A 70,650-nucleotide genomic window follows, 5' to 3' on the forward strand; every position below is an offset into this window, starting at 1 on the left:
CGTGAGAAATTGGACGCTTTTTTGAAAAAAGCCAAGAAACCCCCCAAAACAATCCAAATCTTTCCAGGTCTGGAAATGAACTGGTGAGGTGGGGGGCTCCTTTCAGCTCCTCACTTCCATGCAATCCTTCCTCATTTCCTCTTGCCCTGCCCAACTGCCGCTGCCCCCCAAGCTCAGCTTGGACCCTTTCTTTTATTCTGCGCAGGAAACATACTGCTGGCTGTGGTAGTGTAATTGTCTTGATTGGGAATGGTCCGTTCGTGGTGTCCCAATTCCAGGCCTTTGCTCTCTTTGCTGGTAGACTGAGGCTATATTTTTGGACTGTCTTTGAAGGGATTGAAAGAGCTGTGCTTCATGACAGCTGTTGGTGATCTGGTGGTATAGCTACAGGTGTCGTGGTCTTGCATCTTGCACGTGGGTGCTCCTAACCCTACTAACAGGACTGCGTAAGAAGTAAGGGATGTCTGTTTTGGAAAAGGGTAGGGGGTTCACAGTTGTAATGTTCTTGGTGGGGTAGACAGGTAAGTCGGGAAGGGTGTTGGTGAGGGATGGAGGATTCCTTGGTCATGGGAGGCTCCCTTACCTGTTCATTTCCAGACATTGTCACCTTTGTGACTCCTTTCCCCTTGTTTCAAGGAAGTAGGATTTTTGTGAAGGAAGGGTGACCGCCCTGTGATCGGGGTTCGGGTCGCTTTCCTTTCCCCCTCTTTGCATTGGCCCTCTTAATGCCAAAGTCCAAAGTGAGCTCCCTGTAACTAGGGTGTGCGTCTTTCCCAAGCTTACTCGCCCATTTGAAAGCTAGTTATAGAAACCAGCCTCTTTGGAGAGTTAGGGGTTTGTCCTTCTAGCTGTCCTGTCGCCATGCCCTACTCACACGCACAACCAAGTCCAAACCGAGCGAACTCTGCATCCAGCTGGCCCCGACGACTTCTGCTGCTGCTGCTGCAAGGTTTCCTGCTGTATGCCACAGGTTGGTGCCGAAGACTGGGAGTTGGGCTAATTTCAAGGAGTGGCCTTGTCCATTTAATCTGAACAGTTTGGTAGTCGAGTGTACGGAGCCCACGCCTCACCTCGCTTCTCCTCTTTTCTCTCTCTCTCTAGCAACTCAAAAGAGAAAATGGAGAAGAAGACAGAAGCCCCAAAGAACCGGCAGGAGAAGACAATGGAAGCAGAAGCCACAGAAAAGAGACACACACCTTGCACGCGTGGGCCTCCCTGTAATGAGGACACGGGGTTTCCACTTAAGCTTCATTCCCCCTTGAGGTGCCAGGTAAAAGGACCTCCCTGTAAACAGGGATCAAGGTCCACCCCTTCCCAGCAAAAAGGCTTGAGGTGTCCGTTAGGTAGCTAAGGCTGAGGAACCCCCCTTTAAGAAGGGTAGCGGTCTCTCTGTGGCTTTCAGCTCTTTAGGAGCTAGGCTTTAAAATGCCCCGTGCCATTGACCTCTCCCTGTAAGAAGGGTTCAGGTCTCCCCTTTTTAGCTTCTCCTGGGCCGCTGGCACTTGCTGGGCAAAGAGACGGCCCTCTCCTGAGGGAATGGAGGTCTCTCGTTTTCAGCGCTTTAGCCTCTGCTCCGTTGTAATGCCCCTGGCTTGAGGACCACCCTGTAAGGAGGGTTTGGGCCTCCTTTGCCATGCTACTTTCGCCACAGGTCACTTGGACATGCCAGGCAAAATGACCGCCCTGTAAGCAGGGTGTAAGGTCTTCTCCCTCTCCCTCTTAAGCCAGTGGGCCCTTTCCGTACCTGTGGCTGAGGGACCCCCCTTTAAGAAGGGTAGCGGTCTCTCTGTGGCTTTCAGCTCTTTAGGAGCTAAGCTTTAAAATGCCCCGTACCATTGACCTCTCCCTGTCAGAAGGGTTCAGGTGTCCCCTTTTTAGCTTCTCCTGGGCCGCTGGCACTTGCTGGGCAAAGAGACCACCCTCTCCTGAGGGAATGGAGGTCTCTCCCTTTCTGTACTTCGGGGTTTGGCCCAGGCCAAAGGACCACCCTGTAAGGAGGGTTTGGGTCTCCTTTGCCCTGCTGCTTTCGCTACAGGTCACTTGGACATGCCAGGCAAAATGACCGCCCTGTAAGCAGGGTGTAAGGTCTGCTCCCTCTCCCTCTTAAGCCAGTGGGGCCTTTCGGTGCCTGTGGCTGAGGGACCCCCCTTTAAGAAGGGTAGCGGTCTTTGTGTGGCATTCAGCTCGTTAGCAGCTAGGCTTTAAAATTCCCTGTGCCGTTGACCTCTCCCTGTCAGAAGGGTTCAGGTGTCCCCTTTTGAGCTTCTCTTGGGCCGCTGGCACTTGCAGGGCAAAGAGACCACCCTCTCCTGAGGGGATGGAGGTCTCTCCCTTTCTGCACTTCAGGGTTTCGCCCAGGCTAAAGGACCATCCTGTAAGGAGGGTTTGGGTCTCCTTTGCCATGCTGCATTCGCCACAGGTCACTTGGACATGCCAGGCAAAATGACCGCCCTATAAGCAGGGTGTAAGGTCTTCTCTCTCTCCCTCTTAAGTCAGTGGGGCCTTTCCGTGCCTGTGGCTGAGGGATCCCGCTTTAAGAAGGGTTGAGCGTCTCTTTTCTCTTTCTCCTCGTAAACTGCTCTAGAAATCATTTCGACTTGGCTTTTTTGACATTTGCAGTCAAATCGTATTTGTGACCTCTTGAATTCAAGCCGGGGTCCCATGGAACATGGTGTGGCGAAGGGGCGGCTGTAAGGGGATGGTGGAGGCCGTGAGAAATTGGACGCTTTTTTGAAAAAAGCCAAGAAACCCCCCAAAACAATCCAAATCTTTCCAGGTCTGGAAATGAACTGGTGAGGTGGGGGGCTCCTTTCAGCTCCTCACTTCCATGCAATCCTTCCTCATTTCCTCTTGCCCTGCCCAACTGCCGCTGCCCCCCAACCTCAGCTTGGACCCTTTCTTTTATTCTGCGCAGGAAACATACTGCTGGCTGTGGTAGTGTAATTGTCTTGATTGGGAATGGTCCGTTCGTGGTGTCCCAATTCCAGGCCTTTGCTCTCTTTGCTGGTAGACTGAGGCTATATTTTTGGACTGTCTTTGAAGGGATTGAAAGAGCTGTGCTTCATGACAGCTGTTGGTGATCTGGTGGTATAGCTACAGGTGTCGTGGTCTTGCATCTTGCACGTGGGTGCTCCTAACCCTACTAACAGGACTGCGTAAGAAGTAAGGGATGTCTGTTTTGGAAAAGGGTAGGGGGTTCACAGTTGTAATGTTCTTGGTGGGGTAGACAGGTAAGTCGGGAAGGGTGTTGGTGAGGGATGGAGGATTCCTTGGTCATGGGAGGCTCCCTTACCTGTTCATTTCCAGACATTGTCACCTTTGTGACTCCTTTCCCCTTGTTTCAAGGAAGTAGGATTTTTGTGAAGGAAGGGTGACCGCCCTGTGATCGGGGTTCGGGTCGCTTTCCTTTCCCCCTCTTTGCATTGGCCCTCTTAATGCCAAAGTCCAAAGTGAGCTCCCTGTAACTAGGGTGTGCGTCTTTCCCAAGCTTACTCGCCCATTTGAAAGCTAGTTATAGAAACCAGCCTCTTTGGAGAGTTAGGGGTTTGTCCTTCTAGCTGTCCTGTCGCCATGCCCTACTCACACGCACAACCAAGTCCAAACCGAGCGAACTCTGCATCCAGCTGGCCCCGACGACTTCTGCTGCTGCTGCTGCAAGGTTTCCTGCTGTATGCCACAGGTTGGTGCCGAAGACTGGGAGTTGGGCTAATTTCAAGGAGTGGCCTTGTCCATTTAATCTGAACAGTTTGGTAGTCGAGTGTACGGAGCCCACGCCTCACCTCGCTTCTCCCCTTTTCTCTCTCTCTCTAGCAACTCAAAAGAGAAAACGGAGAAGAAGACAGAAGCCCCAAAGAACCGGCAGGAGAAGACAATGGAAGCAGAAGCCACAGAAAAGAGACACACACCTTGCACGCGTGGGCCTCCCTGTAATGAGGACACGGGGTTTCCACTTAAGCTTCATTCCCCCTTGAGGTGCCAGGTAAAAGGACCTCCCTGTAAACAGGGATCAAGGTCCACCCCTTCCCAGCAAAAAGGCTTGAGGTGTCCGTTAGGTAGCTAAGGCTGAGGAACCCCCCTTTAAGAAGGGTAGCGGTCTCTCTGTGGCTTTCAGCTCTTTAGGAGCTAGGCTTTAAAATGCCCCGTGCCATTGACCTCTCCCTGTAAGAAGGGTTCAGGTCTCCCCTTTTTAGCTTCTCCTGGGCCGCTGGCACTTGCTGGGCAAAGAGACGGCCCACTCCTGAGGGAATGGAGGTCTCTCGTTTTCAGCGCTTTAGCCTCTGCTCCGTTGTAATGCCCCTGGCTTGAGGACCACCCTGTAAGGAGGGTTTGGGCCTCCTTTGCCATGCTACTTTCGCCACAGGTCACTTGGACATGCCAGGCAAAATGACCGCCCTGTAAGCAGGGTGTAAGGTCTTCTCCCTCTCCCTCTTAAGCCAGTGGGCCCTTTCCGTACCTGTGGCTGAGGGACCCCCCTTTAAGAAGGGTAGCGGTCTCTCTGTGGCTTTCAGCTCTTTAGGAGCTAAGCTTTAAAATGCCCCGTACCATTGACCTCTCCCTGTCAGAAGGGTTCAGGTGTCCCCTTTTTAGCTTCTCCTGGGCCGCTGGCACTTGCTGGGCAAAGAGACCACCCTCTCCTGAGGGAATGGAGGTCTCTCCCTTTCTGTACTTCGGGGTTTGGCCCAGGCCAAAGGACCACCCTGTAAGGAGGGTTTGGGCCTCCTTTGCCATGCTGCTTTCGCTACAGGTCACTTGGACGTGCCAGGCAAAATGACCGCCCTGTAAGCAGGGTGTAAGGTCTGCTCCCTCTCCCTCTTAAGCCAGTGGGCCCTTTCCGTACCTGTGGCTGAGGGACCCCCCTTTAAGAAGGGTAGCGGTCTCTCTGTGGCTTTCAGCTCTTTAGGAGCTAAGCTTTAAAATGCCCCGTACCATTGACCTCTCCCTGTCAGAAGGGTTCAGGTGTCCCCTTTTTAGCTTCTCCTGGGCCGCTGGCACTTGCTGGGCAAAGAGACCACCCTCTCCTGAGGGAATGGAGGTCTCTCCCTTTCTGTACTTCGGGGTTTGGCCCAGGCCAAAGGACCACCCTGTAAGGAGGGTTTGGGTCTCCTTTGCCCTGCTGCTTTCGCTACAGGTCACTTGGACATGCCAGGCAAAATGACCGCCCTGTAAGCAGGGTGTAAGGTCTGCTCCCTCTCCCTCTTAAGCCAGTGGGGCCTTTCGGTGCCTGTGGCTGAGGGACCCCCCCTTTAAGAAGGGTAGCGGTCTTTGTGTGGCATTCAGCTCGTTAGCAGCTAGGCTTTAAAATTCCCTGTGCCGTTGACCTCTCCCTGTCAGAAGGGTTCAGGTGTCCCCTTTTTAGCTTCTCTTGGGCCGCTGGCACTTGCTGGGCAAAGAGACCACCCTCTCCTGAGGGGATGGAGGTCTCTCCCTTTCTGCACTTCAGGGTTTGGCCCAGGCTAAAGGACCATCCTGTAAGGAGGGTTTGGGTCTCCTTTGCCATGCTGCATTCGCCACAGGTCACTTGGACATGCCAGGCAAAATGACCGCCCTATAAGCAGGGTGTAAGGTCTTCTCTCTCTCCCTCTTAAGTCAGTGGGGCCTTTCCGTGCCTGTGGCCGAGGGATCCCGCTTTAAGAAGGGTTGAGCGTCTCTTTTCTCTTTCTCCTCGTAAACTGCTCTAGAAATCATTTCGACTTGGCTTTTTTGACATTTGCAGTCAAATCGTATTTGTGACCTCTTGAATTCAAGCCGGGGTCCCATGGAACATGGTGTGGCGAAGGGGCGGCTGTAAGGGGATGGTGGAGGCCGTGAGAAATTGGACGCTTTTTTGAAAAAAGCCAAGAAACCCCCCAAAACAATCCAAATCTTTCCAGGTCTGGAAATGAACTGGTGAGGTGGGGGGCTCCTTTCAGCTCCTCACTTCCATGCAATCCTTCCTCATTTCCTCTTGCCCTGCCCAACTGCCGCTGCCCCCCAACCTCAGCTTGGACCCTTTCTTTTATTCTGCGCAGGAAACATACTGCTGGCTGTGGTAGTGTAATTGTCTTGATTGGGAATGGTCCGTTCGTGGTGTCCCAATTCCAGGCCTTTGCTCTCTTTGCTGGTAGACTGAGGCTATATTTTTGGACTGTCTTTGAAGGGATTGAAAGAGCTGTGCTTCATGACAGCTGTTGGTGATCTGGTGGTATAGCTACAGGTGTCGTGGTCTTGCATCTTGCACGTGGGTGCTCCTAACCCTACTAACAGGACTGCGTAAGAAGTAAGGGATGTCTGTTTTGGAAAAGGGTAGGGGGTTCACAGTTGTAATGTTCTTGGTGGGGTAGACAGGTAAGTCGGGAAGGGTGTTGGTGAGGGATGGAGGATTCCTTGGTCATGGGAGGCTCCCTTACCTGTTCATTTCCAGACATTGTCACCTTTGTGACTCCTTTCCCCTTGTTTCAAGGAAGTAGGATTTTTGTGAAGGAAGGGTGACCGCCCTGTGATCGGGGTTCGGGTCGCTTTCCTTTCCCCCTCTTTGCATTGGCCCTCTTAATGCCAAAGTCCAAAGTGAGCTCCCTGTAACTAGGGTGTGCGTCTTTCCCAAGCTTACTCGCCCATTTGAAAGCTAGTTATAGAAACCAGCCTCTTTGGAGAGTTAGGGGTTTGTCCTTCTAGCTGTCCTGTCGCCATGCCCTACTCACACGCACAACCAAGTCCAAACCGAGCGAACTCTGCATCCAGCTGGCCCCGACGACTTCTGCTGCTGCTGCTGCAAGGTTTCCTGCTGTATGCCACAGGTTGGTGCCGAAGACTGGGAGTTGGGCTAATTTCAAGGAGTGGCCTTGTCCATTTAATCTGAACAGTTTGGTAGTCGAGTGTACGGAGCCCACGCCTCACCTCGCTTCTCCCCTTTTCTCTCTCTCTCTCTCTCTAGCAACTCAAAAGAGAAAACGGAGAAGAAGACAGAAGCCCCAAAGAACCGGCAGGAGAAGACAATGGAAGCAGAAGCCACAGAAAAGAGACACACACCTTGCACGCGTGGGCCTCCCTGTAATGAGGACACGGGGTTTCCACTTAAGCTTCATTCCCCCTTGAGGTGCCAGGTAAAAGGACCTCCCTGTAAACAGGGATCAAGGTCCACCCCTTCCCAGCAAAAAGGCTTGAGGTGTCCGTTAGGTAGCTAAGGCTGAGGAACCCCCCTTTAAGAAGGGTAGCGGTCTCTCTGTGGCTTTCAGCTCTTTAGGAGCTAGGCTTTAAAATGCCCCGTGCCATTGACCTCTCCCTGTAAGAAGGGTTCAGGTCTCCCCTTTTTAGCTTCTCCTGGGCCGCTGGCACTTGCTGGGCAAAGAGACGGCCCTCTCCTGAGGGAATGGAGGTCTCTCGTTTTCAGCGCTTTAGCCTCTGCTCCGTTGTAATGCCCCTGGCTTGAGGACCACCCTGTAAGGAGGGTTTGGGCCTCCTTTGCCATGCTACTTTCGCCACAGGTCACTTGGACATGCCAGGCAAAATGACCGCCCTGTAAGCAGGGTGTAAGGTCTTCTCCCTCTCCCTCTTAAGCCAGTGGGCCCTTTCCGTACCTGTGGCTGAGGGACCCCCCTTTAAGAAGGGTAGCGGTCTCTCTGTGGCTTTCAGCTCTTTAGGAGCTAAGCTTTAAAATGCCCCGTACCATTGACCTCTCCCTGTCAGAAGGGTTCAGGTGTCCCCTTTTTAGCTTCTCCTGGGCCGCTGGCACTTGCTGGGCAAAGAGACCACCCTCTCCTGAGGGATTGGAGGTCTCTCCCTTTCTGTACTTCGGGGTTTGGCCCAGGCCAAAGGACCACCCTGTAAGGAGGGTTTGGCTCTCCTTTGCCCTGCTGCTTTCGCTACAGGTCACTTGGACATGCCAGGCAAAATGACCGCCCTGTAAGCAGGGTGTAAGGTCTGCTCCCTCTCCCTCTTAAGCCAGTGGGGCCTTTCGGTGCCTGTGGCTGAGGGACCCCCCTTTAAGAAGGGTAGCGGTCTTTGTGTGGCATTCAGCTCGTTAGCAGCTAGGCTTTAAAATTCCCTGTGCCGTTGACCTCTCCCTGTCAGAAGGGTTCAGGTGTCCCCTTTTTAGCTTCTCTTGGGCCGCTGGCACTTGCTGGGCAAAGAGACCACCCTCTCCTGAGGGGATGGAGGTCTCTCCCTTTCTGCACTTCAGGGTTTGGCCCAGGCTAAAGGACCATCCTGTAAGGAGGGTTTGGGTCTCCTTTGCCATGCTGCATTCGCCACAGGTCACTTGGACATGCCAGGCAAAATGACCGCCCTATAAGCAGGGTGTAAGGTCTTCTCTCTCTCCCTCTTAAGTCAGTGGGGCCTTTCCGTGCCTGTGGCCGAGGGATCCCGCTTTAAGAAGGGTTGAGCGTCTCTTTTCTCTTTCTCCTCGTAAACTGCTCTAGAAATCATTTCGACTTGGCTTTTTTGACATTTGCAGTCAAATCGTATTTGTGACCTCTTGAATTCAAGCCGGGGTCCCATGGAACATGGTGTGGCGAAGGGGCGGCTGTAAGGGGATGGTGGAGGCCGTGAGAAATTGGACGCTTTTTTGAAAAAAGCCAAGAAACCCCCCAAAACAATCCAAATCTTTCCAGGTCTGGAAATGAACTGGTGAGGTGGGGGGCTCCTTTCAGCTCCTCACTTCCATGCAATCCTTCCTCATTTCCTCTTGCCCTGCCCAACTGCCGCTGCCCCCCAAGCTCAGCTTGGACCCTTTCTTTTATTCTGCGCAGGAAACATACTGCTGGCTGTGGTAGTGTAATTGTCTTGATTGGGAATGGTCCGTTCGTGGTGTCCCAATTCCAGGCCTTTGCTCTCTTTGCTGGTAGACTGAGGCTATATTTTTGGACTGTCTTTGAAGGGATTGAAAGAGCTGTGCTTCATGACAGCTGTTGGTGATCTGGTGGTATAGCTACAGGTGTCGTGGTCTTGCATCTTGCACGTGGGTGCTCCTAACCCTACTAACAGGACTGCGTAAGAAGTAAGGGATGTCTGTTTTGGAAAAGGGTAGGGGGTTCACAGTTGTAATGTTCTTGGTGGGGTAGACAGGTAAGTCGGGAAGGGTGTTGGTGAGGGATGGAGGATTCCTTGGTCATGGGAGGCTCCCTTACCTGTTCATTTCCAGACATTGTCACCTTTGTGACTCCTTTCCCCTTGTTTCAAGGAAGTAGGATTTTTGTGAAGGAAGGGTGACCGCCCTGTGATCGGGGTTCGGGTCGCTTTCCTTTCCCCCTCTTTGCATTGGCCCTCTTAATGCCAAAGTCCAAAGTGAGCTCCCTGTAACTAGGGTGTGCGTCTTTCCCAAGCTTACTCGCCCATTTGAAAGCTAGTTATAGAAACCAGCCTCTTTGGAGAGTTAGGGGTTTGTCCTTCTAGCTGTCCTGTCGCCATGCCCTACTCACACGCACAACCAAGTCCAAACCGAGCGAACTCTGCATCCAGCTGGCCCCGACGACTTCTGCTGCTGCTGCTGCAAGGTTTCCTGCTGTATGCCACAGGTTGGTGCCGAAGACTGGGAGTTGGGCTAATTTCAAGGAGTGGCCTTGTCCATTTAATCTGAACAGTTTGGTAGTCGAGTGTACGGAGCCCACGCCTCACCTCGCTTCTCCCCTTTTTTCTCTCTCTCTCTCTCTCTCTCTCTCTCTCTCTAGCAACTCAAAAGAGAAAACGGAGAAGAAGACAGAAGCCCCAAAGAACCGGCAGGAGAAGACAATGGAAGCAGAAGCCACAGAAAAGAGACACACACCTTGCACGCATGGGCCTCCCTGTAATGAGGACACGGGGTTTCCACTTAAGCTTCATTCCCCCTTGAGGTGCCAGGTAAAAGGATCTCCCTGTAAACAGGGATCAAGGTCCACCCCTTCCCAGCAAAAAGGCTTGAGGTGTCCGTTAGGTAGCTAAGGCTGAGGAACCCCCCTTTAAGAAGGGTAGCGGTCTCTCTGTGGCTTTCAGCTCTTTAGGAGCTAGGCTTTAAAATGCCCCGTGCCATTGACCTCTCCCTGTAAGAAGGGTTCAGGTCTCCCCTTTTTAGCTTCTCCTGGGCCGCTGGCACTTGCTGGGCAAAGAGACGGCCCTCTCCTGAGGGAATGGAGGTCTCTCGTTTTCAGCGCTTTAGCCTCTGCTCCGTTGTAATGCCCCTGGCTTGAGGACCACCCTGTAAGGAGGGTTTGGGCCTCCTTTGCCATGCTACTTTCGCCACAGGTCACTTGGACATGCCAGGCAAAATGACCGCCCTGTAAGCAGGGTGTAAGGTCTTCTCCCTCTCCCTCTTAAGCCAGTGGGCCCTTTCCGTACCTGTGGCTGAGGGACCCCCCTTTAAGAAGGGTAGCGGTCTCTCTGTGGCTTTCAGCTCTTTAGGAGCTAAGCTTTAAAATGCCCCGTACCATTGACCTCTCCCTGTCAGAAGGGTTCAGGTGTCCCCTTTTTAGCTTCTCCTGGGCCGCTGGCACTTGCTGGGCAAAGAGACCACCCTCTCCTGAGGGAATGGAGGTCTCTCCCTTTCTGTACTTCGGGGTTTGGCCCAGGCCAAAGGACCACCCTGTAAGGAGGGTTTGGGTCTCCTTTGCCCTGCTGCTTTCGCTACAGGTCACTTGGACATGCCAGGCAAAATGACCGCCCTGTAAGCAGGGTGTAAGGTCTGCTCCCTCTCCCTCTTAAGCCAGTGGGGCCTTTCGGTGCCTGTGGCTGAGGGACCCCCCTTTAAGAAGGGTAGCGGTCTTTGTGTGGCATTCAGCTCGTTAGCAGCTAGGCTTTAAAATTCCCTGTGCCGTTGACCTCTCCCTGTCAGAAGGGTTCAGGTGTCCCCTTTTTAGCTTCTCTTGGGCCGCTGGCACTTGCAGGGCAAAGAGACCACCCTCTCCTGAGGGGATGGAGGTCTCTCCCTTTCTGCACTTCAGGGTTTCGCCCAGGCTAAAGGACCATCCTGTAAGGAGGGTTTGGGTCTCCTTTGCCATGCTGCATTCGCCACAGGTCACTTGGACATGCCAGGCAAAATGACCGCCCTATAAGCAGGGTGTAAGGTCTTCTCTCTCTCCCTCTTAAGTCAGTGGGGCCTTTCCGTGCCTGTGGCTGAGGGATCCCGCTTTAAGAAGGGTTGAGCGTCTCTTTTCTCTTTCTCCTCGTAAACTGCTCTAGAAATCATTTCGACTTGGCTTTTTTGACATTTGCAGTCAAATCGTATTTGTGACCTCTTGAATTCAAGCCGGGGTCCCATGGAACATGGTGTGGCGAAGGGGCGGCTGTAAGGGGATGGTGGAGGCCGTGAGAAATTGGACGCTTTTTTGAAAAAAGCCAAGAAACCCCCCAAAACAATCCAAATCTTTCCAGGTCTGGAAATGAACTGGTGAGGTGGGGGGCTCCTTTCAGCTCCTCACTTCCATGCAATCCTTCCTCATTTCCTCTTGCCCTGCCCAACTGCCGCTGCCCCCCAACCTCAGCTTGGACCCTTTCTTTTATTCTGCGCAGGAAACATACTGCTGGCTGTGGTAGTGTAATTGTCTTGATTGGGAATGGTCCGTTCGTGGTGTCCCAATTCCAGGCCTTTGCTCTCTTTGCTGGTAGACTGAGGCTATATTTTTGGACTGTCTTTGAAGGGATTGAAAGAGCTGTGCTTCATGACAGCTGTTGGTGATCTGGTGGTATAGCTACAGGTGTCGTGGTCTTGCATCTTGCACGTGGGTGCTCCTAACCCTACTAACAGGACTGCGTAAGAAGTAAGGGATGTCTGTTTTGGAAAAGGGTAGGGGGTTCACAGTTGTAATGTTCTTGGTGGGGTAGACAGGTAAGTCGGGAAGGGTGTTGGTGAGGGATGGAGGATTCCTTGGTCATGGGAGGCTCCCTTACCTGTTCATTTCCAGACATTGTCACCTTTGTGACTCCTTTCCCCTTGTTTCAAGGAAGTAGGATTTTTGTGAAGGAAGGGTGACCGCCCTGTGATCGGGGTTCGGGTCGCTTTCCTTTCCCCCTCTTTGCATTGGCCCTCTTAATGCCAAAGTCCAAAGTGAGCTCCCTGTAACTAGGGCGTGCGTCTTTCCCAAGCTTACTCGCCCATTTGAAAGCTAGTTATAGAAACCAGCCTCTTTGGAGAGTTAGGGGTTTGTCCTTCTAGCTGTCCTGTCGCCATGCCCTACTCACACGCACAACCAAGTCCAAACCGAGCGAACTCTGCATCCAGCTGGCCCCGACGACTTCTGCTGCTGCAAGGTTTCCTGCTCTATGCCTCAGGTTGGTGCCGAAGACTGGGAGTTGGGCTAATTTCAAGGTGGCGTCTTGTGTAAATGAAATTTCCTCACTCAATACTTTTAGTTACCAAATTCCTAATCATTTCTCTACTTTATGGCATACTTCCACTCACTTGAAATCACAAGTGTTTTCAGATATAGAAATGTATCCTCGTCAATCGAGAGCTACCTCTTGGAGTGGAGTTCTTCTTTTGCTGATATCTTGCCTGGCTGTGAATTCTCTGTAACCAGTCTTCATATTTGTTTATTTGGTAGTTAATGTATTTGAAGGCGATGCTTTGCGTTGCTTTTTAATTTTCCCTGGCGGCCATAGTGATACTTGTCCAAATAGCCTTTCTGAGGATCAAAGAAAATTCAGTTGCATCTAGTATTGTGGCTAATAAGAGAAGATCAATGCATAACTCAAGACTCCACAGTTGTCTGTGTAGTGTACAATGAAGAGTGAATTAATAAAGGAGAGCATTTCTCAGGAAGTCTTTGTAATGTGGTTTGAACATCAAATTGTGTATTCTTTTATGTTGTTTGAGTGCATAATTGCAATGTATCTCACTTTCTGTTCCTTCCTACTGTTTTAACTCACTTGTTGCCTGTCACACTCTATTTTAAACTGTTCAGGGCAGTTACCATATATTATTTTGTACATCTTGTTTCATTATCCTCTATGTTCCATGTGGACATTAGCAGAAAATATAAATGAAAACATAACATGTAAACTTATTTTATATAGAAGTTGGAATCTGTGAATGCCAATGTATTTCCTGAGCTCCAGCAGCAGACAGTTTTATGTTTCTAGAAGTAGGTTAGTCGGACACTTTGAAATAGTAATCATGAAATCCAACTCCTTCAGATAAATAAGTATTTTCTGTTTACTAACTAAAAGAAAATATGAAAAACAGCAGGAAAAATACTTTCCATTGATCTGAAATTCCATATTGATTCTTTTTATTATTGTTTTGTGTGTTGAGGAAATGTTCAGCCCAGGTTATAATTATGGAGGCTTGCTCAGCGGATTCATATTTTAAGAGGAGATGGTCCCAAATCAAACTCCTTTATCTGTGGAATTCCCTGATGTGGGGAGAGTTTGATTTCTTATCCAGATCTAAAAACATTAAGGATAGTCCTAGCTATAGAATGAGCCAAACCGTGCCCTAGATTTAAGCACACAGTTATCTGTTAAGCTTGGATTTGAACATTGCAGTTCAGGCTAATTTCTTATTTTAATAAAACTAGTTCAGTGCCTTGCTTCTTAAAATAAGACTTAGCACTTCTGTAGACCTTTTTACTCCTTCACTCCCAGTATACTTTGCAAAGGGTTAGTGATGTAAGGTCCAGCTTGAGGGGTTAAGCGTGTGTATATATTTGTAAGCTATAGTTTACTGGGTTATTTTATGGCCTTTTTATCACAGCTGTACAGCTGTCAGCTAACTTTTTTAAAAAATGTTAAAACAACATAAAAGGAGCCTATATATAAAACTTGTATCAAATATTTTAACAGATGTTTCCTTCCCAGAGACATTTTTCTGTCCTAAATTAAAAATAAAAGCCACTATTTTATCATACCAGTAAATGGATATAATTAAAACTAGGGCTGTCAAGCGATTAAAAAAAATTAATCGCGATTAATCATGCTGTTAAACAATAATATAATACCATTTAAATATTTTGTGATGTTTTCTACATTTTCTACCGTGTCAAACTTTAGAGCCTATAAGTCCAATCAGTCTTACTTCTTGTTCAGCCAATCGCTCAAACAGGTTTGTTTACATTTGCAGAAGATAATGCTGCCTGCTTCTTGTGTACAATGTCACCTGGAAGTGAGAACAAGCGTTTGCATGGCACTGTTGTAGCCGGTGATGCAAGATATTTACATGCCAAATGTGCTAAAGATTATGTCCCTTGATGCTTCAACCAGCATTCCAGAGGATATGCATCCATGCTGATGACGGGTTCTGCTTGATAACAATCCAGAGCAGTGCGGACCGACGCATGTTCATTTTCATAATGTGAATCAGATGCCACCTGTAGAAGGTTGATTTTCTTTTTTGGTGGTTAGGGTTCTGTAGTTTCTGCATCAGAGTGTTGTTCTTTTAAGACTTCTGAAAACATGCTCTACACTTCATCCCTCTCAGATTTTGGAAGGCACTTCAGATTCTTAAATCTTGGGTCGAGTGCCGTAGCTATCTTTAGAAATTGCACATTGGTGTCTTTTTTGCATTTTATCAAATTTGCAGTAAAAGTGTTCTTAAAACGAACAACGTGTGTTGGGTCATCATCCGAGATTGCTATAACATTAAATATATGGCAGAATGAGGGTAAAGCAGAGCAGGAGACATACAATTCTCTTCCAAGGAGTTCAGTCACAAATTCAATTAACGCATTATTTTTTAACAAGCGCCATCAGCATGGAAGCATGTCCTCTGGAACAATGGCCAAAGCTTGAAGAGGCATATGAATCTTTAGCGCATTTGGCAGATAAATAACTTGTGATTCTAGCTACAACAGTGTCATGCAAACATTCGTTCTCACTTTCAGGTGACATTGTAAATAAGAAGCGGGCAGCATTACCTCCCATAAATGTAAACAAACTTGTTTCTCTTAGAGATTGGCTGAACAAGAAGTAGGACTTGTAGGCTCTAAAGTTTTACATTGTTTTGTTTTTGAGTGCAGTTATGTAACAAAAAAAAGCTACGTTTGTAAGTTGCACTTTCATGATAAAGAGATTGCATGACAGTACTTGTATGAGGTGAATTAAAAAATACTGTGTCTTTTGTTTATAATTTTTACAGTGCAAATATTTGTAATAAAAAATATGAAGTGAGCACTGTACACTTTGTATTCTGTGATGTAACTGAAATCGATATATTTAAAAATGTAGAAAAACATCCAAAAATATTTAATAAATTTCAACTGGTATTCTATTGTTTAACAGCATGATTAATTTTTTTTAATTGCGATAAATTTTTTGACTTAATTGCGTGAGTTAACTGCGATTAATTGACAGCCCTAATTAAAACACAATCTACTGAGGGATTTTGTTTTGCATGATACTTCCATAACAGATGTGTTTTCTTAATGCTTATAACAGTCTGCAACACTACTATATTTTCATTTGGGGTGGGGTGGGCAGATATGGCAGTAAGATCTCTGGGAGCAGAACAAGAATGAAAGGCATCCAAATGGAAAATATTAGATTGGGGAGGGTGCCTTTATTACTCTCACTCTCTGCCCTCTTTATTTTGCTGTACATCCTGTTAGGTAGGCATCTTGCTAAGACTGACTGACTTCTTTGGTAAAATAAATGTTGGGTTTTTTTTAATATAGCATCAAAAACAAAAATTAAGATCAATTTGGTGTTTACTTTTTCAGCTGTTTGTCACACTGAACAGAACAAATATTTCTTTATCTTCCATACTGTTAATTTTGGGAGATTAAATAGATTTTTTGAGAAGTGACGTTTTTAAAGTTGTTGTTTGCACACCCACAAATAGAAAAGCCAGGCAACAGTATTTTTTTTCTTATATTAAGATTTATAATATTGAAGGAACAATTTGTACCTTTGATAAATCTCCAAATTGCGCTCTAGGGTCGTCTAGTGCTTCAGTCTGCTCCATTGATTCTGATGGATTTACTTTTGATTCTCACCAATGTGACGTCAGAACAATATATAGCACTTACGGAGTGGTTTTTTTACTTGAGGATCTCAAAGTTCCTTACAAACGGAGTGAATTGTTATTGTCACTTTACAGGTGAGGAAACTGAGTCAGAGTTTAATAACTTAGTGAAGATCACAACATTAATGACATAGCTAGGACCAGAACTTAGGTTTGTGGCTTCAGTCGAGTTCACCATCCACCGGATGACTATGAGAACAGCCTGTCAAGCTTATGGATTATATATTCTCGGAACAAAGTTCCCAAATTCGTCTGGTGTGTGTGTGTTGTTGATCCACTGAGAGTTTGTTGGTCAAAAGGTGGTGACTCATCTTTCCACCTACTAAAATTCATCAAGGTAGCTAAAAGTACAGTAAATACTTTCCTAATGCTAAATTTCTACCTAAGTAAAACTAGTTACCACAAACAGGTAGGCGAGTGGTGCTGTAGGGGGGTGCAGCACAATCATGACTGGGAAGGAAGGTGTCTGTGAGATTCTCTGTTAAGATGTAACCCTTATTTTGAAAAATGGGAGGTCTCTTATTCTAAGGTTATTTTTTGCTGTGAAGGAAAGGAAAAGAAAAGCTAAACAGAGAAGAATAGGAAACAGAGAAAACGGGCAGGAAAAAGCAACCTGCCCTCCATCTGAATTGAAAGGAGTAAGGAGGGGATTAACTTGACTGATGTAGGACATCCTTTTCCCTGAGTGTGTTAAATCATTCTTGCTAGAAATTACTTGTCTCTGAGTCTCATTAGGGTACCAGCAAAAACCAAATTATTTGGCCTTTAGAATTTACCAATTTGCACCTTTAGCTGCATTTGTTATCAACAGAAATGAGCTGCAGGAGGTTCCTTCTAGGCCTCCCTCCAAGGCTTTAGAACTCGTTTTTATATATCAGTTACTCAGTCCCAATACTGACCATAAGTTTCAAAGCCCTTTCATCTGTGGACCATGTTCACTGCTGGCCTAAGTGAATTCCTTATTGAAATAAATGGCATTATTCTTATTTCAGTCAGTGGTGGGTTTTGCCCCAGGTTCATTCTTAATGTAATTACTCAAAAAATCCCAGATTCTAAAAGCCTTCAAAGTTCCTGCAATATTACCATACAGAGGTGGGTGTAGGTGGATGTGTAATTTCACATTTTTATACTGCTTTTAAGTCATATTAATTCAGGGTAAAACTACACAAACCATATTATGCTCACTTTCACTGTAATGCAAATTGTACGTCTCTCTTCATTTTTAAAGTGAAAGGAACCAGCTTCCATGAAAGAGTTAAGCATGTGTCATGTTTAAAAAAAAAAAAAAAAGGATATAGGGGAGGGGAAAAAGTTAACAATGTGATAGTGAGATTGCTATGAACTATTTAAAGCTAGATCAAGCTTTGGACAAACTCCATCTCATAATTTGGAACCACAGGCATAACCCGTGCAAAGGAATTCCACCGCACATGTTACTGGTCTCAACGATTTGAACTAAAGGGGAGCCGCACACTGTCCCAACACAGCTGCCGCAGAACTTAAAAACCCAAGAGTACTAAAGTAATAAACAGTTTTGCTTGTAAGTAATCAGCAGGGATGTTGTTACAGGGGAGTTTAAAAGCAATGAAGAGGAAGCAGCTTTTCTGGATAATCTATGTTCTGAGCTTGATGGGTGAGTATTAAACATAAAAAGGCTACATTTATGGCTACTAAATGCATTAAGCACAAAATAGAGTAGCGGGAGGGTGGGGGTGGATAATGCACAGGGAAATACCTCTCTGTACTACTGCTCCTTGGATAGCAAGGTAGGGAAAAGAGTGAGTGTACTATAAGTGTAATATAATGTATGTTCAATAAAATTGGAGCAGACTTGCGTGGAGAGCATTATATCGAAGACATTATATGCAGAGGAAGGACACTTCCCCAATTCAGCTTGTCCAAAACAGCCAAAAATGAGTGTTCTGAACAGGAATTATTACAGCTTTAAGCAGAGTTGGGAACCAAGATATGAAAGCATCCCATTAGAAATGATGTTATAAGGAAGACATAAATGTACGGAGTACCTCTAATGAATGTGTATCATTTGTTGCTCTGCATTAGCCTAAAACAACAGAGGTTTCTAATTTGTGGTGATAATTTTATAGGAATTAAACACTTATTTAAAAAACAAGTGTAACCAAAACACCTGGTGGTATAAAAAATCTGCCCACTTCCAAAAAAAACCTTTGCTTCCTCAGATGAACTACCTGTGACTATGGGGAATCCTCCACCCACCTTAATTCCACAAGTAACACACAACACGAGCGGGGTGGGGTGGGAAAAAGAGAGACACATTCTAAGGATTTTTGGTGTGTAGGTTTTTGTTTGTTGGGTTTAAGTTTTTGTTTAAGCAATATTTAACTTTTTGATAGATTTTCATGTATTTAATCTAAAACCAAGAATCTTAATACTAATTAAGATTGGTGTAATAAATTTTAAGGGGACTTTTTTGTCTGAATATTCTATATGCTGTATTAGAATAACATCCAAGATCCTGTAGGTATCCAACCTACTTTATTTTCCCCTTTATCTGTGAAATGTGAGATAGTCGATCCTCTTAAATAAGCAGTTACATTGTGCTCTTCTGTCTCTTGTTTCATTGCTAATATTTCAAAAAGGATCAAGTTCATTCCTCTATCAAGTTGGCATGACATATTGTTCATTTGAGCTATTTCATCTCACCTTCTAGTATGCACTTACAGAAAGCACAGTACGAAGAAGCCTTTAAAGTGTGTTTCAGCATTGTGTGACTGAGGTGTGTGGTAAGCCAGGCTTTTGTGCAACAGCATTCATCTGGAATTAGAAATCTGAGTCACTTGTGAGATGAAAAAAGGTAAAGGCAAAATTATCAAATGATAGGATTTGAGCGGGTGGGGGTGATTTTTTTTTTATTTTGTACCTGTAATGGACTTTGAGAGAAAATGCACATACTGTAAAATATGTTTGATTAGCAGCCGTGTTAGTCTATATTCGCAAAAAGAAAAGGAGTTCTTGTGGCACCTTAGAGACTAGCAAATTTATTTGAGCATAAGCTTTCATGAGCCACAGCTCACTTCATCGGATGCATGAAGTTCCACAGTGACTCAGTTATACAGGTGAAAACAGAACCCAGGAGTTCTATATCCTACTTACTTACCTTAGTCCATAGACAATGCTGCCTTTTTGGTGGCTTCTAGTACATGAGCTTTTTCAGGTGTCCACAAACTAGAAGAATATATAAACTCAGTGTCATGATATTAAAAACCAGGTACTGCAAAGCAAGTCGTGCTGGCTATCAATTTTCAAGCATCTAAGCAGAGGCTCTATTGCACATCTCTTAATTCTACAAGTTGTCTTCCCTTCCTCCTTTTTTAGCCCTTCTATTCACTTGTTACCACAATAAGCTGCTCCTACAGGCCTTATTTTCATTCAGGAAGACTTATAGCAGGTGCTGTGCAAAATTTGGTCATTTGCAGGGATTCATACAAACAAACCTTTTTGGTCAGGAGCAGATAAAGATCTGGGAATCTCTGACAGGTTGTTACCCCCAGGATGCAGTCTGGGAGCTGCTGGAACCATTGTGCCCCCTAACAATGTAGCTGTGCTTGTCTCTCTCTCACACTGCTCTGCCGGTGATTCAGCCAGTCTCTCCAGGCCCTGTTATCACCCAGGATGACAGCAGGTGGCACCATACACCCAACTGAGTTACCTGAGTGCCTTCCTAAGCCTCTCATAGATTCACAAGGGAGCACAACAATTTCCCAGCTTCCCAGGCTTGCACCCCTGCTGGAGTATAAACCCAGAATGAGTTTGCATTGCATAGGGATCTGTGCAATGCAAGTTCATTAATATAGTTCACTTCCCCCTTGATATGGGAACGATATGCAAAACCAGCCTGTGTTAATTAAGCTGAGATTTTCCCAGACACTTCACTTAAAGACACTCTGGTTAAGATAAAACATAAAACAAGTTTATTAACTACAGAAAGATAGATTAAAAGTGATTTATAAATGATATCAAACAGATCAAAGCAGATTATCTATCAAATAAACAAAAAATGCAAACTAAGCCTAATATACTAGATAAGATTTGAATTAGCAGTCTCTCACCCTGACTGATGACACAAGCAGTCCACCAAATTTCCATACACAGGCTAGAAATCCCATTAGCCGGGGACCATCACTTTCCCCAGTTCAATCTTTGATCCTTAGATGTTTCCAGGAGTTCTCTTGTGTGGAGAGTGAGGCCAAGAAGTGATGTCACTCCCCACCTTCTATAGTTTTTCCATATGGTGGGAACCCTTTGTTCCAAGCTAAATTCCCAGCCCAGCTTGTGGAAAAATACAGGTACCAAAATGGAGTTCAGTGTCATGTGGTCTGGTCACATGCCTTTGCATGTGTTATTGAGTCATAGCATCCATTACTCATAGGCTGGCCGAAATGTTCCCAGTGAGGACAAACCTTTTCCAAGGTCAATTGTCTTTGCTCATGGGCCATTAGCACTGTCTAGCTTCTTCATTGTTGTATCTGAAAGGCTAGCTGTGGGTGTTTTCAACTTCACAACATCTTTCAGTAACACATACATAGCAAAACTCTAGAACTTCACGTACAGTGATAACACTTACAATCCAACAGGATATTAATGTTCAACAGCTCAAGACTTTTAGAATACCACCTTACAAGGCATACCTTGTACAAGATGCCACGTAATTATATCATAATCATATTACTATGGTGAATGTGGCGTGCAGAGTGTCACAGAACCCATCAAGTTTTAATTTCATTTTGGGGATTGAACAAATCCCAAAACACCTGACTTGGGGTCAAACTCATCCAATTTCACTTTTTCTTCCTGAGATTTAGGCCCGAGCCCATTCCAAACTTGCCCAACCTCTCAGTGAAATTTGCCCAAGTTTTAGCGTTGCAATAAAATCACAAACCATGTGAAAAGTTTATGGCCAGATGCACTGACAGACTTCTCCAAAACCACTCTATTGTGTACCATGGATCAGTCAGCAAAGGGTCTCTTGTCAGGCAGCCTCCAGCCAAGTCACCCATAGTCCACAGTTAAGCTAATCTCTCTTCCCTGGAAATGGATAGTAACTCTAGAGACCCTGTCTGTCTTGCCCAGCACCACAGACTAGTTATTACTAGTTTTTTATCTCTTCATGCATTGCAGCAGGATCTTTACCAAAGAGAGAGAATTGAGATTTTGTACCATAATATCTATGAAATCATCAACTGAGAGTGAAACAATTCACATATTCTTTAGAATAAGAACACTGTAACTTCAATTGTGCATTTACAGCTGAGCACGCTCTTGCACCTATGTGCCCATGATGCAGAACTCATTTTGTTCCAATGGGCCAGATAAGTACCTAGGTTGATTAACAGGAGAGAGAAAGACACACCTTCTGCGATAGTTGCTGTAGTGATGTGAAGGTGCTTATTCCACTAGAAGATGTTCCATCACCTTGCTTCCTAGTCTGCTATGGTGCTGGAATAGGATTGTCCCCAACTTGTTTAAACTCACGTTCATTAAGGAAGGAACAATTTGTCTGTCATGTCATAGTTAAGTGTAGGTCCCTGCACAGTGCTAAGGACCTGCAATTTGACACTGACTTCTGAGCCATAGGTGTTCAGCACCTCTTGGGGTCACGACCCAACTCAGCTGCACAACTTTAACAACGCAAACATCTCCTAAGCAATTTCCTTGCTGATCTCTCCCTTGGCTTTTAATCTTGTTTCTCAGCAACATTTCTCCACTTCCGTGCTAGACAATAGAAGGATGCCTTTCAAGAGCTATGTACAAGTGGTTTATATAGAAGCTAAGAATTCCCTCTTTCCCATTGACATATAGTAAGTGAAAACAGAGCAGCTGTATGCTGTTCCAAAGGAAAATTTGTTGACCCATCTTTTCAGACTCTGAAGTAAGATTAGAATAGGTTCAGGGTAAATGTTAAACTATAAATTGTTATAGGAATAAATCTAAATTATAGTCTTTCCAAGAACTACTTTTCATACATTTTAGATATATACTTAGGGAATCTGAAGCATCAAAGTGCAATAACTTGCTCAAGGTAACAGAACAGGTTAATGGCAGAGCCAGGAATAGAACCCTATTTGTAAAATGGGGATAATGATACCTTTTTGCAAAGTGTGTGACGTTTATTATGAAAAGCACTATATAAGAGCTAAGTAATACTATTGTGAGCTGATAGTCGGCAGCTGGGCTACATTTCATAGCTAAACTAGTTGGATGCATTCCCAGCACCATGTCAGCCCATGGAGTTTTAAAACCTTTGAACCACACCGTCTGAGCACTTTTGAAAATTAATCCCAAAGTGATTCGCCCATGGTCACAGAGCGGGCCCGTGGCAGAGGTAGGAATAGAACCCTTTTCTCCTGAGTCCCCACAAAACCATCTATCCTCTCATTTGAGCGTTTGCCTAAGGCTATGTCTACCCTACCGTGGTAAGTCGACCTACGTGAATAACGTAGCTGGAGTCGATGAACCTTCAGTCAAGTTACCACGGGGCCTACAGGAGAAATTCTCCCGTCGACTTATCTTACTCTTCTCATCGGGGCAGAGTACAGGGGCTGACTGGAGAGCAATCTGCTGTCGATTTGGCGGGTCTTCACTAGATGCACTAAATCGACCACCAGTGGATCGATCTCAGAGCGTCGATCCCGGCTGTAGTGTAGACATAGCCTTAGAGTCAGAAGTCAAAATGTCCCTTCCCCATAACAGTGTACAAGGGTGCTGTGCATCCCAGGAACTGCTACATTTCAGCCGGTGCTGTATGGAAATATAACTTGCATTATACCTTGGGATCTTTTTGAGTGAAAGCTGCTAAGTGGGAAATATTTGTCCACGATATCTACTTGGCCTTTCTGGTTTATTTTTAAGTGCTAAAAACAACTGAGATGTGTGCATTTTAAAAATGATGGGGGGGGGGTTACTTTGGTTTGTACATTCCAGTTACACCATCAAATGGGTAGATCAGGAGATCACAATACAGTGCTGAATCACTAGAGATGGGCAAACCTGTTAGTTTAAAATAAAGACTTTTGCCTGGGACTTGAATCAAACCCAAACCAAACCTTTCCTGACATTTTGGAATGTTTCTGTATGCCAAGATTTAGCTCTAGGTGATTTTTACATGGCTACATATTAACTGCAAGAATGACGACGTATATACGCTAGAAAGTATGCACTACTGGTGGACAGTGCAGTGAATTGTCCTATTAGTGCATGTATTAAAACTTGTAGATGGTGCACTAGTGCAAGACCCTGTATGTATTTGTACCTCATGCAAACAATATGTGTTTGTACCTATGAGTGTGGTGCTGCATCACTATGTTTCATATGTCAACCTGTTTCTGCATGTGATCATCTTCAAGTAAATATTCTTTTACCAAGATCCCACAAAATAAAGCAGTTTAAGTGCTGAAAATTGGTGAGGCCAAGAAGGAACTGTAATTCAGGTTCAACTTCTTCTAGAAGGCTGATTGTTATAAGTATACAAGCCACAAGCATCATAGAAGCTGCCTGAGAAATTGGGCTCCTGAGGTCAGTGGCTTATCTAAGAGCCAACTTAAGTCAGGCTACAAGACAAAGCAAAATCCCTCTTTACTGGTCCTGACTGAGCAGGGTTAAGTGTTGATTGGGTGACTCCACTCACAGCTGACTGCAGTGATGTAATGGTTTGAGTTGTTAACCCTCCTCCTTCCCTTTCCTTTGTGTCATTCGTGACTGCAGATCCACACCCATTTCCTGTCTGGGGCTGTGTGGAAAAGGGGAAAAAAGGGGGGGGCGGATTTTATTAGATATTTCCAGAGCAAAGGGAGCTCCACCCGCTTGAATTCCTGCCACATGGCTGGAGAGATCTAAAACTAGAGCTTCATGAGTAATGTAGCTCAGAGTCCCAAAAGGTGCTGCTTATTGCAGCTGTTGGCTTAATGAAAGGCAAACATTGAAACCTGGCTCACACTGTTGTAGTTCTGTTCTGCCCTCTTTCTCCATTGCTTCCCCATTCTGACCAACACACCAGGTCCTGAATCACAGCCTACTGACACCCAATGCACCTACTGTACCTGTATACTATGACTGCAGAAGTATAGTCTTAGAGTATGTCTACACTGCAATTAAAAGCCCGCGGCTAGGCCATGCCAGCTGACTCAGGCTCACGGGGTTCAAGCAAAGGGGCTGTTGAATTGAGGTGTAGACGTACCGTTAAAGGACCAGGAACTCCTAAGTGCTCATTTTGGTTCTGCCCTTGTGGCTTTAGCTGTGTGTCATTTAAGCTATGCCTCCGTTTGTCTATCTGTAAAATTGGGCTAATACCTACCCTGCAAGGTTTTTGTAAGGATTAATTAGTTAGTTGAAGTCAAAAGTATTAAAGCAGAGATGAATTTGACAAAATGATTGTCAAGTGATTTGAAGGCGAGGTGTATTATATAAAGGCTAATTAGTATTGCCTTCATAGAAGAGGCAGCTTCTTCCACAGGTTGTACATTAGTCATTATGAAGATGCAGATGAGAGGAATAAAACCCTGTATTTTACTGGCTTATACTACAAAATGGGATACAAACTGCTGAGACTGCCCCATGTTGATCTGAGTCTGTTCCTTTACTGTAAGGAGATGGATGTTGGGTAGCACTGGAGCAGAACTCAGGTATGGATGATGAGGGTAAGTCAATTAATTTTTGTTGTGTTTATGTTGTTGCTGGGTTATTTGATTTGATCTGGGATAAGTGCCAGGTCTGTTTGTTAATTAGTTTTATCAGATTGTCAAGGATGTTCGAAGTACTGGGTGGATACTCCTTTGTTGTAGGGCAGTAAAAAGGGTGAATAAAATAAATATTTGTGAAATTGTGTCCCCTACAACTAATTTGGAGGTGAATTCTCACACAGACTAAGTAATCACTCCCTTCCTTGCTGGCCTTACGAGACTTTGATTGCTTTATGCTTAAAGTTTCATTTGGCTTTAATTCTCAAGTCCTTAATAAAATTCGTACAAGTTTTTCAAAACTAATAAGAATGTGCTGTGGAATAAATGATTGAGGTTTTTTTGCCAAATGCCACTTAGGAGTGGTATCCCAGTTTCCATCTGCATTGTTAGAGATTTTTTTAGTCCTACAGCTGCAAAACACTTTGATACTTCTTGTATTAAAATGGTTGCATGTGCTGGAGAGGTGAAGGGAGAAAAGGAGTCTTTGTAATAAAACTGAGCAAATCCAAAGGCAAATTAAGGTGGAGGAAGATCCAGTCCTTGTTTTATGATGCATGGTGCTGCAAAGATTTTGGCCAAACAGCTCATGTATTTTTATAAACATCTGGAAAAGTTCAAAGGTGTATGTCTGGGTAGTTATGGCATGTTGGGAGGTCAAGTAAAAGGCATTATGTCATTCTAATGAGGTAAAGTTTCCTGCTGATGTCCATGTAAACACAAAGCCGTGTGAAAAGGAGAGATTTAGCAATATGTTAATTATTATTCTAGGCATGAAATCATGCCTTCTGGTTGTGATTTGTTATCGGGAAAACTCAGTGATTTAACTCTTTTGAATTGGACTCCTTCCTGGAAAGAATATCTCTTTCGTTTAAAAAGAAAAGTGGCCAAAACCAAAACCTTAGATCCAAACACCCCTGCACAGTACAACAATTCAGATTTGGATGTGAACTTTTCAATTCAGTCCCATCTCTACTTTTAAGGTGTCATGGAAGTGCATTTCATGGGGGAGTGGTTAGTTTAGAGGCTGGTAGTGGGATACAGAAAAATGAATGTCACAATTGGCTTCCATGGGACTAGACTTTCAAAAGTGCTCAGCACCCAATGCACATGCAGCATGATGACCTTTCCTGAAAATCTGGCTACTTGTTCTGGTGAGTAAACAGGAGATGAGCTCTTTGGAAAATCTGGCCCCAGGCTTGTAGACAGGTTAATCATAGGATGCGCCATGGAGACTGAACTTCCTTCTTGCCGTTAGATGGAGTCATTCCAGAGCAAGTCTGAGGCATGTTGTATATGAAGAAAGCTTGCACTGCCAGTTTCCAGGCTGTATCTGTTCTAAAGACTTTCATCCAGGGATGGCAGCTTGGCTTATTTCATTAACACTAACATTCACAATATTATGTTTTCTAATAAATGCCTCTTGGATTTCTTATTGTCATCTATGCTTACTTCTTAACTGGAAGACAAGTAAGAATGCAGGATATAAGTTTTCTTGAGAACATAACAGGTTGGGATAAGATCTACACATAAATATCTCTTCTTCTTTATGAAAAACTTCCCCTTCCTGAAAAGATCTTTAAAATGACACAAACCTTTTCAGGCCTTGTATAGACTAATATTTCAATTTAATATTGCAATGTTAGCACAAGCAAAGCACTTGAGAAAGCACCTTGGAGATGCAATCAGCTGACTTGGTACAATCTGTGTGTATCAGGTGCTTTTTGCTGCTCCAGATGAATAAAGCAGGGGTTCTCTTCACTGCCAGCAAGGGGGTAAGAGAGAGCGTGCAGCTGTTCTGTGGTCTGCCCGTTAACACTGTGTGTACTCACTCTCTTTTGCGGGGTACAGATGGAGGATAGACTTCACAGTTAACTCATTGTAACCATTGCCAACACAAAGGAAATTCTGAACATAGGCAATAGGAGGAAAAGGTACATAAAGCGTTCAGATGTTAATGCCGCCCCATGCGTTGGAAAGACTATGAACTGTGTGTGAAATATCTGACAGCGTGTGGGGTCGCTGGGAGTCTCCTCTATATTGTTGATGCCATGGAATGTAGCCTGAACGTTTTCTTCAAGGAGGACACAGAGTTGCAGTAAATCCATAGACACTTAAGCTCCAATCCTGCAGCTTTATTGAATGTGGGTTCAAGGGTTTCTTTGCCGGATGAGGGCCTTGAATTTTATTTTAACTCTAACAGATCAGTTTGGCTAAACGTGTGAGGCCCTACCATGCATTCCCTATATAAACAATACTGCCTTTAATGTCAATGTCCTTTCAGTCTTGAACTGCAGGACTTTGCCTGAATTGAACTTCAGTAATGAACCAAAGGTCAGTGAAGCTCAAAGATGGGGAGCTGCACTCTGAAGCTACTCTCATGGAATTGATTGTTGGTGTTTAATGCTGAACACTACCATGTGTATTGCATAATTAGCTATATTTTATGGGTTTATCCCTTCCTCTGAACCATCAAGCCTTGACTGGAGACAGAATAGCAGACTAGATGGACCCATCCTGACATGGCAGTTGAGTATTTTTTTATGTTTAGGATACACCAACTGATTATTAAAATGGAATATTTGATTTCTCCCTGGAATGTGCTGCTGGGTGAATTCTGTCATATTTTACATGGCTAATCAGCTGAACATGAACTCCCAGTGTGACACTGTGGCCAAGAGAGCTAATGCAATCCTGAGATGCATAAACAGGGGAATCTCTAGTAGAAGTAGAGAGGTTATTTTACCTCTATATTTGGCACTGATGTGACCACTGCTGGAATACTGTGTCAGTTTCTGGTAGCCTCAATACAAGAAGGATGTTGTTAAATTGGAGAAGATTTAGAGAAGAGTCACAAGAATGATTAAAGGATTAGAAAACCTGCCGTATAGAGAGAAACTCAAAGAGCTCAATCTATTTAATTTAACAAAGAGAAGGTTAAAGGTTGACTCGAGTCCAGTCTATGAGTAACTATATAGGGAACAAATATATAATAATGGGGTCTTCAGTCTAGCAGAGGAAGGTATAACATGATCCAATGGCTGGAAGTTGAAGCTAGACAAACTCAGACTGGAAATAAAGTGTAAATTTTTAACAGTGAGAGTAGTTAACCATTGGAATAATTTACCAGGGTTTGTGATGGATTCTCCATCGCTGACCATTTTTAATTGTCACGATTGGATGTTTTTTCTAAAAGCTCTGCTCTAGGAATTATTTTGGGGGAGTTCTCTGGCCTCTGTTAGACAGAAGGTCAGATTAGACGATCAGAGTGGTCCCTTCTGGTCTTGGAATCTATGAATGTATGTACTAAACCTACTCTCAGGAGTCTGTAGTAAGGCCCTCCTATACTATCTCCCGTTATGCAGAATTCTCTCTGGGTTTCCATGGAAAGTTTTACATTGGCCTCAAAATTCTTCTCTTCCTTTTACCTATGACTGAGTGTAGTGTCGCCATCAGATATGCTCTCAAGGCAGGGACTGAATCCCAGTTCACCTGCTCTTTTATGTTCTAACCCAGGGGTCAGCAACCTTTCAGAAGGGGTGTGCCAAGTCTTCATTTATTCCCTCTAATTTAAGGGTTTGGATGCCAGTGATACATTTTAACGCTTTTAGACGGTTTCTTTCTATAAGTCTTTAATATAAAACTAAACTATTGTTGTATGTAAAGTAAATAAGGTTTTTAAAATGTTTAAGAAGCGTCATTTAAAATTAAATCAAAATGCAGAGCTGCCCGGACCCGGGCAGTGTGAGTGCCACTGAAAATCAGCTCGCGTGCTGCCTTTGGCACACATGCCAGAGGTTGCCTACCCCTGTCCTAACCGGTCAATCCTACTCCATCCTATAATGAAAGGCATCACATACATCAATCTTTTCATTATTTTATTTATTATTTTAGCAAGACCTACCTGAAATATGGTTCCTGTCCCTGAGTAGGATAGAAGTCCTGTTCCAGAGTGAGTCCCTTATTACGCTATAAGGTCTTTGGGTCAGTGACTGTCATTTTACTATTTGTGTACAGTGCCTACCACCATGGGGCCCTGATTCCTGACTGGGGCCCCTAAGTGCTATTATCCACTAGGATTTTTTTCTGGTCTGTTAGAAACATGAGAAGCGTACCCTATTTTAAATCTAAGCCTAAATATAGTACTGAGGATGCCACTGCCTCAGTTTGAGTTGTAGCATGCTTGGCAAACCCTCCCTCTCTTGGGAACACTGTGAAAAACTACTCCCATCAGGTTAACTCCCCTCATTTCCTGTGGCAGGGCCAAGAAGTAGATGGACTCTCACAGAGACATAAGCCTGGCACTAGTACCCATGTCAGAATGTGATGAAGATCTGAGACTCCCTCTCTCCTCACCAAGCTTTCTGGCTCATTTTTTGTTTGGCTAAATAGCTGTAGGGTCTGTGAAACTATCCCTGGCTGGAGTGACCTGCCCCTGAAGCCTGTCTTGTAGTGGGTTCCTTGTAACATTTGCATCGTTCTTATTTGCAATGAATTTCTCTCCCTTCTTTACATGCTTTTCTAATCATTTCATTGTCTCATGACAAAATCCTTCCAGTTTTTCTTAATACTGACTGTATGTTGTGCAAGATTATGAAGGATTTCACATGAGGCATGAATTGTGGAGGATTGAAATGCTCCCAAACCTTTGCCAGAGACATCTCAACATGGTCTTTTGAATCTACCTCATTGTGTATTTTGCTTGTGTAACTGGCAACTCCTCAGCATTTCAATATTTCTCCCATGCGTGCGCATACAAACAAAATTATATTTCATAACATAACCCTGTACTCAGACTTCAGAATTTCCAGGATCAACAACTGGCAATTTTCATCTAATGAATTATGAGACAAGGATCACTTTTCTTTCTTAAAGGGTCTGTTACCTAATCTGGATTGTAAAATATTTCCAGTATATTTAGCTTGACAACAGCATGGATTAAGCCCATTTCTGAATCAATCCCGTAAAGTAATTTAGGGCCCAATTCTTCCAGGGGCTGAGCATTCTGGGCCCAATCCAGCAAAGCACTAAGGCTCCAGTTCAGGAAAAATATTCCCATTTAGAACAACAGTAAGCATTTGTTCAACTTTAAGCATGTACATAAGCATGACTTCAATGGGAATTATGTACATGCTTAAAATTAAGCACAAGTTTAAGTGTTTTGCTGGATCAGGGCTAGAATGCTCAGCAGCTGATAAAGAACTTGATATCATCTCTGTTAGGTTCTGAAAAAGTGAATAATGGTGAAATAATTGATCTTCCACGTTTTAGAGTTCAGTCACTACTGTATAGAAACTACTGCGACAATCAATGTATTTTTTATAAGCATCTAAAAACACATAGAATGTTAAGTAGGTATTGAACCAGTTTGTGGAAAACAGAAATAGGTTTCCAGAGAGGAATAAAAAAGCATGAAGAACAGGAGGAAAAAAGTCTTCAACGATGTTTAAGACTTGCTTCAAATATCACATAAGCAAAGTCAAAGGTGGCATATTTATCTCACATCATGTGATTACTAGGAAATATAGAAACTTTTAAATGAGAATATTTGATGATTCTCTAAATGTTCCATTTTACCTCAAAGAGATGCAACATCTCTAGTCAACAAGGACTTGATTCAAAGCCTATGGGAATGTTTCTATTGACTTCACCAGGCTTTGGATCAGGCCCTGAAAGAGTTTGTGCCTGCAATAATGTGAATATATTTTAAATTTCCATTTCTTTTTCCTATAGCACACATTTGGTCTTTTCGAAATGCTGAATCTTTCCTCCCAAACCTATTCATTTAGGCCAGTGTACACTCCAGTCCTGCATTGAGCTCTGCACAGCTGGACTCCTGTATTCCCATGGGCTTAATGTAGGACCAGGACCATGTCCAGTTGCTGCTCCATTCTTGTTTAGGGTTGCAAACAGAAACTAGATTAACATTTGAGCTTTTGATATGCCCCAGTTCGATTGTCTGGTCTCTGAATTTCTTCCATATGAATTATAAGGCTGTTCAGCTTTTTTGGCAAGGAAAAGAACTGCCTGCTTGTGAAAAGAGCTATTAAAAATCTCTTTTCTCCCCTTTTAAGAATGTAATAAACTTTTCCAAAGCTAAATAATTAACAGAGGATACCAGAGAGAGCACTGCCTTTTCCTCAAGGTGGCATGGGTCTACTAAGGGATGGTCAATCTCCAGGACAGTCCTGGTACAGTGATCCTATTGTGAAAGGGAATGGTTTAGGGATATAAACTGGCCATCAATAAATTTAGACTTGAAATTAGACAAAAGGTTTCTAACCATCAGAGGAGTGAAGTTCTGGCTTCAAGACTGATCTTGATAAATTCATGGAGAGTATGTATGGTATGATGAGACTGCCTACAATGGCATGTAGCCGATCTGCAATTTGCTAGTAACAAATATTTCCAATGGCCAGTGATGGGACACTAGATTGGGTGTGCTCTGAGTTACTACAGAGAATTCTTTCCCAGGTGTGTTGGGCTGCTGGGTCTTGCCCACATGATCAGGGTCTAACTGATTGCCATATTTGGGGTCAGGAAAGAATTTTCCCCTGGGTCAGATTGGCAGAGGCCCTGGTGGGTTTCGCTTTCCTCTGCAGCATGGGGCATGGGTCACTTGCAGGTTTAAAAGAGTGTAAATGGTGGATTCTCTGTAACATTAAATCTTTAAACCATGATTTGAAGATGTCAGTAACTCAGCCAGAGGTTAGGGGTCTCGGGGAGTGGGTAGGCAAGGTTCTGTGGCCTGCAATGTGCAGGCAGTCAGGCTAGATGATCATGATGGTCCCTTCTGGCCTTAAAGTCTATGAATCTACCACCCTTTCCTGAAGGCTAGGGGACAGTGTGTATGTGTGTGGGATGGGGGGGGCCTTAAACCTCCCTCCTCTGCTGCCCAGGATCCGAGTGTCAAAAGGACAGTCAGTGCCAACAGGGCAGCCCAAGGATCAGAAGCCTTCAAACAGAAAAGGGAAGAAACAACCAAACCCAACCTCCTTGTAAAAACAAACAAAAGAAACATTGCAAAAATCACACACATTTCTTCTCAGAAAGGGACTCTCATGTTGCATGTGACTGAAATATCAGAGTCCTGTCAGTCTGCAGCTCTTAGAACGGATGCCATATTGTGCTTTTTAGCTATAAATTAACACTCCTTTTCCCCCTAGACAATAAAGTTTCTGGTGAAAATAACCACAGCTCATCAGCCACTACCTCACCTTCAGCGATGAATGCTACTAGCACCAGTCTAACACCAGCAACGACAACTGTCACTCTCACAGAAACGAAGATCTCCTTGGAGCCTACAAATATTTCACCAGCACCAGAAGGTATAGGAAATTGATTTGGACTTGCTAATTATTCTCCATGCTCTCTGCAATTTCCATTTGCTGATGTGCTTTAGTGATTGAATTTAAAAGTTGTGAATGTGAAACTTTAAGCAGACACCCAAAAGATGATTTAGAACAGGTTGTCTCATCGAAATGGGCTTTTAACTCGTGGTCAAACCAAAATGATATTTTAGAAATGAGTCCAGTACGGAACCATGGATGTGAATCCCAACTTGTCCCCTGGCTCCTGAAATACTTCTGTATTCCAGATTCTACTTCCACCTCTGTTCTTTAGAGAAGTGTGGATTCAGATTCAAGACTTGCAGCTTGAACCCATCTTTGCTTTAAAGTGATTGCTTAGGAAAAGCAGTCTGATCATTAGATCTGAGATGGCAGGCAGGCTAAACTATAATGATCAGATGCCCTGGTTATCTCGCATGTCTCTGCACTCCCTTTCTGAGTTCTACATACAGCATCTTTAAATGTAAGATCACAGGTTTCAGAGTAGCAGCCGTGTTAGTCTGTATTCGCAAAAAGAAAAGGAGTACTTGTGGCACCTTAGAGACTAACAAATTTATTAGAGCATAAGCTTTCGTGAGCTACAGCTCACTTCATCGGATGCATCGAAGTGAGCTGTAGCTCACGAAAGCTTATGCTCTAATAAATTTGTTAGTCTCTAAGGTGCCACAAGTACTCCTTTTCTTTAAATGTAAGATGTCTGCCTTTCTGCTATAAGCCAGGGCCTGAGGGGATTCAAGCTGAATGATCTTAAAAAGAGACATATACTTTTTTTTTTAAATCAACAAATCTATTTGTTTGAGGGCTCTGAGTCCAGTGAGAAGGCAGGGGTGGCACTGGGGAGGTCAGTGTTGGGGCGTGAGCCAGGCAATAGCAGCTTTACACACTTGTAGAATACACACAAAATATTAGCCTACTGTAAGCAGCTTATAAGTGCATGTAACAGTTAGGTAACTACAAAGCAAATCTAATGTGCGTGTTCTCTACAGCCGATAATATATTCTAGTACCACTGGCTATGGCAAACCAATATTGCAGCTGAGTTGCTACAATGACAAGCTTTGATTCAAGAGGCCTTAAGCATGCTCCTATTTTTTTTGATGTAGGAAAAGAAAGTACTGCTGAAACGACCAAAATGACTGAAGACACCAGCACTGCGACTTCCGCAGGACCCACCCAAACACACATGCATGTGTCATACCAGTCAGTGTCAATGAACACATCTCCCGATTTGCAGCCGAACACATCAAAGGCTCCTTTCAGTACGACCGCACGAGCCACTACTGTCCTCACAGAGCAAACTTCCCACTCAGCTACCACAGGACCCCAGCCTAGTAGCACCATGGAGGTAGGAGGAAGTGCTTAACTATGCATTTGATGAATCACGGTGAGCATGTTGTTCCTGAAGACTTTCTTCAGAAGCCGTGGTTTGTTCATACCATGCTGTGTTAAACCAGATCCAGTGCTGCACACATACGGGACACGGGAGAGCCTTGTAGCTGGAGCACGGGACTGGGAGTTAGGAGACTTCGATTCTGTTCCCGGCCTTCCCAAAAACTCCCTTTGTGACACTGGGCAAGTCACTTCCCCCCTCTGTGAAATGGGGATAATCTGACTGCCCTATCCCTCGGGTGCTGTGAGGCTATATTTATTTATGGTTCTGAGATCCCCTGAAGGCATTAGAGAATTGCCAGGGGTTACCGGTTGGTGCTGTCTTTCATGGGACCCCTTGCCAGAATGCCTGGATATAGCAGATCATCAGAACAAAGCACACTTCTCGGATTGACAAGTGTGTTACAAGGGATTCCGCAACTGATACAAACACATTTCTAGTGGAACTGCTTGTAGGGCACTGCATATCATAGATTTCTTTGGGCTGCAAGGAACCTCTAGTGGGCTGCCTCTGATATTGCTGCAGAATTGTACTCACTCTCCTCAAACCACCCTGGATAGATGGATTTCTAGCTTAGTCTGGAGTATCTCCAGCCGTGGTGATCTCATGTCCTTTGGCTACATCTTCCCTGCTGCAGTTCAGTCTGTTCCCGCTTGCTCTGTCCTGCCTTCCTGATACAGTGAGGTTTGCCATTAAAACAGCTTTTCAGAAAGCATGTCTATTACCACAGTGACGCTTTTCAACTTGAGACAAGCAGGCTACATGGGATAGTTTCAATAGGACTATTTTGGCAATAGATGTTATAGGGCTAGAATTGCCAGAGAGGTGGAGTTGGAACCTTTCTCTGCAGAGTTTTTAAGGACTAGCAACGAGCTGGGGAGCAGAGCAAGCAACCTTACCCTAAGGATGTGACTCATAATGGGCTGAATCCAAGTAAAGGCTTCAGACAGCAGAGCTAATGCAGTTATGCTGTACCTAGGGGCCAGGATGCAGGCAACCTGGATACATGCAGGCCATATAGAGAACAGCTCTATAGAGACTGCCTGCCCACTCCATCTTCTGCAGTGTAATTACAGGAGGTAGCTGGAAAACTCCTTGATAAAATAGGGTTTGGGGATCAGTGGAGCTTGAGGGTCATAATCCCAACCATTCTGAATACAGTAATAGAAAGACGCCTGTTATCTAGGAGCTTCAAAGACTTGCCTAAGGGATGCAGCCATGTGTCCTGACCTGTCTCTCTGTACCTACGCAATTTACAAATGCAGCAGTATTTTGTTTTACTTTCTAGCCCTACACCATCGCTTGCCAGAATATTAAACATGTGAAGAAGCCCAGAGTGATCTGCTTGCATCTCCATGAGCCCGACACATGTGTAAGTAGCAACTGTGCAGGTGGGCTGAATGGCCCCTTGTTTAAAGCTGCATGGGAACAGTGTGAGGTCTTGGGGGCAGGTTCTTACTATCATGACAAGGGGCCAGCAAAGTTGATGGTGCCTGGTGTGTTAGTGTTGTATTTATGGCTTGTGCTCCATTTCCCATGGCATGGGGAGTGCAAACTGCTTGCTGCTGACTAAGCACAGCGGAGACAACAACAAGAGTCACCAGGAGGAATTCAGTCCTGTCCTTCTCCATCATGGTGCAACCTGGGGCCACCTCAACTTCTTTTGTCTCCTCCTGTTCAACAGGAAACCACTATTCACAAACACACGCACCTATATCAGTCATGCGCACATTATCTCCTCTGCCTTACCATCCTCCTCTTCCCTTACTGCCAGCTGGCATGGAGAGGAAATTGGGTCAGACAAGGGGGTCACGGTGGAACCTGGGCCTCACTGCCCCAGTTCAATGGCTTTGAAGGGTATCCCAGGTCAGTTTGAACTGGTCCAGCTGGAAACTATTAGCGCAATTATTTGTTTGTAAAACTAAAATGAGATTAATGGGGAAGGATCAGCTAAGGTGAAGTTGGAGGGGAATAAACTCACTATGCAGCAGGTGAAGACCTGAGACAAATGCTAGATGGTAAAGAATCTTGTGGGACTGCTGACTGGTGTGAAATTACAGTGATTAACTTTACCTCCATTAGCCAGCCACACTGAGATCACTTGGGGGAGGGGAGGGGAGCTAGACTCTTACTCTATTGACTTTTCCTTGTAAATTACCTATTAACTGGCATTTCTGCCTGCTTACATTCAGGCTGAAAGTATTTTAGCAACAATTCATGTTGAAAGGTATGGGAGTGAGTGACCACAAACACAGATGCCATCTAGTGGGCAGTAAACAGACAGCATAGTCAGATGTGAGGTTTTGTATATTTCTATATTCTGGTGGAGATTCACTGTCCAAGAAATTGGGTGTATTTAGTTAAAGGTAAGTTAGTAAATGAGTCCTGTTAATTGGGCTCACCCTTGGGAATAACTGAAATGCTGGAAAATCCAAAAAAATTAAAATTAAATAATAAAAATAAATTTTAGAGCATGGTATTGAAGTTAAAGCACTGAACTGGAATTCAGGGTTCAATTCCTGTGTCTGCTACAGACTTCCCATGTGACCTTAGGCAAATCACTGAGTATGTTTAACACATGTCCTCTGCCCTTGGATTCCTGCTACTCCTGAAAGTCACATCTGACTGCTCGTACACTTGGAATCCCCAAATATGAATTGCTTTAAACCACCTCAGTTTTAACAATTGCTTTTCCAGAAACCCTTATCCCATGGTGGCGCTCTCCTCATGCCTCCACCTTAACTAATCATTGCATGGGAAAAACTATTTGATCTCCAAGCTGGGTTAGCTGCTGAACCTGGAAACCAGATAACTGTCTGAAAGGAGAGTAGATAGAGGAGGCTGAGTCGTTTCTCCTTTTTCCTGCTGGCCTTTCCCAAGGCATGCGTGCAATAATCTGGTGTCTGTCTCTGTTAAATGCAAAGGAAACTCTAACACTCTCAAGCATTCTTTCCACAGCAGACAAAAGTAAATACACACAGGTCTTTCCTCCCATCTCAGTCCCCCAACCCCAAAACAAACTACTGTATATGGAAATAGTACTAACTGGTTGTTTTAAACCTTCTGTTTTCACAACAAGCCAGTATAAATGGTTTTACTGGTGTGACTGGGAGGTTTTCTATTGTTTGGTGCTTAGCTAGGCCAATGTTTTCTAAAAGTGACTAGTGCAACAGTTTCAAAACTGGTTTTTTTTTCTCCATCAGTAAATGTGGTTGTGGCAATTCAAAGTGTGCATTTTACAAAATGGTGTCCTCCACACAGCATGACGTCACATGTACCATATGTGCAAGTTCACACTGTATGGAGGACGCTATTTTGCTCTACAAAATGGAGCTTTCCATGCAGCATGATCCTGCACACGTATGTGCATGCTAGTGGCGGATTAGCCACTGGGCCAATGAGGCCTGTGCCCAGGAGCCCTGGCCATCTGGGGGACCCCAGAAAAATGGGTGCCCTTGTGTCCGGACCCACTCTGCCCGCCCGGCACTCCTGCCGGGGAGCGGGGTTGGGGTTCAGGGGCTTGCCTCGTTCTACCTGCCTGCACTCCTGTCAGGGAGCGGAGTTGCTGGGCGGGCAGAGCGGGGCAAACCCTACGCCCCAACCCTGCTTCCTAGCAGGAGTGCTGCGGGGGTGCGGAGCAAGCCCCCATGCCTTAACCCCATTTCCCTGGTAGGAGTCACGAGGGCAAGGGGGTTGGAGAGACTGCAGATGGAAGGAGGGGCCCACTTGCTCTGGCCCAGGGCCCCACAAAACCATAATCCACCTCTGGTGCATGCAAGGTCATGCTGCATGGAAGACATCGTTTTTAAATGGCATCCTCCATGCTGTTTGGGGTTGCGGGAAGCAATATAGGTAAAAATGGGGCCATGCACAGAAAATGTTTCGGAACCACTGGCCTAGTGATTTTTGGGCGTCTCCATTTTTTGGGTACCCAGTGTGACACATATCAGAGGGGCCTGATTTTAGAAAGTACTTAGCAGCCACTCTGAGCTGTCTAGTCCCCTCCAAGATAGAATATTTTAAGAAATGGTGACCCAGTTTTAGTAAAGTCTAGCCCTGATCCCAATCCAGAGTATGTGCGTACACAGGTTTCAGGAGAAGGTCCATCCTGTTTGGTGTTCAAGTTGGCCAAGAGGAGGAAAAAGCTGCAATCCATTCTTCCCTTCCGCCACCCAAGAGTCACTATTGTTTTTAAAAAAAGAAAAGGAGTACTTGTGGCACCTTAGAAACTAAAGTCTCTTAGTCTACCTTAGTCTCTAAGGTGCCACAAGTACTCCTTTTCTTTTTGCGAATACAGACTAACACGGCTGCTACTCTGAAACCTATTGTTTTTAAGTAGAAGTGTCATTTTAATGCTAAAAGTGAGAAGATTTTATTCTTTTCTTGGTCTTTGATCAACAACCCATCAGAAATACTAAACACATTTCCTAAACAGGAAGGCCAGTCTTTCTTTATTTCCCTCTTCTCCTAGTTGATGACAATGGGGCAGATAGTGCCTGCAATTTCAGAACAATAAAGCCTCCCTTGGCTTCTTTCTCATTCTGAGATTTAAAGGGACACTCCTAAGCACCTTAGACCCCAAATTTAGGCTTGGTAAAAATAAAATTTTAAAATTTTGTTAATATTTAAAATTTATTTTACAAGCATAAAATTGTTCTGTGAGGTGGGTAAGTATCAAAATTCCCATTTTGCAGATGGGAAAACAGGCACAGAGAAGTAAAATTTCTCACCCAGGGTCACATAAGTTGGTGGAAGAGGAAGAATTGGTGTTTGTGGTCCCAGGCTCCCAGTCCATTGCTCAGTCTGTTGGATCAGACTGCTTCCCAGTTTGAGCTGATGTTAGACTGGTGTTGGCTATATGTTTGTACCATGCCTAGCACAATGGGGTCCAGATCTGGTAAGAAGGATGCAGGCACTATTGCAATATAAGTGATAACAATAACACAAGCTAGTGATATGTTTTAGATGTCATTGAGGGAGACCATTTGTGGATTTGTCTGGTTTCTTTTAATAACTCTTTCTTTCTGGGAATTTTGCAGAATAATTTTGTAAAGGCAAAGGGAGCAAATTTAAGTATGGTGATTTGTGACACAGCCGCACGCAACAATCTCTTCTCTTCTCCGCCATGCCACATTGAACTCGCCAAATCCGAGGTGGATCCCTTCTGCATGCTGCTCATTCAGGCTGGCAGTAAAGGTTAGTGGAATCAATGTCTCTGGATTTTGTTGTGACCACTGTGTCTGTGTATGGGGGATAGGAAGGAAAGTGGAGGCTTCTGTGGGAAAGAGGGAAGTTAACAGTTGGTGGACCATGAGGATGTAAGACTTGTTTGTGGAGCTGGGGGTTTGTGTAGCTGGGGGTTATATGAACGTGTGCTCAAAAAACTAACACTAAAGCACAGACTAGAAAGCAGAATTCTCAGAGAACATATCAGCTCTGTAACTGTTGTTTTCCTTTCTCTATTAAGTGAATTTAACTAGAGATTTATTAGGCTTATATTGAGTCACTGAATTTCCTGCAGAATGAATGGGGAGTTCACAGCTTCTCCTTTGTCTCTTCAATACTGATATAAACTGGAGGTATTGACTTGTTGGCATTCGTGTCACAACCTTTCTGTTTTGAAAACTGCAGATGCAGATGCAATAGAAAAGCTCCTCCGACATCCAACGTCTGATCTGACTAAGGTAAATACTTTCAGCTAGTTAAGCATGGGAGACTGGATGGCTTCGTGGGCTAGGATAAAGTAGTCTCTCACTGATGGTTCAAATCCAGTCCAGGTTGGTGGTAACTGAAAACTGTCAGTATCTCAGGGGCATTTGGTGACCAACTATAAATAAGATGGTTTCAGTCCAGCTATCAGCACCACGCCACTTTAATGGGCATCCTGGCTGGCAGTCAGAGGAGACAGACACCAATGGGCTATAGAGATCAAACCCCTTTGTTCCCTATAGGCGGTCAGAAGTCAGTCAATGTGTGGAGGAGGCTTGCTAGGCTGTATCTGTTTTGGGGAGAAACGGGATCTTTCACTGTCTGTACTAATCAGATTGTTTTTGTGCTCTAAACAGATTCTGATCTAAGCACTGATTCATGTCCCTGTTACATGAGGAATAATACACCTCCAATGGTGCCTTGTAGGTCAGGGGTGGGCAAACATTTTGGCCCGAGGGCCACATCAGGGTTGCGAAATTGTATGGAGGGCCGGGTAGAGAAGGCTGTGCCTCCCCAAACAGCCTGGCCCCTGTGCCCTATCCGCCCCTTCCCACTTCCTGTCCCCTGACTACCCTCCTTAGAATCCCTGACCCATCCAACCCCCCCCCCCCGCTCCTTGTCCCCTGACCGCCCCTTCCCGGGACCCGCACCCCTAACTGTCCCCACCCCGAGACCCCACCCCCTATCCAACCCTCCCTGTCCCCTGGCTGCGCTGACCCCTGTCCACACCCCTGTCCCCTGACAGGCCGCCAGGGACTCCCATGCCTATCAACCTCCCCCCCCCCCCCGCCCCCGGTCACCATCCCCTGATTGTTCTGACCCTTATCCATACCCCTGCCCCAACCGCCCCCCGGGACCCCACCCCCTAGCCAACCCCCCAGCCCCATGTCCCCTGACTGCCCCCCACCCCCGCCCCATCCAACCGCCCCCTGCTCCCTGTCCCCTGACTGCCCCCTGGGACCTCCTGCCCCTTATCCAACTGCTCCCCGCCCCCTTACCATGCTGCTCAGAGCGGCAGGACTGGCTTATTGGATAGCCTGGGAGATGGGCGGGCGCAAGCCTCCCCAGCCGGGAGCTCAAGGGCTGGGCAGGATGCTCCCACGGGCTGGGTGTGGCCTGCGGACCGTAGTTTGCCCACCTCTGTTGTAGGTACTCTGATACTAACAAGGCAGCACTTTAAAGAATGCTGCCAATTCTATTGCAACACACAGGTTGGTACAAAAGGGGCTCAAAATGTTGAATGAACCAATCATCTAGGGTTGCCACTTCTGAGGTACATAAAACAGGACATTTCTGGGATGATCCTGATCCCATGAAACTGGACAGCTGGCAATGCATACTGAGCACCCTTATGGATTTCCTGGAAAAACCAGAACAGATGGCAGCCCTACACTCATCCTGTAGAAATCTTCTGACAGGGAATTCCTGAGGCTTTGCAGACCTACCCAGAAGCCTCATCTGTTTAGGGATCCTGGAACCAGAATCACTTCAGCACTTTTCCCTTTGGGAAGACCATGAACTTTCTGAAGTCACTATCAAGTGTTTTCTAAGCCCAGTAGCAGAATCTCTTATTACTTTATTTACTTCAAAATATGTATGAAGTACCCATTACCAGTGTATCCCTTTTTAAAAAAAAAGGGGGGGGGCCTAAATATTCAAAAGTAATTAGTTATTTTTGGTTTCAGAGTAGCAGCCGTGTTAGTCTGTATTCGCAAAAAGAAAAGGAGTACTTGTGGCACCTTAGAGACTAACAAATTTATTAGAGCATAAGCTTTCGTGAGCTACAGCTCACTTAAGCTTATCGGTTGCATCCGATGAAGTGAGCTGTAGCTCACGAAAGCTTATGCTCTAATAAATTTGTTAGTCTCTAAGGTGCCACAAGTACTCCTTTTCTTTTAGTTATTTTTGGGTGTCTGACCTGAGACTCTTTAGAGGAGCCTGATTTTTAGAAACAGCTGTGCACCCACCTTCTGAAAATCAAGGCCTTTTAATGTGTCTCAAGTTGGGCACCCAAAATCACCTGTTGCTTCTGAAAGTTCAGGGTGTGTGTGTGCGCGCACACTCACTATAGCATTCTACAACCATTACCACAGATTCCTCTGGTATCACTACTGTATGCTGCAGTGCTTTGGATGATTACAGTAATGTACTGTAGTACTTTTTTTTAAAAGGACCTGGGTCCCAATAATAACTCTTCAAAGTGCCATACTGACATTAATAATCTTCCCTATACACCACTGAGGTCGCATTACCTTGTAAAGTTGAACTCCAGGTGCCTGTAAAAAATGGCACCCAGCAACTAAACATGAACTAAGTTATTGCATCTGTGCTTTACATCTCAAGGACATAACGTTCTCATGTGGGCAAAAACTTTTTTTAGGGGAGTTAAACGTGGGGTACTGAGGAGGATGCTTAGAATGCAAGTGAGCTGTGCGGTCCTTCAAGCCTGGGTGTGTAGGCTCTGCAGAGTGCATAACCCAGGGCCCCAGAGATGGGGAGAATAAAAATTATACAAAACTGTGCTTCTGCATTGCTTCTCATCCAGAACATAAGAACATAACATAAGAGTGGCCATACTGGGTCAGACCAAAGGTCCATCAAGCCCAGTATCCTGTCCTCTGACAGTGGCCAATGGCAGGTGCCCCAAAGGGAATGAACAGAACAGGTAATCATCAAGTGATCCATGCCCTGTCACCCAAACTCAGCTTCTGGCAAGCGGTGGCTAGGGACACCATTCCTGCCCATCCTGGTTAATAGCCATTGATGGACCTATCTTCCATGAATCTATCTAGCTCCCTTTTGGACCCCGTTATAGTATTGGCCTTCACAACACCCTCTGGCAAGGAGTTCCAGAGGTTGACAGTGTGTCGTGTGAAAAAATATTTTCTTGTGTTTGTTTTAAACCTGCTAACTATTAATTTCATTTGGTGGCCCCTTGTTGTTGTATTATGAGAAGGAGTAAATAACACTTATTTACTTTCTCTATTCCACTCATGATTTTATAGACCTCTACCATATATCCCTTAGTCGCCTCTTTTCCAAACTGAAAAGTCCCAGTTTTATTAATCTCTCCTCATACGGAAGCCATTCCATACCCCTAGTCATTTTTGTTGCCCTTTTCTGAACCTTTTCCAATTCTAATAAAAGTTGTCAGTCTCAGCAGAGGGGGCCAAGGACTGAATGCCCTGTAGATTTCTTACCCCTAGAGTTGGTGCCTGCAGGTCAGGGGTAAGGCACAGTGGTGGGGCATTGTGGGGAAAGCTTGCACTGCTTTGGCCTGTGCTGTAGCTGACCTGGGGAAGGAGAATCTTGGGCTTGTGGGGATTTCAACCTGGCTCTAAAGCTCTGATTCGACTCCCACTGAAGCGAATGAGTTTCCATTGGTTTCCTTGGGAGATGGGTCAAGCCCTGAGTGTGTGTGTGTGTGTGTGTGTGTGTGTGTAAAAAGAACGGGGTGGGAGACAAAGTTGTGTCTTTAAAATATGGAGTGCTCTCAGCAGATGTTGTGCATGCACAAGTTTCCTGTTTATGAGGCTCTTGGCTCTGTTTGGTATATTTCCAGCTTGGAATAAAATCCCATACACTGGAGAGTCCTGGATATCACCAGAACAGTCCCCGGAAGACACTGATTGCCTTGGTCACATCTGGACTCTTGCTGGCGTTTCTGAGTTTGGCTGGATACTTCCTTATGAAACGACGGAGTTGGAGCCCCAGGGGAGAGAGGCTGGTTAGTGCTTATAGCTGGCAAAACAAGAAGTAGAGAGAAACCAAAATACAGGAGGAATGCGGAGGAGGGAATGCAACAGAGTCACAAGTTCTCTAAGGGAGTGACTCACTGCCAAAGACCTCTAAGCGCCACTAACAGTCTCTGTTTGGGGGGAGAAAGAGGCTCAGCTTATGTTCTGTACAAGTTGCCTATAGCTTATGAATGCATGAATAGATGCGACAAGACGGCTTGTTGCTCTGAGTGCCACTACAGGCAGGCCGACAGGGAAACTGAAAACGTGAGCCTGTGACTGACCCAGCCTGAGAGTGGTGAATGGGGAGATGGAGATAAGAGAGGCATAAACAGCTGTGCTAGACCCCAGAGCATGAAGAGTGAAAGGAAATCTCTCTTCCTCTCTAATATTAAATATTTTGTGACCGTTCATTTGGGGATCACTACCCTTTGCTCCCTGTCACTTCCAGGTCTAACACTTTCTTTTGCCTGGCAGTAAGAACTCACTTGGGAAGACTCCTCCAGAGACTCTGCAAGCATGTGAATTTGCCACTGAAAATAAAATACTTTTCTGCAATCATTACATTTAAAAATCAAAGTATACATCTAACTTGTATCTATGCTGTAATAAAGCTGTATCTATGCTGTAATAAATATCCCCCGCTTAACAAATGGGGATAATAAAGAACATCAAGAAAGAAAGAAAATATTTTCCTATATATATTTTTCCTCTTACAGATTTTGCTGAGTTCCAGGGGTTCCTTCTTTATCACTGATTTATGGAGACTTGAATATTTCTATGAAGTGCAGTCAGAGCATGTTCATCTAGTTGCACATGTGCAGTTATACAGTGGGAGGCTAATAAAGTTCAATATTCTGGGATGGATCCTGCCAAATCCATGAATGCAAATGACAGTGCATGTGTAGTCGATGATATGGTCAGGGGCTTGGTAACAGGATACAGAGCTTGTCACCTCTAGGGCACTGGATCCAACCTCCTGGCCCAGCTTGGCAGTGACTGAAAGTCACTGGTATCTAATGGTGATTTGGTGTTCCCTATGTTAAATAAGCCTGGTGGTCTTAATCCAGTTTCCAGTGGACAGGTGTCTCCATCATAAACACCACCATCACCACAGTTGACGGTTCAGCAAAGAAGCCAAAAAGTAAATTGGGCCATAGATCCTGAACTCCACTTATGTGTAAGAGATGTCCATTCCAGGGCAGGACAGAGGCCTATTGGGAGCGGACTGTGTGGGTGGGAAGTTTGTCCTCCTGCTGCCTATGCTGTACATGGCTTTGTGGGCAAATAGAGGGCCTCAGACTCTGTCAGCCTGCATCTCCTTCCTGATACACTCTATTGGCAAGTGTACTTCACATACCACCCCATGTCCCTGGCTCTTGCTGGCCTTACTGTCAGATCTGCTGCACTTAGGGCCTTCAGAGCTGTAACAGCAGAACAAGAGCAGTGGTCCATCTAGTCTGGTCTACAACACTGTCTTGTAACCTTCTGCTTCAGAGGCAGGTGAAATCTGCCCCTGCTTCTGAATGCACTTGACAGTTGAATGGTAATAATGTGTGTGTGTGTGTGTGTGTGTGTAGACCACCACAGGGAACCAAATTTAAGTTGTCAAATGTGTGGCTTAAGCCCTTGCTATCTCATTACTGAAAGCTGCTTATCTGAGTTGCAGGCTGAAGATAAGAAAGGATATAAACCAAATGTTTCCTGCCTGACCCATGTGGAAAATAGAGCTGGAAAAACCAGGGCTGGGTGTGCAAACTCCCAAGGAAGGCAGAGCCTGGGCCTGTTTATCTGAACAGCACAAAAACCAGCATGTTCTGCTTTTTAGGTCATTGAGAAGAAATAACTCCCTGACTGGGCCTAACCCTTAGTACTGCAATGCCACAGTTAAGGCCTGTATCCCACCTCCTTCCTGTTGACAGAAGCTGGTATCCATGCCTGCTGCTATTATGTGCCATGAAGGTGTTCACAGCCTTGCAGCTCCTGCTTGGCATCTAAGCAGGTTGCTGTTCATCCTTTCCTTTTGCTAACTCTGCATTTGTTATCTATGTACCCATTCAGGATGAAGACCTCTATTACACTGAAAATGGTAGCCAAGGAAACACAGTAATCACCGTGGCCTCCCAAGAGCAGTCCGAGCCTCAGGAGAAGCCAAATCACAACAGAGAGGCTCAGAAGAATGGGACTGGACAGGCATCCTCAAAAAATGGACATTCAGCCAGGCAGCACATTGTTGCTGACACTGAACTGTGAAATGTGCCAGGGTGACTGCCTTTATTATCATGATTTGAAGCCCGGGGGGGGGGGGAGGGGGGGAGAAGAGACAGGAGCAGGGGGTAAGGGAGAGATTATCCCTTGGATGGCTGGGAAAATGTAACCCTTTTTTATCTGAAGAACTCCAAAGTCCCACTCTAAAGCACACTAAATCCCAGAGCTAACGAAGCACTGTGCTGTACAGTGTTGAACTATCCTAGCAAGGTGCTTCTAGGGGTTAATACAGGGCTAGGGTTGTGGGCTAGGTTCTTTGCTCTTCCTTTAGCAGAAGAGAATGGGATGTGATCAGCAGTCAAACCACCCAAGCAAGGGATTGGGAAAATATTTGGAAATTCAGAACTATGTCAGCTTTGTAAGAAATTGGCTTGATACTGATTTTACTTGGGAAGGGAAGGGAGCGAGGAGAGGGTTTAATCCTTCATGAGCTGATGGAGCATTTTACTGTCTCTTGTTAAAGACACATGCTATTAACCTAGCTTTCAGGCCTCCGAGTGGAGAATCGGGGGCTGTCTGCGTAAGAGACACTTCCAAAAAATGGGGAAATGGCCTCCCCTTACTATCTTCTGAACTACAAAAGTGAATGCCCCAAAACTGCAAGTCGCACCCATTTACCACCCCTATGGTTCTGTGCTCTCATTGTTATATGTTTAAAAAAAAAAAAAAAAGGGGGGTCATATAGCAACTGAATTGCTTCTAATGAGATATGGGCTCAAGCCAGAAAAACCTGGATCCAGATTACAAACAACTCCAAATTCCAGCAGGGGCTTGGGCCCATTACAATATATGGATCTGGGTTGTGATTACCATCACCTCCGAAGTTGTAATGTCTTTCGCTGTGATGGTTTGGTTTAGCCTCATCTTTGTATTTAAGTGCAGCCTTTTCCTCTCTCAGCAACATTAGTAAGTGAACGCCCCTTCTTGTGCTTTATATCCTCTCAATGTTTAATGCTCTTGTGGAACTTGTATGTAAAGCTTTCCAGGTGGAGTCTGGTGCTGAGATGTGAATAGACTTGGAGTTGAATTATTATTCCCTCCCCCTACAGCATATGTATAGTTGTTTTGCAGTGAACCCTCTAGTGTCTGGCTCCCATAGATTGGAGGCATTAGTTGAAGGTGAAGGGAGTGATCAATCTGTGTGTGTGTGTACAAGAGCATATGACACTGCTCTAGACAACGCACCCCACTCCACGTGCTTGTAACAGTACTGTCGAGTCATGTGGAAGGAGCTGGCATTGTTACCCAACATGAGGCCTTGGAAATATGTAGATATCAAAGACTTCCTAAAAGAATCCAAAAATTGTCAAGGGAAAGAAACCTCAATCCTGCTTTGGATGTTTGGCCTTCCCTAGTAATAGGGGGTTGTATTAAAAAAGAAAACATACAGGGGAAAGATTTTTCACTTTCAAGAACAAAGAAAAGGCCTCTCAGCAACCATGAAGTTTTAAGACCAGGAGCAATCTCTACCTCCTCATGAGCTTGAGATTGTGCTCTTGGAAAAAGTGGTTTAAGTCAAGCCCATTCTGCGTGGGTCAGGAGTCACATATCATTCAGTAAAGAGTGAAGTCCAACAGACTTATGTCTGGATTCACTTCGTAGGATGGAGCCAGTCCCCATGAACGTTTGCTGCCTGTAGCCTTTGTGGCTCCTAGTCTCCTGACTGAGCAAGCCACAGTTTGGCTAGCTCCAGGTGGAGACCTCTATCAATGGGACCAGTATTATTATAGCAGCTACAGCCCTGCCCTGGGCACAGCCTGCGGGATGGGAGAGCACGTATGTGTAAAGGGAAAAGAAATTTAATTGAAGAAAGGGGACTGGCTGGCTCAGTGGCTTTCACCTCTATGTCACGGATTCCAATGAAGCCCAGGTTGGTGGTTGACCAGAGACATTGCTATATGATCCATGTATTGGTGGCCCATATACAATGAGTAGGGGACTCATAGGACAGTGAGTAGAGGACACACCATCACCACTGGCATTAACAGACTCCATTCTTGGCAGCTTCAGCATTGGGGCTGAAGACTAATAGGCCTGGAAAACTGACATACCCTCTCGCTACTAAATGTTATTGCCATTCCTTGTCAAGACTGAGACACACAGGTGTCTGGGGTGTGGCGAAGGGCTGCTTTGGGCCTGACTCATACTATGCTTAACAAGAAGGATTTAAATTTAAATTTCAAGTTCTGTCAATCAGGCCCTTTTCACCAGCACTGAAGTCCTGTAAAAATACAAAAACTATTTGATTTTAAATTTTGTTTGTTTTCTTTTTTTACAAACAGATCTGTAAATACTGTCCGTAAAAGAGCTGAGAATTGAACCCAGCTTTTCTGTTGTATTCTTGAAACAATGGACTGTTTATTCCATTGGCAACTGTGTCTGGCTCAGTTAACTGCCTGGACAAAGAAAGGAATGTACTGCCTTCTGAGAAGTTGCTTTCCCGTAGAAATAGCATAAGTAAAAGATGTTTCTTATTCTTTGCTTGCTTGCACACTCTCTTTCTTTCAGCAAATGGATTCAGAGCAAGTGAAAAACATGTATCATATGTTCAAAAACTCCTTCCCCTGAATTAAACTCTCACACCCTCTTAACGGTTGATTATCTGCTGTCCCCAATGCACATATTATTCCTTGATAAATGTCTTAGGCCTGGATGCTGCAAGCTGATCCACCTGGGCATCCCTTTGACTTGCAGGACTGGGGCTTTAGATCGAAGTCAGATTTAATTGCACCTCTGTGTGTTTTGCTAAGGATTAATTTCAAGCTGCATAAAGGTAGTCTTTTCCATTAATATTATTTGAAATATGGCACTGCCCAGAGGCTCCAGCTGAGATTGGGCCCCATCATGCTGGGCACTATACAATAATTGGAAACAGTACCGGCCTCAAACAGTTTACATTCTAAATAGGCAAGACAGATAAAGGGTTGGAAGGGAAACTGAGGTACAGAGCAATGCAATGATTTGTCCAAGAGTCACCCAGCAGGTCAGTGATAGAACCAGGATAAAATCCATGGGTCCTGATTCCCAGTCCTGTCCCCAACACCAAACTGACCTGATCTGCATGCGAAACATGTGTAGATCATCATGTTTCATTATCCAAATGTACATTTTATCCCAGAGAGCAGGGGTGTCCTATGTGCATTTTTCAGTTACAATTAATATGGATGTATTTGTGCTGAGAAATCATCATGTCTGTGAGAGAAATGCAAAGCCAGAGAAAATCTTTTGTAACACCAGGCCTAAGGCCACGCATGGGTGAGTCAGCAATCTTTGCTGCTTATCCTGCTTGGGGAATAAAAAACATAGCTTCCAGCCAATCCTGTAACCCTTAAGTATCTGCTGACCTGTATAAAATTATGCATGTCCCATTGTTTTTAGCGGCATTAAGTAATTCCCATGTTTCAGTTTTGGAGGATTGGGCCCTAAATGGGTAAGGAGACATTAGTTTTTTAAAGCTTTCCCATGCAGAAAAACCAGCTCATGGGCTGATGGAAAACCTATTTGATGAACTGCAATGGTGCTTTTTGAGGTATTTGGGTACAGAGGCCTGCCCCAGCACTGGCAGACAAGGAGTTAATCTCTGCTAGGCTGTGCGGCTGACTAGAAACAGGTGGAATTGGTTGTGATAATGAGGTGAACCTGCTGCCTGAGGAACTCAGTGCAGGGCTCCTAGCCTGAATGAGCCTTTTGGTTTAAAACAGTCTTCAACTCTGTTTATTTCTGGACTGCTTCACTCACCCAAAGAATCCTCATAAAAAAATATACGGTGCGCAGGCTCTCCTGGTAGAGGGCTCTAGCAGCTCACACAGGGTGTAGGCTGCAAAGTGTTCGTTTCTCCCCTTCTGCTGTTTGCACAGCAATACGCTCAGTCCCAACAGCTTCTAAAACTCCCCATGTTGTGTCTGCACCAGAAGTGTTGCTAGGACTGGTTCCACTTTACCCAGCTTTGACCAGCAGTGAAGATGGCTCCTTTGTGCCCATGTATGGCTGGGGTAAGACAGTAACTGAGAAAAGAAGAACTGCTGGTGAGTCCCAACCCAATGATTTGCCCCACAGCTGAAATTCTCTCTCTGCTGCATGTGGGGCATGGTACAGAGGAAGGACAGGAGTGATAGAGTGTCTGCTCACAAAAGGCTGAATTTCAAAGGAAAGGTAAGAACAGGCTGTACCCCAGCCCACAGTGTTATGGCAGTGGGGCTACCATGGTTGTTGCTGAACCAACAAGGTAGGAACAAATCACAGTTGCTCTTGCCCAATATCACCACACAACATACTAATTCCTAGAGTATGAGCTTCACTTTTGGAATCTCCCCAAAGGGTGTGGAGCAAATAGTACTGTGTATCCCTGCATAGATAAGACACTGTGTCAACTCTCTCTGCCAGGCCCTAGAAGCTTTTCCTTCATAGAGCCTAGTTCTGTGGGTTCATGGAGGATGGGTGGTTACAGCAAAGGGACTGGTAGTCCAGACTGTGGGGTTTTATTTGTGGTTGTGCCTCTAACTTGCTCTACATGGTAGGCTTTGGTTAAGCTGCAGAACCTTTCCCTTCCTGTTTGCTCATCTCTGATGCGGATGCTATAATATCCGGAGCAGAGGGGTGCCCGGAGAGTCTGGCATATGCTTTGACTGAAAGGTGCTACAGAAATGTGCAGCATATTACTATCTAAACCATCTGCATAGACTCATGAAAGCTCGAGATTTGAAAGACCTATAGGGCCATCCAATCCATCTTCCTGCCAGTGAGATGTTGCTCCCTGCTGCACATTTCCCAGTGCCCTGTCTAGTTTTAAAATGGGCAACCTTTCATATTCTGTAGTGATAACAACCAGGGGTGAATTGGACAAGTAGTCTTGTCTAACAAATCTGATTTAGATGCGGGTTGCTGGACAGTGCTAATGCTGCTAATTTCTGTTAATTAGATATGTTAAGTAACTTTATTTTCCCCTCCTTTTCCCATCCCCATCAACCAGTTTCTTTTTTGATCAACTGGTAAAAACGCAGGTTTCCCTTGAAAAATGTTTACCTAGCTCTGTGCCTTGGTCTCTGGGGCCAGAATAAATGGCTCAATGTTAAACTGAGGTATTAGCAATGTTATCTAAATAGAATATGGCTTTGACTCAGATCAACAAAAGCAAAGTATTTCAGAGTTAAGACATCTCTTGGTCCGTGAGTTGCTTACTGGTGCCTCGCTGTCTGCAGGAGCCTGGGAAAAATGATCACCTGTACCCTCTCAGCCTGCTGCATTGTTCAGGCTCAGCCAGGGGAGCTCAGAGCATAGACTATGTTTTAAATATGGAAGGTGAAAATACAACTCTTGTTCCTTTTTACATGTTGGTGAGACAGGAAAAGTCCCTAGGTAAATGTTACGGGGATTTGTTGTGGGAATGCCAGTGATCCTCAACTCTAAAGATGACGCTGCAGCCTCTCAGTGGAGAACAGGAAAGGTCTGGAGAAGTAGTGCTGCTTAGTGGATAGAGTGCGCACAAGACTGGATGGGACCTAGACTATCTGGGTTCTGTTTCCAGCTTGGTGCATCCAGCTATTGGATCCAGCTATTGGATGACCTTATGCAAGTCACTTCCCCTATCTGTTCCTCAGTTTCCCCCTCAGTAAAATGGGGATAATGATACTGACCTCCTTGAGATCTACCGGCAAAAAGCACGAAATAAGAGGTAGGTTATTCTATTTAGTGTTACAGTGACTCCAAAATCTTCATTGCCCAAAGCTTTGCATTTGCCTGAGGGCAGTGCTGTCCTGTGGTCAGAACATGGGAGGGCAACCCAGACTTCCAAGTGGCTATCTCTAGTTCTGCCACTGACTTGCACAGCGACCTTGGGCAAGTAACTTTTTCTGCCGCTAACCTGGATGTTAGAAGATCAGGTAAATCCTGATCTTCAGACCCTTTGTGTTAGAGTGGGAGTTGTGCACACACAAGGGACTCAATAGGAGTTATTTAAGCCATTTACAGTGATCTTGTTTCTTCAGTTTAACCCCCTCCCCACATCCCAGCATGGGTGAATTACATTCACACTAAAGCAAGGCCTAGGAAGCAGGAAGGATGGTCCTGTGGTTGAACTGCAGGAGTCAGTAGGTCTGGGTTCTATTCCAAACTCTATCACAGGCTTCCTGTATGACTTGGGCAAGTCACTTATTTTCTCTGGGCCTCAGTTCCACTTCTCTGTGTATCGAGGACAGGATCTGTCTCTTGCTATGTGTAAGTACGCTGCTTAGCAGAATGGGCCTCTGATCTTGGGGCCTCTAGCTGCTACCCTCATTCTAACAATGAATGCTGCCAGTAGTAACTCCCTTTTAGCTCCTCTGCACTTCTTGGTTCTCTGATCTCCTGCAGATAAAATATATGCAGGAAAACTGAATTGCTTTCACAGATTTAGGGTCTGTCTTCCACAGGACACAAGGAAATCTCTCTTATAGACACTATAGATATAATATGTTATAGAGCAGCTGATTTTTTGAATGAGCCTGTGCCCCATGCCCTGATGTGTCTGAGATCTAATCGATACAGGGTGCGTTTCTCAGATACCAGGACACCACCTGCAGCCAAGCTGAGACGACAAAACCATAGAGTAAATTGCACTGGCAAAATAAAAGCCTTCCTCAAAGTAGCCAAGACCAAAGGAATTGCAGATCACAGGGGAGGTGGGGGTGCAAACCTGCAGCGAAGTCTAGGCCAGAAAAGGCTGTGCTTGGAGCTTCTGGATGTTTTTTCTGTGTGTGTAAACATAGGCAGGTCCCATTCAAGCCAAACAAAGGCTCTGTTATTCCTTCCTTATCTAATGACGTAGGTTCCTTCCTTGCAGATCCCTTCTCAAGCTCTTATTTTTGAGAACATTGTTGCCAATAACAGTTTAACCACCCGCAGCCTCCAGCAATCCCTTGCTGACTGAAAGTCAGGGTTGCCAGGCATCCAGTTTTTGACCAGAATGCCCAGTCGAAAAGGGACCCTGGCGGCTATGGTCAGCAGTGCTGAGTGGGCCTCTAAAAGTCCGGACGGCGGCGCAGTGGGACTAAGGCAGGCTCCCTGCCTGCCCTGTCTCCACGCAGCTCCGGAAGCAGCCGGCATGTCCCCTCCAGCTCCTAGGCGCAGGAGCGGCCAGTGAGGCTCTATGAGCTGCCCCCGAGGGCTGGCTCTGCAGCTCCCATTGGCCAAGAACTGTGGCCAATGGGAGCTGCGGGGGTGGTGCCTGCAGCCGGGGCCCCACACAGACATGCCGGCCACTTCCGGGAGCCGCCTGAGGTAAGTGCTGCCTGACTGGAGCTCTCATCCCCTCCTGTGCCCGAACCCCCTCCCATACCCTGAACCCTAATTTCTGGCCCCACCTTGGAGCCTGCACCCCCAGCTGGAGACCTCACCCTCTCTGCACCCCAAACCCCTCATCACCGGCCTGACCCTAGAGCCCCCACCTTAACCCCCTACCCCAGCCTGGAGCCCCCTCCTGCACCCCAGTCCCCGCATTTCTGGCCCCACCCCAGAGCCTGCACCCCTAGCTGGAGCCATCACACCCTGCCCCAGCCCAGTGAAAGTGAGTGAGGGTGGGGGAGAGCGAGCCACCAAGGGAGGGGGGATGGAGTGAGCGGGGTGCGGCCTTGGAGAAGGGGCAGGGCAAGGGTGTTCGGTTTTGTGCTGTTGATGGTGTGTGTCATGGACACAACCCCATAGTTCCTCTAATACTAAAATCATCCCCTTCCGCTGTTCAAAATACCAGAGCTAGGTTCTTTCCCTTAATCGAAGGGGCAGCAACATGGTACGACATTTGTAAATGCGCATGCTAAGGCAAGGTGAACTGAGTGGCATACTGCAGAGCTGTTTATTTTACACCCCCTCCCCCCCCACAGTGTCAAATAATTTATGGGACTCCTTGCCTTCCCCTTCGGCAGGAGGTGTTGGCTGCATTTGGAGGCAGGACGTCGGGTTAGATGGAACAAGGGTGTGACCCAATATTTGCAACGCTTTAAGTAGTAGCAGCACGTCCAGTAACACTTGGCTGTTATGCGTTGCTTAACAATTGAATAATAGCAATACCTAGCCCCTCTATGGTGCTTTTCATCAGATCTCAGAGCATAGTAGAAAGGGGATCGGTATCATTAGTCTCATTTTACTTAAATGCACTTTAACAAATCCCCACCCATGGTTGTTAGTTGGTAGTGGACATGGATGGGACAGCCCACTACAAAGCATAAGCCTCAATTACTTGAGCCAAGTCCCTTAGCTGGCAGCAGTAATGTGCCCTTATCTGTGGTGTTAATTGCGGTATTGCGATTTTGGGGTGATTTTTCACTTGTCTCAGGTAAACATGATGCAAGGCACCAGCTCAGGAATTTTCCCTTATTCAAAATGGCCGCCCTCGGCCATTACTGGCAGCAGGGCTGAAGCCAGCAAGATGGCTGCCATTTCCCCCTCTGTCTCTTGCAGAGGCAGGCAGGCTGCCCTTAATAAAGATGGCTAGTGTCAATGTGCGTGAAAGACACGTCCCTAGGCAACATGGCTGCCAGCCACTGTATGGTTCTTGGGACTGGACAGGACTCAGGGACTGTGAGGAGCAGCAGAGAGCCTGTGAAAGGTGGCTGGGGAGAATGAGGGGGAGTAGGCACTGGGGCTGTGGGAGGTAGGCTGAAGGGGCAGGTTGGGGGATGTGGGAGGCTGAAAGGGGCAGGGGGATATGGGGGCAGGTGGGAGTGTGTAGGGGATTTGAGGGCTTGGGGGAGGCTGAGGGGAGGTGCAGAGGGTGTGGGGGCAGGCTGGTGGGGGGTGTGTGCAGCAGGATGTGGGGGCAAGAAGGAGGCGATAGAATGGGAGCTCCCCCAGCCTGGGGTGGGTGGTGGATAAGGGGAGATGGTGCTGTCCTATCTGGGGAAGGTGAGTGAGGGAGTCATGAGTGTAATGGGAAATGGATGGCATTTCTGTTGTCTGTGGGGTGAGAAGAAGGCAAGTGCCATCTCCTTCTGAGCGGTTGGGGAGAGGCGTGCATTTTGTGTGTGCATTAAAGGGTGACGTTTCAACCTGAAATTTTCCTATGCGCACACTGCCGGAAGAGGAGAGTGGAGTTAAAAGTCAAAAGACAGACCAAACAATAAGGCTTGATGGTAACTTTAAAATCTCATGGGTTTTGGGGCCAAGCTCATGATTTTGGGGTTCTAAGTCATGGTTTTGATCTCGAAAATTGCTGTACTGCAGTCTTGCATTCAGCCTGCCACAGCGTCCTGGGTCTCTGTCATCTCAACATTATCCTCTTCTGTGGACCAACCATTGCAGTGGGACATAAAACACATAATAAGTATATTACATAAATATTAACTGGGATGGAGCAAGGAGAATTTAGTTAAGCAAGCATTATTACTTCCACTTTAACTGAGGCAGTGTTTAAATTATTTGCTTGTTGTTGCAAAGGGCATTGTTGGCAGACCTGGGGTTAGAAGTCTTGGTTCCTGGCACTCCCTTTTATCTTTATGAGCTGGCCAGTCTTGGCTGACACACCAGGGAGTGAACCAGAGTTCTCCAGAGCGAACAGCATGAGCTGCTACAGCTTGAGCTAAAGAGCCAGCGTGCTGTAGCTGGCACTATAACAGATTCATGTCCTCTCCTCTGTGGATCGGCCATAAAGGGGAACTTGTAACACACACTCCCTAGTGGGTTAAACTTAAACTATGCTTCCTTTTACATAGGCCTGATCTCAACAGTTGGAACCCATGGTGTCTTTCCATTGGCTTCAGTGGGCTTTAGCTTGGGCTCTACCATTCTTTTGTCAATTAAGGGTAGTGGAAGTTATATGCAAAAGGGTTCCCTGACAGGGTGCAGGGTAAGAACAGTGTGTATGTGTGAGAGACTGACAAAATGGTGTCTTGCATTCTCTCCAGCCTGGAACTCATTAATGCAGCCACAAACAACCCTCCCCTGGCTGGTGTGTGCAGGGATATGAGATTTCCCTTAAGAAAATAACAAGCTGATTGTAAATGTTTCCATGCTGCCTGCAATCCTTGTTCTGGCCTTATCTTAAGGCTCCATTCAGTTCTGCCCACCCACAGAGTGAATGGCTGAAATTAGTTGATGTTTTTACTGCCTTTTGGCAAGAAGAGCTGACACCTAACTTAAAAACAGAGTTTCTCAGCTCTCTCTGGCTTCTCTGCTCCTCCACTTTCCACTGTTCTTGTGAACTATTGCCCATGGGTCCTAATTTCACCCTTCACCAGTCCGAAGTGGGATGGGATGTGAGGATGGGATCTTTGTTTATGTTCCATCAGATTCTAAGATGAAGCACCTTTTTCGGGACATGTGATATTAACTACTGGGTCTTGAGTCGGGCTCAGTTGTGAGTGGGATCTGGTCTCTCATTTTGCACCTGGAGATCCACAGGTGCTTCCCAGAGCTGCCTCTCACAATGGAGGTAATGTCTCGGTGCTGGAAAGCGCCAGACCCTTTGCTTGGCAGCTGAAGGCTACGTGGCAGTGTCCACATGGCTGGTACCCATTGTTTTTCCCTCTGATACCGATGTGGCATGAGAGCTCATCCTGCAGCAGATGTTCTGGTGGCCTGTCTCAGCTGGTCCCTCATAAGATGTTTCAACCGCAGTCCATTCTGTGAGTGCCCAATTAAAAGCACTTGGGCATTTGGAATACTGGGACCCTTGATGTGAATTTGGGGGAGGATGGTTTCAGATGCAATAATGTAGAGACTCAAGAAACTGAAGCTCATTTATTGCATCAGCTACATGCCAGTTAGTCTGCTAGGCAATGAAGGTGTTAAAGTGGGATGCAGTAATTCCATGTAGAGGAAAATACCCCAACATGAAAGGGTGTGTTGTGATTGAGGTTTGAGAACGGAGGTCTTCAGTCTGGCCTCAATCACCTGAGTGTACCTCTCACCATCACATGGTCCAGAGAAGTTGAATGACTTTATAAAATGCACTGTAGCTATAAGCTGTTAATCAGCTGCCACGTTCCAGCCCAAAGTGGCTGCATTTCAGTGATGGGTGAAGTGATCAATTGTACAACTTGCAGAGAAAGAGTTACAATGTGCAAATGTGGATTAGAGTTCTGATTCAAAATTTTTGAGGAATCAGATTGGCTCACCTATTAGAGAGAAAAGATCAATTTACCCTCCACCCTGAAACTTGGGGATCTCTGGATTTGCTCTTGAATCACCTTTAATTAAAGCAAAGTATTTTTGGACATTTCTTCCTGAAGGGAGCTGTATAAACATAGAATTTATACATTCTAGTTTACAGCAAACTGCTTTTCAGTGGCCTTCAAAAAGATGCAATAGAACAGGGGCTCTCAAACTTCTGACAACAAAAATTACTACACAACCCAAGGGGGGGGGAGGGGGGATGGGACCAAAGCCTGAGCCCACCCAAGCCCTGCTGCCTGGGGTAGGAAGCCAAAGCTCAAAGGCCTCAGCCCCAGGCAGAGGGCCTGTAACCTGAGCCCCGCTGTCCAGGTTTTGGGGCTCAGGCTTTGACTTCCACCCCAGGCCCCAGTAAGTCTAAAGCCAGCTTACTGGTGACCCTATTAAAATGGGGTCATGACCCATTTGGGGGTCCTGACCCACACTTTGAGAACCACTGTAATAGAATATCAGCAGCAGTCCTAGTTTTCTATCTGTTGAATGATACTAAAATTTCAATGGTCTATTCAATCCCCAGCATTTCTGATGATTCCCATGAAGTTGCCCTTTAGTGCCAGTCCTGCTGGTGGCAAGTATGATGTGGACACATCTCCTTTAGGCATTGGGTCATCTGGTAATTTCACACTGAGCCATCAGAGAGGATGGACTTCAGTTCAGTGCAAAATTCATTTGTAAAGCCCGAGAAAGAAGAAAAAGGGTGTGTAAATACTACGGTTTAGATTTTCAAAGCCATCTAGAGTACAGCTGGCTTAAAATTTCTGTCAAAACATTTTCTTGACCAAAAAAAAAAAAATTTTTTTGACTAAATGGGAATTTTCATTAGGAAATGTCTGTTTATCATTTTAGAAAACTGCCAAAAAGTTTTGGTTTTCAAAAACAGAAAACTGATTTTTCTTTTGTCATTTATCAAAATCAGAAGTTTTCTGATTTTTGTTTTTTGACACCCCTTACACCCCAAATTCTTTGAAAAATTGCAGTGCAAAAGACAAACATTCTTGTTTCTTTGCATTTTTTTAATGGAAATACAATGGAAATTTTAGATACACATCACCTTGTTAATTGTAATGGCAGGTATGTGTCTAAATTCCCTAGAATACATTGGAAATCTCAACCTAAGTTATTATACTTATTCACTGTATCATGTGCATCATCTCTTTTGTGCTTAGAAATGCAGTTGAATTAATTTTTCCCTAGATAATCAGCTACCTAAAATAAAATGGATGACGGTTCAGATATCCATGTACCCTTGGAGCATGAGTAGCTCAGGATGGAATGGTGTAACAGGGCTGCCACCTGCTGGTTTTACTTGGCTAATACAGATTTAATACTTTGCTTCAGGATACAATATTTGTACAGGGCTGTCACTCCCAACGGAAGCAGTTTGAGTTTCTTGTAGTGGTCGTTGATTGGGGATATGCTGTTAAATTTCAGTGACCATAGCAACCGATCCAAAAGATGTCTCTAATGTTAGAAACATTAAAATATGTGATAAGCACAGGGACCTTAGTGACTCACACTACATTGAGGAACATTCAAACGAGGGGTCCACTAATGCAACAATCCTCTTCTTGTTTGCTTGTAAAGCTTCTCTTTTCCCAAAATTGGTGTGTGACTTGGGAGGGAGTACAATCTGGAGACCAGAACTGGAGAGAGCAAGTGGTACTCCAGGGGTCAAATCCTGGCCTGACTGAAGTCGATGGCCATTGCCTTGAACAAGGCCTGGATTTCACCCTCTATTCTCAGAGACTGACCCTGTGTGACACTGGGCAAGTCACTTAACCTCTGAGGTGGCAGTACCTGCCTCGTATGGCTTCCAGATAGTCTTAAGTTTTCCTTTGCTTGTGTCATCCTGCTATTGAGTTTTATTCTCCTTGGACAAAACCAGTTCTCCTGACTCTTTAGGGTGAAAACCTGGCCCTAGTGAAGTCAATGGGATTTTTCCTATTGATTTCATTAAGGCCAGGAATACCCTCAGTGTATATAACCTTCAATTATAGAATGTGTTTGTATATGTCCTACACTCTCAGGGATCCTTGCGCCTTTTGCTCAAAGTGAAATACACACTCACATAAAGGAAGGGTGACAAACCTAAGGTGAATGGAAACTGTAATGGTGCCAAAAAGAAAAGTTAAACTAGCAAAGGTTGAGTTGTTCTCTGGCTTGGGGAATTTTCCCCTGCTTGGAAGCCTGAAAATATATGTAAGCTTGAACAATTTCCTCATTGAATCCCCCTTTATCCTACTCAACGGTATTCTTAGGTCTGTAATAGTGTGTTTATACAGAGTCATCCAACAACCTATTTAGTATCTAAATGGATAAAATGATGTTTACCATAATTGATAATTGGCAGCATTCAAAAATGGGTTTCTTTTTCCATTCTTCCTTTTCTTAACTGTTGGACAAGCACGGGGTGTAGTGTGTGTGTGTGTGTGTGTGTAATCAATCTACCTATAATTATATATTCCCCTCTATTTTCCAGGTAAAGACAACCCCACACAAATGTTTTTTTCAGAAATATATTTAAAAATTGTTTTCATTGTCTGCCTGTCACAAGAGTTTTAATTCTAGCTCTTTAATCTTAGACTGCAAATCTATTTCATTTGCTGGTGCTTTGATTTGTGTTAGCAAAGGTAAATGAGATTATCTGTCCCTTGAGATAAGCTTTCAAAAATGAGAGCTGAGAAACTGGTTTCTACAAACATGTTAATATAGCCTCAATTTAAACCTGGTGATGAAAACATACATAAAGGCTCATTCTTCTTCAAGTGATGGTCCGTATGTGTATTGCATCTGTGTATTCTGCATGTGGGATATGCATATGCGCCATGTGCCTGTGTCTGGAATTTTTTTACAAGCAGTGTCCTTTGGCCTACACATGTGTCATAGCTCTACTTGTTCTCCAAACCAAGGGAATTAAAGGTCATGCAGGACAGTGCCTCTCCCTTTCCTTCTTACGGCTGCATAGGCCTGAGTCGGAATCTTCAATATCCTCAGCTCCCTTTTTGCTGTATCATTGCTGTAAGATACTGTAAATACGTAGTTTTAGTTGTCTTGATAGTATAGTCTTCATAGAATAGTTAGAAATTGTTGTCCCATTTTCTTCCCCACCCAGGGACTTTTAATACCTGAGAAGATTGAGATTATGCCCAGGTTCAAAAATTGTGGATCCTGCCCTTGCTCCTTTTCGGTGAGTGATGAACATCAATGCTGCTCTCTGCTGCCTTGGCAAGGCACGTATTTCTGCTGAGTGCAGCATCTGCTGCTCTTCCTCCATGAGAACTTGTGAGGATTGGGATCTGAGACTCAGAAAACATCTCAGGAGAAGGCAATGAAGCCCCACTCAGATCCTGTCTGTAGACTCACTCCCATACATCAGTCTTAACATAAAGGCAGCATCCCTCTGAACACAAGCTTGGGAACATGGGCCCCACAGTAGTCTCTGCAGTATTAGACAAAGGGGCACGAGACAGGTGCCCCAGAAAATCGGTGTTCTGGCTTCTGAACAGATACAATTGGCCAAGAAAAGGTGGTACCCTACCTTGGGGTCGTCTTTTGCCCGTTGATCCATCCTACTGGCAATATTGGGGACCATGGGAGCCCTACCCTGGACACCCAGAATTGATTCAGGAGTCCTATTTGCCATTGCCCAGATAGCCGCACTCGGCCCCTTTGGAATATTTGGAAGGGGAAGGTGTGCTAGAGCCGATGGTTCCGGGAGCAATTTTGTCATCTTCACCGGATGAGGTGGTTACTCCATCTTCTCCGTTTCTGCCAGGTGGCTTTAAACAATATCTAAAGCTCATGTACAGGTTGGCTGCAGAGCTACAGAATCATCTTGAGGAAGTCCAGGAACCTCGGCACAGTTTACTAGATGTTCTGCAGTCTTCTGAGTCCAGGTGAGTCGCCCTGCCCATCAATGAAGCCATTGTGGACCCAGCAAAGACAGTTTGATACATTCCTGCTTCTCGTTCTCCCACCCCTAAGAGGGCCATGAAGCGGTACTATGCCCTGTCCCAGAGGGCAGAGTTTTTGTTGTCTCACCCTCTGCCAAATTCCCTGTTGGTCTAGGCAGTTACAGAGCAATCCAAGCAATAGCACCCAAAGGCTCTGTGGCCAATCTGTCTATGAACCTGGCCTTTCTAATAGCCATAATGTGAGCTGGGAGCACTCAAAACAGACATACCATATACTACGTTTTATAAAGACAGGTTTCAGAGTAACAGCCGTGTTAGTCTGTATTCGTAAAAAGAAAAGGAGTACTTGTGGCACCTTAGAGACTAACAAACTTATTAGAGCATAAGCTTATGCTCTAATAAATTTGTTAGTCTCTAAGGTGCCACAAGTACTCCTTTTCTTTTTACGTTTTATAAAGAAAAGGTTGTATTACGACCCTACCCTAGATTAGTTTCTAAAGTAGTTTCAAAGTTTCAGGAGAGTCAGGTAATTCACTTTGAAGCATGGGAAAAATACTGCTGACAGAGAGATGGTTGCGTTCTCTAGATGTCTGAAAGGCTTTTATATGCAAAGAACAAGGGATTTTAGAACGACACCTAGCTATTTGTTCCCATAGCAGAGCGATCCAGAGGTCAGGTTATATCAACTCAGAGACTTTCAAAATGGATCTCTGGTTCTATTACCCTTTCTTACTAACTAGCTAATATTCCCCTTCTGGAGGAGATGAGGGTTCATTCCATTAGAGGGCAAACTACTTTGGCTACATCTTTGTGTATGGATGAGAGACTGACTCCTCCTCTTCTCCCCCCCCCCCCCCCCGAGAGATACATACGGCAGCTACTTGGAACTCCTTGCATGCGTTCACAGGATGAAATGCTGTAGTCCAGTTGTTGACTGTGAATACAGCTGTAGGCACAGCAGTACTACAGTCAGGTTTTGCTTCTGTGTCTCTGCACCCATCTCCTGTCTGACTACTGCTTGTTAATCTCCCACATGTGGAATTCATATAGGGATATCACTTGAAGAAGAAAGAGGTTACTTACCTATAACTGGAGGTTCATCAAGATGTGGTCCCTATCTGTATTCCACTACTCGCCCTGTGTCCTCTCTGATGCAGATTGTTTGAACTGTGGTAAGAATGGGAAACTGGAGAGATGTCAGCCCACACTGCTTTATATGCCCTTGGTTCAGAGCACGAGGAGAGTTACAGTGAATGTGTGGGCCAACAGACGCTGCTTGCAAAAAATTCTGGACTCGGGCATGTATTGAGCATATTTATCCTATGTGTGGAATACAGATAGGCATCACATGTCTCAAAGAACCTCCAGTTACAGGTAAGTAATCTCCATTTTAGCAGCATTAGGATAAGTTAGGCATCAAAGCTTTTATGTCAAAAGTAGCAGTGGTCAGATGACTGCAGACGGTTGCAAGTGGAAACGCTGGGGGGGCGGGGGTTCCACCTCCCTGACAGGTGGTAGCAAGTTGTTGGGAGAATTCTCCTGTCAACCTAGCGCTGTCTGCACCAGCGGTTCGGTTGGTTTAACTGTGTTGCTCAGGAGTGTGGATTTTTCATGCTCCTGAGCAACGTAGTTACACTGACCTAATTTCCTAATGTAGACCAGGCTTTTGAGACTGAGCAGACGCATCTCCATCATTAGTTATCTCATCTGAAACTTAAATTGTTCTCTCAACCTTCCAGAAGTCCCTTGCGGCTGGTACTCTAGCAATGCAGTTTCTTTTATTCTGTTTATAGTGGGTTTGACCTTTTCCCTTCAGCTCAGTCACTGAGTCTCTGCAATCTCCTTCCTCCCCATTTCGGATCCTGTGGAGAAATTATTTAAAGATGACCCACAAAGACAGAAAGAAGTGTCCCTTTTTGCTTCTTTACTGTATAGAAAGAAGGCCTGCAAAGGATTTTTTTTTTTTTCAGGTGGATTTTTTGCTTTGTTTTTTTTTACCTTAGAAATATCAGACATGTCTTGCCTCCCCTGCTTTTTTTCTGAATGACTCCTTGGAGGTCTAGAGACTAAATATATTAGGGCTCCCAGTGTTACTAACATCAATGGCAATGAACTGGCACTAACACATTTGAAAAAAATGTCCCTAGTGTAGATAGGGCTCTAAAGGATAAGTAGGCAACTTGATGAGAGATTTAAAAATAAAATGGCAGTTACATAAAACACACCATAACAGAGTTTGGTCAGGCTAACAGAATTAGATGGAACTAGAGCAGGATTTCCAGAGGATGTGAAGCCTATAGCGATAGGTTTTTGCTAGGTAACCAAATAGTTGCTATCAAGGAGCTCAACCAGGAATAACTTAAAACATCAGGGATAAAACCCTACAGATTGGAATTAAGTCCTTGATTTCTACAAATTCTTTACCCATAATTCGGCAAACTAATCTCAATGTTATAACCTTGATGGCAAAAGTTACCTGAGACAGGTGTTCGCTGCAGGCAAAGTACAGAGTCATAAATAAACTGGAGCCAACAAATGTCAAGTTGTTTTGACTCCACATGGCAAAGTCATTTAGGTTCAATGACTTCCCAGAATTTAATTTATCTATAACTCTTTAGTTTTTTTCCCAGAGGACATGACTTTTCCTAGGCAGTCTCTACCATCTGAGACTATACTGTCGAGATTGGTATGTTGCAAGGCAATTGACCCTTCCGTATGCCCATCACAACCGCTTTAAAACTCCTCAAACTCCTGTAGTTATTAAATATATTTTAATTTTGTTCTGATAGGGCCTGAGCCAATTCTCACTGAAGGCAGTGGAGTCCTTCCATTTATGAGTACAGTAGAACTTCAGTTACGAACACCTCGGGAATGAAGGTTGTTCGTAACTCAGAAATGTTCATAACTCTGAACAAAACGTTATGGTTCTTTCAAAAGTTTACAACTGAACAGTGACTTTATACAGCTTTGAAACTTTACTATGCAGAATTAAAATGCTGCTTACTCTTTATTGTTTTAGTAGTTTATGTTGGTTTAATTGTTTTTTTTGTCTCTGCGGCTGCCTGATTGTGTCCTTCTGGTTCCAAGTGAGGTGTATGGTTGACTGGTCAGTTTGTAACTCTTGAGGTTCTACTGTATAACTCCATTAGCTGGCAGCACTAATAGGCTCTTTTTGCTGTGGATTAGACACCAAAGAGCAGACTCACTCTTAGCCAGTGTGGTGGTATGGATAAAGTGAAATTCAGTTGACAGGGTAATCAAGCCAGCTCCTTTCATGAGCAGGAACGGCTATAGAAGTCACCCATGGAAAGTTCCTATTTTAACTCCATCCATTTATGCTCTTAAGCATTCCAGTATAGCCTAAAATGTGTCCATTGGCATTTATGAAATTCACTCGAAGCACAGTCCTATTCCCACTGCGGAAAAATCTCCCATTCACTTAAAGTGGATTGGATCAGGTGTTTAGTTCTTATTACAGAGACTTAGCCTTGCGCTCATATCATGGATATGGTTATAGGATACGTCTCTGTAGACTCTGTGTGCCTTTTATTTTCCAGTACAAGATACCTACAGGAACCTGCTGATGGATAGACACCTAATACATTCATTTTTAGGTTCTATTTTTATTCTTGTAAATTAATTTGAGATGTTTCATTAATCTCACTTATACTTATTACCTATTTCTGGGTCTCTAACTTGGTACTTTTTTCCCTACTTTTCAATTTTTTTAGTTGTTTGTATCTTCCTGCTTTTTCATATCACTTGCCTGTCCCAGAGGCTAGTTTCTGCTTTGGCAACTTGCTAACATGTTGAAGATAAGATGTCTAATTAGTGGTACAAGTTCTTAATAGCCAATTACAGGAAAATGATTCACATACTTTTATTGTTATTGTGCAACATAATTTATGTTCTTTCTACTTATGCTAAAGGGAACATACATTAAGGGTTTATGGTTTTGTTGCATCGTGAATAGAAATGTTTGTTTTTAAAGAAAAACAAATTAACAGATTTAGAAAAGAAGTTGCCTGTGTTGGAGGCAATAACATTGAGCCATGGCTGGGGTTTTCAGAGAATTCTCCAGGGGAAATTAAGGGCCCAGATTTTATTGAATCCAATAGGAGCTGGATGCCTAACTTCATTGGGCTCCTTTTAAAATCCCCTCTCTAGTCTTGAGTATAAACAAACCTTGTATATCATCTTTGCATTTAAGCACCAACCAAGTGAAACTAAGTAATCTGATTTCACAGTTCAAGCAGCATGAAAATGCAAATGCATAAAGCACAAATGACAAACAGTAAATTAGATTGGGTTGTATTTTTTGTTTTAATTATTTCAGATTCTAGAGTTTGTGGTGGTGGTTGTTGTAACAGTGCAGAAACCCAGTGCACAGTCCAGCCCAGCAGCAGGTTATTGCATGGGGCAGGCTGGTCCAATTCAGATTAGTATGTGCCAGGCAGAAAAAATGCCTCATATGCATGATTGCCTTGCTATTGACGGTGCATACAAAGAGCTCAGGGTGTAGAGTGGAGGGTGGGGGCAGGAGCAATGGTCTCCCTCTTTAGCTCAGTATTGGCTGTTAACCTTCTCCTTCCTCCCTCCAGTTTATCCTCTGCAAAGGCTCGCTGCTGAAATGCAGTGAGTGCCCTTTGGTTGCTTCACAAAACTAGAGGCTGATGCTTCATTCTTCTTAGGCTAGTGCTGACTCCTCTGGGAAATTTCCACTGATCTCTCTGCTTCCATATCCAATGCTTATGCTGTATCTGTGAGCAGAGCAGCATTCAGCCACATCAGTATGTCTCCCTGCATTCAGCTATGCTGGCACCTAAGCTTGTCATGAATGTAGGTGTGCATGCTAATGCATGGTTGGCCATGCCAGCCTGTGATGCCGGCTGTGTGGAGACCAATAAGTACCATGGGTACATGTTCTATGTTAAGTGATACACCCATATATGAATACTGTCCTCTAATACATAGCCACCCTTATGAAAATGATGCAGTAGGAATAACAGTAATACCTGGCTCTTGTATAACGCTTTTCATCAGTAGATCTCAAAGGTCTTCCTAATGTATTTATCCTCCCAACACCTTGTGAGGTTTGGAACTATTATCTCTGTTTTTGCAGATGGGTAGCTGAGACAGAGGAATGCCAAGTGACTCACCCAAGGTCACCCAGGAAGTCTGTGGCAAAGCAGGGAATTGTATCTAGATTTCCCAAGTCCTAGGATAGTGCCCTAACCGCCGGGCCATCCTTCCTCTTGGTCTAGTGGACCTGTCACTCTGGGTTCGCTTCCCAGCTCAGCCACAGACTGCCTGTGTGATATTGGATAAATTACTATATCTACTCTGTGCCTCAGTTCCCCATCTGTAAACTGGGGGTGATAATGCTTCCCTGCCATAAGGGACTGTGAGGAGAAATCCCATTAGTGGTTGAGAAGTGCTTTGAGATCCACTGACATTCATCTACATCAATAGATGAAACTTGTAGAACTAAAGACAGTGGTAATCTTAGAAACAGAATTTTAAAATCAACTTTTAAGAATTATGAATAGCCTGCTATCCCTGCTGTTGTTTTCTTTAGAATGGTTCCATAGTTTTTTTTATTCAATTCTAGAAGGCTTTGAGTAATTTCCTCAGAACCTTATGGATTTCAACCCTATTAAATTCTATGGGATTTACCCAGAAGGGCTTGCTCCTCTGTATGTAGACAGCCATATGTTCTTGTATGCATAACCTTACTCCTGGTCTGACTCTGTATACACCACAGTACTAGAGCAGAGCAAAATTCAAAATTTCCCATGCTACAGAATTATGACACTTAAACATTTGTTTTCATTCCCAATCAAGATGTTTTGCAGAATGGAAATTAAAAGAAAAATTCAGAAATATTGAAAAGTTTCAGGTTTCAGAGTAGCAGCTGTGTTAGTCTGTATCCGTGAAAAGAAATGGAGTACTTGTGGCACCTTAGAGTCTAACAGATTTATTAGAGCATAAGCTTTCATGAGCTACAGCTCACTTCATCGGATTCAACGTTTCAGAAATTTAAATTTTTCATTTTGGTTTATTGCACCGATCTTTTGAGCTAGTTCAATATGAAACTTCATTTTCCCTTAATGGCTCACTCCCAGTAGGAGTTGTAGTTCGGAAGCTGATACCCCCATGTTCCCCATTAGGCCAAGTTCCATGACTGGCCAGACTACATGTCCCTGTAATGTGCACAATCATGTGACTCCCATGTGGGTTGGTCGGAGGGAAATCCGCATAAAACCGCATATTTCTTTCAAAAGTTTACAGCAGAACATTGGCTTAGTACAGTTTTGAAACTTCACTATGCAGAAGAAAAATGCTGCTTTTAACCATTTTAATTTAAATGAAATGAGCACAGAAACTGTTTCCTTACCTAAACTTGTCTTATGAAAGGAGACTTAATGAGCTTGGCTTGTTTAGCCTAACTAAAAGAAGGTTGAGGGGAGATATGATTGCTCTCTATAAATATATCAGAGGGATAAATACAGGAGAGGGAGAGGAATTATTTCAGCTCAGCACCAATGTGGACACAAGAACAAATGGGTATAAACTGTCCACCAGGAAGTTTAGACTTAAATTAGATGAAGGTTTCTAAACATCAGAGGAGCGAAGTTTTGGAATAGCCTTCCAAGGGAAGCAGTGGGGGCAAAAGATCTATCTGACTTTAAGATTCTACTCGATAAGTTTATGGAGGAGATGGTATGATGGGATAATGTGATTTTGGTAATTAATTGATCTTTAAATATTATGGGTAAATAGGCCTAATCCCCTGAAATGGGATATTAGATGGATGGGATCTGAGTTACCCAGGAAAGAATTTTCTGTAGTATCTGGCTGGTGAATCTTGCCCATATGCTCAGGGTTTAGCTGATCGCCATATTTGGGGTCGGGAAGGAATTTTCCTCCAGGGCAGATTGGAAGAGGCCCTGGAGGTTTTTTGCCTTCCGCTGTAGCATGGGGCAGGGGTCACTTGAGGGGGGATTCTCTGCTCCTTGAAATCTTTAAACCACGATTTGAGGACTTCAATAGCTCAGACATAGGTGAGGTTTTTCGTAGGAGTGGGTGGATGAGATTCTGAGATTCCTGCGTTGTGCAGGAGGTCGGACTAGATGATCAGAATGGTCCCTTCTGACCTTAGTATCTGTGAATTTAAATCTTTTTTTAAACATTCCTTTTTTTAAGTAGTTTACGTTTAACACAGTACTGTACGGTATTTGCTTTTGTTTTGTCACTACTGCTGCCTGGTTGCGTACTTCCGGTTCCAAATGGGGTGTGTGGTTTGACTGGTCTGTTCATAACTCTGAGGTTCTACTGTAATTTGTGTGTGTGTATTGGAGAGAGTGTAGTCCCATGGTTGGGAATCCAAGAGTTCTGGATTCTATTCCTGGCTCTTTCCCTGACCTATTGGATGACCTTGGGCAAGTCAGTTCATTTCATTGGGCCTTGTCTTCCCCACCTGTAAATGGGGATGATGACTATTAGCTTCCTTTTAAAGCACTTCGAGCTCTACGAATGAAAAGAGCTAAGTGTTGTCAGATGCCAGTGATGCAGGCCAGTGCTACTCAAAGTGGTGGTCCGCGGACCAGTGCCGGTCCGCGAGCCATCGGCTGCTGGTCTGCACGCACATTGGAAAAAAAAATTGCCGGTCCCCCGCATCAGATAGCTTCAGAAGCACTGTAGAGTACTAGACCAGTAGTTTTCAACCAGGGGTATGTCTGCCAGGGGTACATCAACTCATCTAGATGTTTGCCTAGTTTTACAACAGGCTATATAAAAAGCACTAGTGAAGTCGATACAAACTAAAATTTCATACAGTGACTTGTTTATACTGCTCTATATACTATACACTGAAATGTAAATACAATACTTATATTCCAGTTGATTTATTTTATAATTATAAGGTAAAAATGAGAAAGTAAGCAATTTTCAGCAGTAGTGTGCTGTGACGTGTCTGTATTTTTATGTCTGATTTTTGTAATCAAGTAGTTTCTAAGTGGGGTGAAACTCTGGGTACTCAAGAAAAATCAGACTCCTGGAATGGGTATGGTAGTCTGGAAAGGTTGAGAGCCATTGATTTAGACTACATTCCCTGAGAGACAGCTCATGTCTTTCCACTACTGTCCTTATAGTTTAAGCTTAAAATACTTTAAAAAAAAAAAATGCTTGCCCATGCAAAGTTTGCAGCATGCCCTCCCAACAATTTGGTGTAATGGGGAGTAGTAGTTTCATAATCCACAAACACAACATCCTTTTGGGAGCACAGACCTATGATCAGATTATTTTCTTGTGTGTGTATGAGAGAGAGATCTTTTGGATATCTTTATTTTTAGTTCCAGATTCTCTATTGATGACTTTTGAGAATGTCTGCTTCTTGGAACCTGGGTTTGTTTTAAATCTAAGACCATTTAGAGATGGTATCTTTTTTCCTCCCCCCCTCTTTTCCTTTTCTTTGCTCGGCAAATAAGAATGCAGAGGTGTATCTGGCAGAGCCAATAGCAGGGCTGGGAGCCTCTGCAGGACTTTTTCATTCCTGAAACAAACACGCTCAGGGAGTGGTGGGAGGAAGGAAGCTCTGTGCTTAGGTCGGAAGATGCTTGCTGCAGATTTCATCATGATCTGCTCCTCATCTTCACATGTCGACATGTTCAAAAGGCAGGAGCAAACCCTTTGTGACACCAGTAGACAGACTAGCTGTTACCCTAGAAAATCTTCCAGGCTGAAGACCAGATAAAGAAAAGTGTTTGTGCTAAAGATGTGAGATTAGCTGATGTAGCAGAATTTGACACTGCAGTACTGACGGAGACATCCCATCACCAGCACGGCTAAAATGGGGTCGAAAATAAGGCAAGTAAAAAAAAAAAAAAAAAATTCCAGTGCCGCATTTAGTAAGAGAAACTCTTGCACCCTCAGCATCTAATATGCCACATGTTGTTAGTGCCAATTTCTTATCCTTGCTTCCCTGGGGCGCCTGGAGGCTTAATGTTTGTAAAGTACTCAGAGATCCTTGGATGAGAGATGCAAGGGGAGTGTAAAGGGTTATTATCGTGGTATAAATCTGGGAACCGAGAGCATTTTTCAGACAGCAAACAATTCTACGGAAACAGCGCACTCTGTGTGGCAGGTTGGTGGTGGTGTGGGGCGGGGGGGAATGTAGGAATAACAGTTCAAACGCCTGGGTGTGTCCGAGACAGCTGTGTCCATATGCAAATACAGAAGAGCTGAGATGATTAATGTTACCCAAGCAATTGGAAGGAAATATAAATTAATGGAAGGCTGGGGTGCAGTGACAACTGGGAATGTGTTTTGTTTCTAATTAGAGGTCATTGAAGGTATGCAGACAGTGACCCAGTTAAAATGGAAGAATGAGTGGAGCAGCTTAAAAGAACAGGAACAGCCTGAGCCATCCTGTTTTTAAAAAACCCCACATCAGATAGTGAGAGGGAAACGTTCTGTTCTGTGCTCGACACTGTTGTCTGTGTGCGTGCACTGTCACGGTTACTGAGGCAACAGCAGCCATGAAATGATGATGCAAATCATGCCTCCAGTTCAGAGGAATAAGCGCCACCTCCCTGTGAAGCTTAGCTGCAGAGTGGAGCTGTGTCAGGAGGTCTGGCTCTCCAGCCTAGCTCCTCCGCATTAGCAGAGGCTGCTGTTTGCTTCCGTCTGAGCTGACTGGTAATTCTGGCTGCCTAAGGTTCTCTTAATAACTTCAGTGAGAGGTTAAAAGAAAATGATTCTTCTACTTCAACTCCCTCCCCCAATCCTCTCAGGGTCACGGGATGCTGGATGTTTACCAAGATGCTAAGAACAGCTTGTGGGGGCCTGGTGAAATGCTGTTCACGTTTCAGTCTCTGATCCTGCCTGCCTTGTCTTGGAAACGTGGGCCTGCTCTTGTGATGCCAGCCTCAATGCCAGCCCCAGCATTTCCATTTTGATCCCTACTGCCAGGCCACCTCCTGTGGGCAGAACAGTCTCATAATCCCAGAGCATCCAACACCATTTCCACTCCACACCCGCATCTATCTGAAAGATCCATTGCTTTCATCAGGACAACAAATAACAAGGGCAGAGGTAAATGGGAATTAGAGCAAAAGATACAAATAAATGACATGCATGAGGCAAACTTAATAACCCTGTGATCTTTATTACCTTTACCCTCTGCTCTCCAACTCTATTTCCCGCCCTCCTCCCTGATACCGTGTTTGCTTTCCCTTCTTATGCCATCTCTAAGCTTAGAGTGTAAGCTCCTTGGAGCATGGAGCACCTACAGTACTGCATGAAATAGAATCGAAGGCACTAAAGATGGATGAGCTAATAATTATTTCAGTGTTCGTTATCTGTATTGTGAAAGACTCTAAAGGCCTCAGCAGACACAGGCAGGAGGTGCTGGTGGGGGGGTGAGGGGATCTGAAGGGGGGCTGCCAGTGGGTACTCAGCACCCACAATTTTTTTTCTCCCATGGGTGCTCCAGCTCCCAAGCATCCATGGGGTCGGCGCCTATGTCAGGAA

At 44.7% G+C, this 70,650-nt stretch overlaps 1 protein-coding gene and 3 long non-coding RNA genes across 10 annotated transcripts in view; 3 read left to right on the forward strand and 1 right to left on the reverse strand.

Moving 5' to 3' along the window:
- Positions 1–11,944, forward strand: part of LOC122457147 — a 16,060-nt gene extending 4,116 nt beyond the window's left edge. For 2 of the 5 annotated variants that reach the window (XR_006276522.1, XR_006276523.1), the window contains exons 3-5: positions 1–970; positions 1,102–3,679; positions 3,811–4,019. The exon at positions 1–970 is cut by the window's left edge and continues 1,608 nt beyond it. This is a non-coding gene — a long non-coding RNA (uncharacterized LOC122457147). Of the gene's footprint in view, positions 971–1,101; positions 3,680–3,810; positions 4,020–4,251; positions 5,514–7,460; positions 8,229–10,191 lie in introns of those variants that run through there. The other 3 variants (XR_006276524.1, XR_006276525.1, XR_006276526.1) reach the window with 3 other exon arrangements.
- Positions 11,945–17,221: 5,277 nt separating this feature from the next.
- CD34 (CD34 molecule) lies at positions 17,222–47,545 on the forward strand. 3 transcript variants are annotated; one of them, XM_038380353.2, is made up of 8 exons: positions 17,222–17,534; positions 31,779–31,940; positions 33,064–33,305; positions 34,639–34,722; positions 38,390–38,546; positions 38,982–39,034; positions 42,622–42,786; positions 44,858–47,545. In XM_038380353.2, the coding sequence occupies exons 1-8, from the start codon at positions 17,459–17,461 to the stop codon at positions 45,047–45,049; spliced, it is 1,131 nt and encodes a 376-aa protein (XP_038236281.1). In that variant the 5' UTR covers positions 17,222–17,458; the 3' UTR covers positions 45,050–47,545. The 3 variants fall into 3 exon arrangements, with proteins under 3 accessions (XP_038236281.1, XP_038236282.1, XP_038236284.1); XM_038380354.2 differs by lacking the exon at positions 17,222–17,534 and adding an exon at positions 24,367–24,573; XM_038380356.2 differs by lacking the exon at positions 17,222–17,534 and adding an exon at positions 24,373–24,558.
- Positions 37,268–38,383, reverse strand: LOC122457151. The gene is made up of 2 exons (XR_006276532.1): positions 37,673–38,383; positions 37,268–37,532 (listed from the first exon to the last, which is right to left on the reverse strand). It is a non-coding gene; the product is annotated as an uncharacterized LOC122457151 (long non-coding RNA).
- Positions 47,546–53,526: 5,981 nt separating the features above from the next.
- Positions 53,527–60,378, forward strand: LOC122457153. Its single transcript, XR_006276534.1, has 3 exons — positions 53,527–53,642; positions 59,316–59,390; positions 60,013–60,378. It is a non-coding gene; the product is annotated as an uncharacterized LOC122457153 (long non-coding RNA).
- The last annotated feature ends 10,272 nt before the right edge of the window (positions 60,379–70,650 follow it).

The sequence above is a fragment of the Dermochelys coriacea genome, chromosome 21 (genome assembly GCF_009764565.3).
Source record: "Dermochelys coriacea isolate rDerCor1 chromosome 21, rDerCor1.pri.v4, whole genome shotgun sequence".
Taxonomy (NCBI): domain Eukaryota; kingdom Metazoa; phylum Chordata; order Testudines; family Dermochelyidae; genus Dermochelys; species Dermochelys coriacea.

Excerpts from the sequence above, each read along its gene's own strand:
- CD34 (XM_038380353.2), top strand. The coding sequence starts at position 17,459 with ATGTTGTTACAGGGGAGTTTAAAAGCAATGAAGAGGAAGCAGCTTTTC. Across the intron at positions 34,723-38,389 it reads TCCATGAGCCCGACACATGT|AATAATTTTGTAAAGGCAAA; the intron begins GTAAGTAGCAAC and ends GGAATTTTGCAG. Across the intron at positions 38,547-38,981 it reads CATTCAGGCTGGCAGTAAAG|ATGCAGATGCAATAGAAAAG; the intron begins GTTAGTGGAATC and ends TGAAAACTGCAG.